This window comes from Euphorbia lathyris, chromosome 5 (assembly GCF_963576675.1).
Source record: "Euphorbia lathyris chromosome 5, ddEupLath1.1, whole genome shotgun sequence".
In the NCBI taxonomy this organism is placed as follows: domain Eukaryota; kingdom Viridiplantae; phylum Streptophyta; class Magnoliopsida; order Malpighiales; family Euphorbiaceae; genus Euphorbia; species Euphorbia lathyris.
Window position 1 is genome coordinate 77,361,470 of NC_088914.1, and position 72,089 is coordinate 77,433,558.

At 38.1% G+C, this 72,089-nt stretch overlaps 2 protein-coding genes and 2 long non-coding RNA genes across 6 annotated transcripts; 2 read left to right on the top strand and 2 right to left on the bottom strand.

Moving 5' to 3' along the window:
* Positions 1–30,039: 30,039 nt before the first annotated feature.
* Positions 30,040–32,292, top strand: LOC136228722 (glutamate receptor 3.2-like). Of its 2 annotated transcripts, XM_066017182.1 has the most exons (5): positions 30,040–30,211; positions 30,327–30,715; positions 30,921–31,230; positions 31,313–31,713; positions 31,795–32,292. In XM_066017182.1, exons 1-5 carry the CDS (start codon positions 30,076–30,078, stop codon positions 32,122–32,124), a joined length of 1,566 nt encoding a protein of 521 aa, XP_065873254.1. In that variant the 5' UTR covers positions 30,040–30,075; the 3' UTR covers positions 32,125–32,292. The 2 variants fall into 2 exon arrangements, with proteins under 2 accessions (XP_065873254.1, XP_065873251.1); XM_066017179.1 differs by having other exon boundaries at positions 30,069–30,715.
* Positions 32,293–32,936: 644 nt separating this feature from the next.
* Positions 32,937–37,870, top strand: LOC136230120 (glutamate receptor 2.8-like). Its single transcript, XM_066019058.1, has 5 exons — positions 32,937–33,258; positions 33,361–34,634; positions 34,867–35,182; positions 36,632–37,029; positions 37,282–37,870. The coding sequence occupies exons 1-5, from the start codon at positions 32,994–32,996 to the stop codon at positions 37,693–37,695; spliced, it is 2,667 nt and encodes an 888-aa protein (XP_065875130.1). The 5' UTR covers positions 32,937–32,993; the 3' UTR covers positions 37,696–37,870.
* A 613-nt stretch (positions 37,871–38,483) lies between these two features.
* On the bottom strand, positions 38,484–40,708 carry LOC136228843 (uncharacterized). Of its 2 annotated transcripts, none has more exons than XR_010688864.1 (4): positions 40,344–40,706; positions 39,655–39,884; positions 39,473–39,573; positions 38,484–38,683 (listed from the first exon to the last, which is right to left on the bottom strand). It is a non-coding gene; the product is annotated as an uncharacterized lncRNA (long non-coding RNA). The 2 variants fall into 2 exon arrangements; XR_010688865.1 differs by lacking the exon at positions 38,484–38,683 and adding an exon at positions 38,699–39,205 and having other exon boundaries at positions 40,344–40,708.
* A 4,323-nt stretch (positions 40,709–45,031) lies between these two features.
* Positions 45,032–46,449, bottom strand: LOC136230901 (uncharacterized). Its single transcript, XR_010689585.1, has 3 exons — positions 46,205–46,449; positions 45,953–45,986; positions 45,032–45,866 (listed from the first exon to the last, which is right to left on the bottom strand). It is a non-coding gene; the product is annotated as an uncharacterized lncRNA (long non-coding RNA).
* Between the last annotated feature and the right edge of the window lie 25,640 nt (positions 46,450–72,089).

Below are 72,089 nucleotides of genomic sequence, written 5' to 3' on the forward strand. Positions count from 1 at the left end.
ATTGAATTACATTTTATTCTTCTGAAATTACTCCCCTGTAAGGGTTGCATATATTATCTTAGCTTAACTCTAAACCTTCTCAAGATTTAATTGAGTAATTAGGGAAGACATGTTTATACTGACTTAGTTCAATTCTAGACTTTCTAAGATCTAATTCAGATGAACCTAGGTCAACTTTCAGAAGAGTTCAATGTTTTACTCAGTTTTGATACATGAATAGTTTTGGTATCGGAGTTTATGTGTGGATGTACCAGAGTTGATGTCTACTGAGTATATTTTTAATTTTGAATTTATTTGTTTGTTCAATTTTAGACAGATCAGCATATAGTATATAAATAAGCATTACTTATCAACAAAACAGTATGAATGAAAAATGTTTAAGTTGATATAAATGGTCAGCACAAAATACACAAGTCAATCTTTAAAGCTAAAGGCTAATCTATTTCTTATTGACTTGAGCTATCCCTTTGCCTTTGTCTTTGGCTTTCTTTTGCTGACTACCTGAAGTTTCTCCTGCCATTGGCTGAGTTCCATCAGCTTGTGCTTTCTCCCCCGTTTTGCCACCATCAGGCGGAGGAGGGATGAAGGTATCATTGAGAGCAGCACAGTCAGTTTGACCGAATATGCCTTGAGACGTTTCGTGGTTTCAAATAACCCATCAAGCACTGGAACTCCATCATCCAGTACGGTACCTGGGACGTGAATAGATGAGCTGATCATGCTAAGCATGTATTCCTGTGACTTAGCTAGCCATAACATTGCTTCTGCTAGCTGGGCATAAGATTGATGGTACATTCTAAGCACAGCCTTGTCGTAAATGTCACGCTGGGCGTTTGTGTGACGCACATGGCGAAATAGGCTTTGAGTGGTTTGGAGGATAGTATTGGTTTTGACCACATCAGTTTCCATCTCCTCTTTACTCAGATTCAGAAGACAGACAACTTCACTAATTTCATCCATCGTACATTGGGAAGATGAAGAGAGAAGGTCACAAGTACCAGTCAGCTCAGAAGACAACTTGGTAAAACAATGATCTAACTCAGTAGAGGTAGCGTAGCCCGTGTTGACTGTAGGTAAAGCATTGACCTGTCCTTGAAGTGAATTTATGTGATTCACCATCATCAATATCAGCTCAGTCAGCTTGACAAAGGATTCTTGCTTGGGTTGCTGGGTTTGGACTGAGGTCATGACACTTACTAAATCTTTGAGATTCTTGATCTTATTGAGAAGCTGAGTGATAGACGAAAACTCTTGTGATTCAGCATTAGCGGACCCAGCAGCATCGGCATGAGAATTGTTTAAGTCCTGGAGAAGATGTTGAGCCGAGTCAATGATGCGACATCCGGACTCAGTTGCATGAAGATAGGCAAATTGTGCCTCAGGATTTCACTCAGTGGCCGGAATTCTAGTAGCACCTGATTGAGGAGGTGTTTGGTGCTGTCCTTGAGTAGAAGTGCCAGTATGGTCAGCAGCTGGACTTTGATGTTGATGAGCAGCAGGAGCTGACTGCTCAATGTTCTACGAAATAGGATGGGAAGGAGGTGGATCTGCAGAGATAGTTACCTGCTCCACATGGACTTGAGTTGGTGCAGGGAGAGGCACCTCAGGTTGAGCAGGATTTTCCTTAGCTTGCTTGTCTCCTTGAGCATCTAGGACTTCGAGCTCTTGCTCGGCTTGGTTTGGATTTTCTAGAGTCTTGGCATGTTGCTCGGTATGAGTAACAAAGGCTTGTTTTTCCTATGTAGAGGGCTCATGAGGCGATGAGAAGAACTTAAATTGAGTATCTGTAAGGTTTATGATTTCATCCCTCAGAGGCGAATCTTCTAGGAGGTCAATAACTGGAGATCTGTAGGCCTTCTTTTTAAGCCTTTTCAACTTTTTGGTCTTTAGGGGAGACGAGTCAGCAGGAATGGAATCAAGAGATGATTCTACGTCGAGATCAGTGTTGAGTCCTTCATTGACCATTTCTTGTTCTGAGAGCTCATCATCAACTGTCTCATTCTGTACAGCTGGACTTTCAACTTCCTCAACATTCTCTGTTTGTTCTTGCTCAGCATAAGCTTCTTGATGTTGCTCAACATCCTCATCATGATCATGCTGACCTTCATTGTCGCTTTGTTCTTCTGCTTCTTGATCAGCAGGAGTTTGCTCAAGGTCAATCTTTTGGCTTCTGATGAAGTGAGAATTATCAGGAACAGCAAAGCCAAGAGGGACAGCTTCAACTGGACTCAGCTCAGAAGTTCTCTTCTTCTTCTTCAGAGGGGTTTCCTCACTTTCTAGTTCACCAGGCTCATCTTGCCTCTTTCTTTTCTCTGCTGACTTACCCTGATCAACATCAACTTTCTTCCCCTTTGACACAACCCAAATTTTCTTGGGGACAACATCAACATCCTTTGAGCTGGTTTGGATTGCTTTGCGTTTCTTTTCTCGCTTGGTTTGAACAGCAGCTTCGGCTATAGCGATATTCTCTTCCTGAGGTTGCTCATCATCAGCTTCCTCCTGAGCTTCCCCCTGAGCTTCCTCGATGACCCCTTTTCCCTTCTTGGGCTTGATAGGTTGGTCATATACTAACCCAAACAACAACGCAGCCGTAATTTCAGTTCCCACGGTTTCTATTTCATTTATCAAGTCGATTTGGTGATCTTCAAGGATTCTGGTAATAAGAGAACCCAACCTGAGCTTGATAGTACTCCGTTGGAGTGCTCCTACCAGAAATACGGGCATATTGAGAGGGCTGTAGGTCAGCATGTGCCAAATGAAGCACTGCTCGAAATTTGAAGCGGATGATGCTGAGTTGATTTTTGGAAAGATGAAGTTAGTGAGGAGATAGTGAGCCATCTTTTGGTTTTGACCCATACATGTACTAGGTATTTCCCCTTTGTGACTTTCTGGTTTACAGAATGATACAGTGTGGTCAAGCTTTTCCTTAGTGGTCCTGAATTCCGTTCCGGTGTTTGGAAGGTTTAGTAAGGTTTCGAGATAGGAAGGGGTAATAGTGAGCTTCTTACCTTTAACGTGAGTTACAAGATGGTCAACATCACTTCCATCAACACAGAGGTTGGAGTAAAATTCACGTACTAACCTAGGATAGGTTCTTCCAGCAAGCGAAAAAAGGCCAGCCCATTTGTTTTTCGCAATCCATTCACAGAATGGTTGCTCATGTGTTATGAAGCTTGGAGAGAACCATCGACATCTGAGGACCTCATGATTCTTGACACTTGGGTACACCTTAACGAAGAATTTCTCATTCGGCTGCTTGTCCTTCTTCTTCTTCTTTGAAGAGGTTGCGAGGTCAGTTTTAGGGTTCTTGTTTGGAGTTTGGTCATGCTGACCTTGTTGAGGAGGAGACTTAGGGTTTGCGTCGGTGTGGTCTGTTGAAATACCTTTCCACATAATTTTGATTTGACAAAATTGTTTAAATACAAATTATAACACATATCCTAAACACACTAAGTTTAAATGCTTTGATTTATTCTACTAATGTGTTTGTTCAATGTTGAGTATAAATGTTATAAGTCATAAGGATTGGAAGGCCCAAGCCCAATACGGAAACCAAGGCCCAAGTCAAATAACTCAGTACACTCGGCCCGCGTATGTCAAAACGCTGCCGTTTTTGTTCAAAACGCAACTCAGCAATCGGAAGGATCTAGAAGACCTTCGGGAACAACTTCAAGATGAAGCTGCTGAGTAGTCTCGACAAAGCGTACAAGACAACAGCTGGCAAAGGAAAACTTCCAGACAAAGTGTTTCCTCTTTTGGCAAAGTTCAGACGACACAGTATGCTGTCCAGTTGACTTTACCATAAAAGGAGAGACCATCTGCTGTGCTGACCGAGGACAGAAGATACACAATTATGATTGGCCGAGAGCTCTGTGCAAGTCAGGATGACAACGACATGTAGCCGTTTCCCTCCAACGGTTATTTTGAAATTCGAAATGACCGAATGACCAGACGTCTCTATAAATAGTGCCATCACAAGCTTCACAATACACAGAACTTGATCAAGCCATTACGCTGACCAAATCTCTACAAGTTCTGCAAGCAAGAAGAAAAGCAAATTTCTTACACTACATTTTCATATTTGTGTAAAAGTCTAGAGTGATTGTAAATCGTCTAAAGTGTCTTAGCACATCTTTGTATTAGGACAAAAACACTTATCATTTCTAGAAATAGAAAGGAGAGGCTGAGTACTCGGTTTTAAGTACTCAGCGGAGAGATTAGGATTGAGTAGAAGTATAGAGGAAGGTACTCTTGTCATACTCAATTGCTGATATTGTAAAAGGTTTGAGGCTCTACCTTTAAAGAGCTCAGTAGAGGATTCGAAATCTCGAAAGTGTTCCGGGGACAGGACGTAGGCTTAGAAGAAGCCGAACCTGGATAAATCTGCTGAGTGAAGTATTTCTAAACCTTAACTCCTAATTTATATTGCTTGCTTTAAATAATCAAAACTGACCAAGTAAAGAGGTCAAGCTGAGTTGTGCGCGTTGAACGTCTGAGTTCAGGAATAGACTCCAAGTGCTATCTCCTGACTCAAGCTGAGGAACTGACCTAGTCACCTGTTGACTAAGCCAGTATATTGTTGTTTACTCAGCGTCGCTGTTCAAACCTTTTTCTTTAGAAAAAAGAAGTCTGCCTAAATTGCGAAAAAAAGTTTAAATAGTTCCTAACCCCCCCTTGGAACTATACTTGCAACTAAACAAGGGACCAACAAGTGGTATCAGAGCCTAAAAGCTCACTTTAAAAGGTCTAACAACCTTGAGCTGATCCCTACCATGGGCAAAAACAGCACTCGGTTTCTCCCTAGAAACCAAACAACTCAAATACTGCCTGAGGGGCTGTCCATTACTAGGCCTCCCTTATTCTTCGGGTCAAACTATACCTTTTGGAAGAATAGGATGAAAAACTTCATTCAGGCTACAAACATGAGTTCCTAGCTATCTATAGTCCAAGGGCCGTTTGTACCTGTTGAGGTTGTGGCTGGCCAAACAGTTATAAAAGCTGAGGCCAAATGGACAGAGGATGATCTTAAGAAGCTTCAAAACCATGCTTCGGCTATCAATATGCTTCACTGTGCGCTCGATGCTGCAGAATATAACAAAATCTCAGGTTGTGAGTCGGCACAAGAGATCTGGAAGAAGCTGGAAGTCACCTACAAGGGAACAAACAAAGTAAAAGAATCCAAGGTGAATCAGCAGATGAGAGTGTACGAGCTGTTCGAGATGAACAATGATGAGGGCATTTCAGACATGAACGCAAGGTTCACCAACATCATTAATGAGCTCAAGAGACTTGGAAAAATCTTCACTGAGGAAGAACAAGTCAAAAAGATACTCAGGAGTCTTCCAAAAGACTGGCAAGCAAAGAAGACAGCAGTTGAGGAAGCTCAGGATTTAACCACCTACAAATATGACGAACTCATCGGTTCATTGCTGACCCATGAGATATCCATGAAAAACTTTGAGGTGAAGGAAAAATCTGATGACAAGAAGCAGAAGTCACTTGTCATGAAGGCTGACTCCACTGACGGGAGTTCAACTGATGATGAGGAGATGGCCATGTTCACAAGAAAGATGAAGAGGCTGTTCAGGAAGAACGACAAATATTCTAAAAAGCCTTACAAAAAGTTTGATAAGTATAAGGCTGACTCAAGCGACAGCAAATACAGAAAGGACAGCTCAAAGCCCATTACATGCTTTGAGTGCCATCAAGCTGGCCATATTAAGTCAAACTGCCCCACGCTGAGGAAAGACAAGAAGAGTGGGAAGAAGGCAATGGTGGCTACTTGGAGTGACAGTGATGAATCTTCATCAACAGAAACTGAGGCCACCGAGTCAGTGAAAATATGCTTTATGGCTGACGAACTTGCTGAGCCATGCGTCTCTGAGCATGCTGACCCATCCATCGCATCAGATGATGAAGAGCAATCAAATGAGGTAATTTCTCTTCCCCAGCTCAGAAACGATATGGTTAATGCCCTGAGTGATCTCTATACACTTGTTAAGAAGTGTAATAAAAAGGTTAGAGCACTCAGCAGGCGCTGTGACGAAGTGGAAGAGGTCAAACTGAGTGACCTCAGATACCTTCTTCAGGACAACTCGACTCTGCATGATAACATGAAGATCATGCATGAGTATGTGTCTGAATTCCAGACAGTTTCAAAGAAACTGAGGAAGGACGTCACAACCATCCAGAACCAACTAAAGGTTCCTAAGAAAAATAACATTCCTCTGAGAACTCAGTACCAAGGTACTCAGCAGAGATGGAATCCCCCGCGAAAAGTCCAGTGTGACTTTTATGGGAAGTTAGGACACACTACTAAAGTGTGCTGGCACGCTCAGCACTGGGGTGCTGACAAGTCAGTAAAAAACCCTAAACAGAAGGTCAGTTGTGACTTCTGTGGAAAGAATGGCCATACTGTCCATGTATGTCACCATAAAATAAAATATGATGCTATACCTGTTGCACCTAACAAGTCAGGACCCAAAAAGAATTGGGTACCTAAAAGTAACTAGTTACAATGCAGGTAAGCCTGAGATGTGCTGAGAAGTCAAAGATGTGGTATATTGACAGCGCATGCTCAAGGCATATGACGGGTGATGAAACTCAGTTCATCACGTTTGAACGTAAACGAGGAGGGAGTGTAAGTTTTGGAGACAACAAGAAGGGTAAGATAGTAGGCTCAGGAACCATCTGAGGTAATCCTACTATTGAATCTGTCACCCTAGTCAGCGGACTCAAATATAACTTACTCAGCGTAGCTCATCTATGTGACAATGGGAGAAAAGTTATATTTGATGCTACTGGATGTAAAATATACGAGGGTAAAACTAATGAGTTAATTTTAACTGCCCCTCGGATAGATAATGTCTTTATGCTAGACTTAGAGAAAAAGATTTCAAAAAATGTGTGCTTAGTAACAAAGGAAGAAAATTCCTGGCTATGGCACAAGAGACTTGGTCATGTAAGCATGGACCTCCTGGCCAAACTAGCAAGAAAGCAATTGGTTGAGGGACTGCCTGAACTTAAATTCCAAAAAGATCAATTATGCCACGCTTGCCAAGCTGGAAAACAAACCAAACAATCCTTTCACAGTAAAAACATTGTCTCAACTAAACGTCCGTTAGAATTACTACACTTGGATCTCTTTGGTCCAGTCCAGCCGCTGAGTCTGGGTGGAAGAAGATTTTCCTTGGTCATTGTAGATGATTTCTCTCGGTATACGTGGGTTATCTTGCTGACTAGCAAGGATGAGACCTTTGAGACATTTTCAAATTTGGTTAGAAAAATTGAAAATGAAAAAGACCTAAAATTAGCTCATATCCGTAGTGATAACGGTGGAGAATTCAAAAACCAAAAGTTTGTTGAATTCTGTGAAGCCAGCGGCATTGACCAAATTTTTCTGCTCCTAGAACACCTCAGCAAAATGGGGTTGTAGAAAGGAAGAACAGAACTCTGGTTGAAATAGCCAGGACAATGCTGGATGAGCATAGGCTTCCAAAGTATTTTTGGGGAGAGGCTGTTAACACAGCATGCTACATTCTTAATAGGGCTCTAGTTAGACCTATACTCAAGAAAACCCCCTATGAACTTTGGAAAGGACGAAAGCCCAATATTGGATACTTTCGTGCCTTTGGCTGTAGATGTTTTATTTTAAATACCAAAGATAGCTTAGCAAAGTTTGATTCAAAAGCTGATGAAGCTATCTTTCTGGGCTACTCAACAAACAGCAAAGCATACAGAGTTTTTAATAAGCGAACTCAAGTTTTAGAAGAGTCAATACATGTAGAGTTCGATGAAACTGACCCTGCAGGTAGATACCAGCCGCTGACCGAAGATGATCCAAACTCAGTAACCATCGCTGACTCAGAACCAGCTACTGAGTCATTCACGAAAAGGCTGACCAAGAGTAAGAGTGAACCTAAGATTACTTTTACTGACCCATCTACTTCTGCAGAGATTGTTGAAACAGGAACAGCACAAGACATGAATCTATCCAAAGAAATAAGGATTCCTAGAGGGCACTCCGAAAGTGCAATCCTTGATTCTGCTGGGAATACCCTGATGACGAGGAATCAACTCAGGAAGTACCTCAGCAATGTTGCTTTCGTCTCAGTACAAGAACCGAAGAATTTCGCTGAAGCTGAGTACGATGAATTCTGGATGAACGCAATGCAAGAGGATCTCGATCAATTTCGAAGAAATGATGTATGGGAGTTAGTGCCTCATCCAAAGAGTCAAAAGACCATCGGAACAAGATGGGTCTTCAGGAACAAGATGGACGAACAAGGAAACGTAGTCAGGAACAAAGCAAGGCTTGTAGCTCAGGGCTACAGTCAGCAAGAAGGTATAGACTACGGTGAGACCTTTGCCCCAGTGGCAAGGCTGGAGGCAATTAGAATATTATGTGCATATGCATCTTACATGAATTTTAAATTATTCCAAATGGATGTCAAAAGTGCATTTCTTAATGGAGTTATAAACGAGGAGGTTTATGTAAATCAACCTCCAGGTTTTGAGGACCCTAAGTTCCCAAACCATGTTTACAAACTCAAAAGGCTCTGTACGGCCTCAAGCAAGCACCACGTGCTTGGTACGAGAGGCTGACCAGTTTCTTGCTGACTAGAAATTACGTCAGGGGCAAAGCTGATACAACCTTATTCATTAAGAAAAAGGGTAAGGATACCCTGCTGGCCCAAATTTATGTTGATGATATAATATTTGGTGCAACTAACGAATCAATGTGCAAGGAGTTTAGCAAACAAATGCAGACTGAGTTTGAAATGTCTATGATGGGAGAACTCAACTTCTTCCTCGGTCTTCAAATTAAACAAGGAAACAATGACATCTTCATCAGTCAAGCAAAATATGCCAAGGAGATCTTAAAGAAATATGACTTGGAAAATTGCAAGCCAATATCCACTCCTATGGGCACTGACACTGTCCTCTGCGCTGATGAGAATGGTAAGTCAGTAGACAGCAAGTTATATCGAGGTATGATAGGCTCTCTACTTTACTTAACAGCCAGTAGACCGGACATTCAGTTTTCAGTATGCTACTGTGCTAGATATCAATCTAACCCTAAGGAATCTCATTACATTGTTGTAAAAAGAATCCTTAGATACTTGCAAAGCTCAGTGAACGCAGGTTTGTGGTATCCAAATACTCATGATTTTACACTTATCGGATACACTGACGCTGACTATGGACAAGATAAGCTGGAACGTAAAAGCACCTCTGGAGGATGCCACTTTTTAGAAAGCTGTCTTTATCCTGGTTCAGCAAAAAGCAGGCGTCAGTAGCCTTGTCCACCACTGAAGCTGAGTACATTGCTGCTGGTCACTGTGTTGCTCAAGTCCTGTGGATCAAGCAACAACTTGAAGATTATGGTGTTCAAACGAAGATAATTGAGGTCAAATGTGACAACAAAAGTGCAATTGATCTGTCCAAGAACCCAATACAACACAGCAGAATGAAGCATGTCAGCATCCGACATCACTTCATTAGAGACCATGTACTCAAGGGTGAGATTAAGCTGACCTTTGTCCCAACGGACGAACAGCTTGCGGATATCTTCACGAAGCCACTGGCACATGAGCAGTTCAGCATACTGAGAGAAGCAATTGGTATGTTTAATCCTCTTCAGTAAATTCCTGTGCTAAATGAATATTGAATGCTGAGTGAATTACATGCTGAATGATTTATTGTTTGCTGAGTATCTCATTGAAACTGACTGAATATACAATACTGAGTAAACTTGCACACTGAGTAAATTAGTTTAGAACTTGAACTTAAAATCATCCTTAAATAATGCACTAACCACTCAGAATATCAAACGCTTGACATTCTAAATACTGAGTGATTAATCCGTTAGCATAAATGCCAAGCACGCGTATAACCTAGGATGACGTATTCGCCGTAATGTGTCATAAATGCCAGGATCCTTGTCGGTACATGATCCCAAGGCAAAACTGACACATGGATTTGGTTAAGATCCACACCGTTCAACTTGTCTATAAATTATGGGCATTTCCCCATTTTTTACTCTTTACGCTTAACAAATTCTTAAGGCTAAGAAATTACTCAAATTTCTCTCTCTCAAATACCTCTATCCTCTCCATCTTAAAAGAATGACTAAGCTATCCTTCAACGTCTCCGGTGCCGGCCACCAAAAGTCCAGCTCCGATGAACCTTCACGAAACCCCTCTACACCGAGCAAGGGTAAAACTGGCCAAACCTCTGGCCAAGGGAAAGCTGTTAAGATCAGGACCTACTCAAAGGTCTTCGACAATGTACGTGAATGGAAGGTAGAACCCTCCAGATGGGTTTCGGAGCACTTTGTACAGAACGAACAGCCATTTGCTGAGTGGATTTCCAAGAATGAATGGACTGGGCTGTTCTCGATCAGGGATGAGACATATCCTGACCTAGTGAGGGAATTTTACCACAACCTCAAGGTTGCCAGTGACTCCGCCGACTACCTGAGCACTGAAGTAAAAGGGAAAACCATCTTCATCAACCCTCTGTACATAGGAAATCTCCTCCAGCTTAAAACTGAGGGAGTAAGGCTGAGAAAGTCAGGAGATCAGGACAAGACCGACTACGTCCATACCTTCTGCAAACCTGAGGGTCACTCAAGAGAGATCTCAGCATCTTCGATGGGACAGCATCAGAAGATGGCTCACTACCTGCTGAGCTATTTCATTTAACCAAAGATCAACTGCACTACATCAGCAACCAACTTTGAACAGTGCTTCATATGGCACATGCTGACGTACACCCCCATCAACATGCCAGTTTTCTTAGTTGTTGGGTTCCTACGCAGCACGGGTACAATGAGGTTGGGATCAATCATCACCAGGATCCTCATCGACCACAAGATTGACCTCGAAGGTGAGGAATCTTTCAGAGGAACCGAAATCACAGCTGCCTCGCTGAGGGCACTTAAATTTGGACAGCCCTTGAAGAAAGGAAAAGCTGATGCTGCTGGCCAAGCTGATCAGACTGAGGAGACTATTGCTGAGCCTAAGAAAGGGCGAAGAACTAAGGACCCAGTTTCTCGCAAGAGAAAATCTGCTGAGGCACCTAAGAGAAAGGGTAAAGATACCCTGCTGGCCCAAATTTATGTTGATGATATAATATTTGGTGCAACTAACGAATCAATGTGCAAGGAGTTTAGCAAACAAATGCAGACTGAGTTCGAAATGTCCATGATGGGAGAACTCAACTTCTTCCGCAGTCTTCAAATTAAACAAGGAAAGAATGGCATCTTCATCAGTCAAGCCAAATATGCCAAGGAGATATTAAAGAAATATGACTTGGAGAATTGCAAGCCAATATCCACTCCTATGGGCACTGACACTGTCCTCTGCGCTGACGAGAATGGTAAGTCAGTAGACAGCAAATTATATCGAGGTATGATAGGCTCTCTACTTTACTTAACAGCCAGTAGATCGGACATTCAGTTTTCAGTATGCTACTGTGCTAGATATCAATCTAACCCTAAGGAATCTCATTACATTGCTGTAAAAAGAATCCTTAGATATTTGCAAAGCTTAGTGAACACAGGTTTATGGTATCCCAATACTCATGATTTCACACTCATCGGATACACTGACGCTGACTATGGACGGGATAAGCTGGAACGTAAAAGCACCTCTGGAGGATGTCACTTCTTAGGAAGCTGTCTTGTATCCTGGTTCAGCAAAAAGCAGGCGTCAGTAGCCTTGTCTACCACTGAAGCTGAGTACATTGCTGCTGGTCATTGTGTTGCTCAAGTCCTATGGATTAAGCAACAGCTTGAAGACTATGGTGTTCAAACGAAGACAATTGAAGTCAAATGTGACAATAAAAGTGCAATTGATCTTTCAAAGAACCCAATTCAACACAGCAGAATGAAGCATGTCAGCATCAGACATCACTTCATTAGAGACCATGTACTCAAATGTGAGATCAAGCTGACCTTTGTCCCAACGGACGAGCAGCTTGTGGATATCTTCACGAAGCCACTGGCCCGTGAGCAGTTCAGCATACTGAGAGAAGCTATTGCTATGTTTAATCCTCTTCAGTAAATTCCTGAACTAAATGAATATGCATGCTGAGTGAATTACTATGCTGAATGATTGTTTTTGCTGTGTACTCATTGAAATCAATTAAACAATAAATACTGAGTAAACTTGCACACTTAGTTAGTTAGTCTTAAAACTTAGAAATCATCCCTTTATGCAATACTGACCACTCAGAATATCAAACGCTTGGCATTCTAAACGCTGAGTGTTAGATCCGTTAGAATAATTGCAAAAGCACGCGTATAGCCACCTAGGATGACGTACGCGCCGAATGTGTCATAAATGCCAGGATTATTGTCGGTTCATAATCCCGAGGAAAAACTGACACATGGATTCGATAAGATCCATTCCTCACCTCTATAAATAATGGGTAATTCCCCATTTTTATTCTTTACGCTTATCGAACTCTCTGGCAAAGAAATTCTTTCTCTCTAAAAACCCTCTAAGCTTTCCCATCCTCAACTATGACTAAGGTTTCCTACAACATCTCCGGTGCCGGCCACCAAAAGTCCAGCTCCGGTGAACCTACAGGGAATCCTCCCACACCCAGCAAAGGAAAAGCTGGCCATTCCTCTTCTGGTAAGGGCAAGAATGTCAGGACCTACACAAAGGTCTTCGAAAACGTACGGGAATGGAAGGTTGAGCCCTCAAGATGGGTATCTGAAGCCTTCGTACAGAACGAAGAACCCTTCTGTGAGTGGATTTCACAGAATGGATGGACTGAGCTGTTTTCGATTAGGGATTACACCTATCCTGACCTGGTAAAGGAGTTTTACCACAACCTCCGTATTGCAAATGACAATCCTGACTATCTGTGTACAGTGGTGAAAGAGAAAACCATCTTCATCAACCCTCTCTACTTAGGAAATCTGCTCAAATTAAAAACTGAGGGAGCAAGGCTGAGGAGATTTGGAGATCAGGATGGAACTGGGTATGCAACTAACTTTTGTAAACCTGAGGGTCACTCAGGAGAAGTCTCAGCTTCATCTATGGGTCAGCACCAGAAGATGGCTCATTACTTGCTGACCTACTTCATCTACCCGAAGATCAACTGCACTACCTCAGCAACGAACTTCGAGCAATGCTTTATATGGCATATGCTGACGTACACACCAATCAATATGCTAGTCTTTCTTGTTGCTGGCTTTCTACGGAGTACTGGTACGCTGAGGCTAGGATCAATCATCACAAGAATCCTCATTGACCACAAAGTTGATCTTGTCGATGAGGAGATGACTCGAGGATCTGAGATGACATCGGCTTCGCTGAGAGCATTAAAATTCGGACAACCTTTGAAGAAAGGTAAAGCTGCTGCTGCTGCTGGACAAGCTGAGGAAACTGCTATCCCAAAGAAAGGGAGAAGGACTAAGGCCCCAGCTTCCCGAAAAAGAAAGGCTGCTGAGACTCCTTCCAACGATGTTGAGTCTCCAGCTAAAAGGCAGAAGTCAGCTGGTAAGTCAGCTGAGAACTGAAACAGGCAAGGTGAGCCTGGAACTGAGGAAACTACTGAGCAACCTCAAAAGAAGTAGAAGCCTTCTACACTGACTCCCCTCAATGCCATACCTACAGACTTTGTTGTACCTGGTGACTCCTACTTCACCCAGTGTCAAGGTACAGTAGCTGAGCATGACGAACATGAGGTACAACTGGATGATCATTTCATCTCCCAAGTAGAGGAAGAACTCGATGGTGACAGTACAGAAGAAGAAGAAGAAGAGGCCAGCGGTCAGGATGACGCTGAGGACACTGAGGAGACAGCCAGTGAACATGAGACTGAGCAGGCCAATACTGTGTTGGCTGCTGGAGAAGAGCAAGTACTTGACCAACACAATGTTGATCAAGTCCAAGTGCAAGTTGACCAGCCTCATGATGAGCAACAAGAATCTTCTCTTTCTCACTCAGGAGATCCTAGTCAAACTGTCACTCCACCTCGTAGAAGAAGAAAGTTGGTTAAGGCCAGTGAGAAGCCTGTCAGTGAACCTCCTGTGCCACCACCAACTCTTTCTGACTTTGTTATTTCAAAGCCAACTAAGGACCCCTCTACAGTCAAGCTGAAATTTTTCAAACGCCAACAAACCTCTATAGCATCGGCGTCCTTAGAAAAGCAAGCCTCTGTTGCTTCTCAACAGGAACATGCCGACCAAAATGCCTCTGCCACCTCAACAAGTCAGGTTGAGCCGATTACTATTAATGCTATTACTCCAAGCATGGTGCTGACTCCAAACATATCCGCCCTCGTCAGCACAGACAGTATTCGAGTTACTACTTCTTCAACTCATCTATCTGCCGATCAATCAACTATACCTGAAACTCAAGTGCAGATTGAAAACGCTATTCCAGTCACTGACTAGGTCACTCCTTTCACTCCTCTTCCTTCTGGTCACACTGATGTCCCTGAAGGCTCTCAAAGCTATTTGAATGCCACTGAGTCCGGCAAAAGGATAATTGACTCAGTGCAAGCGTTGATCAGAGACCTTCAACAATCTACTCCTCCTGCCGCTGGATTATCAACTCTTGAGACTACTCAGCTTTCCCAGGTCACTCAGCTTCTCAACAAAGTGAAGGGACTCAAGGACCTGCTGAACGTCATCATTTATTTTCAAGCACATCAAGCAAAGCAGGATTCAATCGCCAAGCTGGCTGAGATCCAGCTGACAACTGTGCAACACTTGAACTCTTTACAACAACAAATTTAGAACTTGTCAGCTGTGAACCCCGACTATGCCACTTCATCTGAAGTCAAGATGCTCTTTGCTCAGCTTCACACCGAGCAACTCAAGACTAATGAGCAAATGGTTTCTTACAATCAGTGCTCAGTAGAGCAAATTGGTGAGTCTATTCGCTTGCTGAATCTGAATAAGCAAGAGATGGATACTGACGCAATGAAACAGAATGAGATGCTGTCTATCACACGACAAACCTTCAACCACATTCGTCATACCAATATTCAACGTCAGTATTACGACACGACCCTTTTAAAGACCTTTCACTAAGTCGTTGCTGGTCTTACTGAAGCACTCATCTGGCAAGGCAAAGCTCAGGCGTTTAACGTCAACATGATCAGTGCTGCTGAACTCAACATACCCGAAGAGGTATCCACTGATGGAGTTGCAATTTTTGACGGCGTCAATGAAAGCGCTGAGAAACTTAAGGCGCTATCCCAAGAACTGACTCGAGCTGTCTTAACTGATGCCTTCAGACTTCCTCCTCCTGATGCTGACAAAATGGGGGAGAAAGAACAAGCAGCTAGAGCTCAGCATGAGCGTAGTCAGTCTCAGCAAAAGAAAAAGAAATAGAGATAGGCTAGAACTAGAACGTTTTTTATGTTATCCCTTGTACCTATTTCTGTTATTTCTAATGCACTGACTACTTATATAATTACTTGCATCGTTCATTATATGAGTTATGAGTTATTTTACCTTGATGCCAAGTATTAAGTCATTATCTATCTTCAATTAATCAGCCATGTTTAATACTTATAAAACTTATTGATTGAATCAAATGCTGATAACATGTTTGACATTGACCTATATGTTTATAAAACATTGTCTTATAAAACTCATTGAACCAACAAATTACTCAGCGCACCCTAAATGATTAAACCTTCCGCTTAATACTAAGTAAATAGAATATGTTGAATAAGCTGACCTATATCTGAAAGCATTTACACCCAAAGGCACGAAAGTATCCAATGTTGGGCTTTCGTCCTTTCCAAAGTTCATATGGGGTTTTCTTAAGAATAAGTCTAACTAAAGCCCTATTGAGAATGTAGCATGTTGTGTGGACAGCTTCACCCCAGAAATACTTTGGAAGCCTATTTTCACTCAGCATTGTCCTAGCTATTTCGACAATTGTTCTGTTCTTCCTTTCAACAACCCCATTTTGTTGAGGTGTTCTAGGAGCAGAGAAATTGTGGTCAATACCACTAGTTTCACAGAATTCATCAAACTGTTGGTTTTTGAATTCTCCACCATTGTCACTTCTAATATGAGCTACTCTTAGGCTTTTGTCATTTTCAAGTTTCTTAATCAATGTGGTGAACATCTCAAATGTTTCATCCTTGCTACTCAGCAAGATGATCCAAGTGTACCGAGAGAAATCATCTACAATGACTAAGGAAAATTTCTTACCTCCCAAGCTAAGTGGCTGGACAGGTCCGAAAAGATCCAAATGTAGTAATTCCAATGGTCTTTTGGTTGAGACAATATTTTTACTTTGAAATGACTTCTTAGTTTGTTTGCCTTGCTGACAAACATTACACAATTGATCTTTTTCAAATTTAAGTTTGGGAAATCCCTCAACTAGTTGCTTTCTAGCTAGTTTGGCAAGAAGGTCCATGCTTACATGACCAAGTCTTCTATGCCATAGCCAGAAGTTATCCTCTTTAGACACTAAGCATATATTTTTAGAAGACTGTTTTTCTAGACTCAGCATGTATACATTGTCTACACGAGGGGCAGTTAAAATCACTTCGTTTGTTTTTCCCTCGAGTATTTGACAATGAGTATCATTAAATACAACCTTTCTTCCACTCTTGCAAAGCTGAGCTACACTCAGCAGGTTGTATTTGAGACCTTTAACTAAGGAGACTGACTTAATAGTTGGGTTACCTCCGATAGTACCTGAGCCGACTATCTTACCCTTCTTATTGTCTCTAAAGCTTACACTTTCACCTCGTTTAAGCTCTAGTGTGATGAACTGAGTTTCATCACCAGTCATGTGCCTCGAGCATGCGCTGTCTATATACCACAGTTTTGATTTCTCCACGCATCTCAGGCTCACCTGCATTTTAGACTATTCATCTTTAGGTACCCAATTCTTTTTGGGTCCTCGTTTGTTAGCATAAACATGTGCAAAGTCATATTTCAATTTATGACGACATACTTTTATCGTGTGGCCACTTTTACCACAAAAGTCACAATGAATTGCCCTTTGAGGGTGATGTTGAGTGTGGTCAGCATTATTGTGCTGAGCGTGCCAACATACCTTAGTGGTATGTGTTGAAACACCCTTCCACATAATTTTGATTTGACAAAATTGTTTAAGTATAATTGAAATACATATTCTAAAACACACTAAGTTTAAATGCTTTGATTTATTCTACTAATGTGTTTGTTCAATGTTGAGTTAAAATTGTTTATAAGACACAAGAATTAAAAGGCCCAAGTCAAACAACTCAGTACAACTCGGCCCGCGTTTGTTAAAACGTTGTCGCTTTGGACAAAACGCAACTCAGCAAGAGAAGGATCTAGAAGACCTTCGGGAACAACTTCAAGATGAAGCTGCTGAGTAGACTCGACAAAGCGTACAAGACAGCAGCTGGCTAAGGAAAACTTCCAGACAAAGTATTTCTACTTTGGGTAAAGTTCAGACGACACAGTATGCTGTCTAGTTGACTTTACCATAAAAGGAGAGACAGTCTGCTGAGCTGACCGAGGACAGAAGATACACAAATCTGATTGGTCGAGAGCTCTGAGCAAGTCAGGATGACAACGACAGGAAGCCGTTTCCCTCCAACGGTTATTTCGAAATTCGAAATGACCGATGCCCAGACGTCTCTATAAATAGGGCCATCAGAAGCTTCATTCAACACAAAACTTGATCAAGCCATTACGCTGACCAAATTTCTACACAAGTTCTGCAAGCAAGAAGCAAAGCAAATCTTACACTACAATTCATATATTTGTGTAAAAGTCTAGAGTGATTATTTCAATCGTCTAAAGTGTCTTAGCAAATCATTGTATAGGACAAAACACTTATCATTTCTAGAGAATAGAAAGGAGAGACTGAGTACTCGATTATAGTACTCAGCAAGAGATTAGGATTGAGTAGAGGTATAGAGGAAGGTACTCTTGTCATACTCAGTTGCTAAGATTGTAAAAGGTTTGAGGCTCCACCTTTAAAGAGCTTAGTAGAGGATTCGAAATCTCGGAACGTGTTTCGGGGACAGGACGTAGGCTTAGAAGAAGCCGAACCTGGATAAATCTGCTGAGTAAAGTATTTCTTACCTTTAACTCCTTATATATATTGCTTGCTTAAAATAATAAAAAACTGACTGAGTAAAGAGGTCAAGTTGAGTTGTGCGTGTTGAACATCTGAGCTCAGGAATAGACTCTAAGTGCTATCTCCTGACTCAAGCTAAGAAACTGACCTAGTCATTAGTTGACTAAGCCAGTATCTTGTTGTTTACTCAGCGCCGCTGTTAAAACCTTTTTCCTTAGAAAAAGAAGTCTGCCCTAATTGCGAAAAAGTTTAAATAGTTCCTAACCCCCCCTTGGAACTATACTTGCAACCTTACAAGGGACCAACAGTATGTCCTTTCTTTCCGCAGAAGTCACATTAGACAGTCCGCTTATTGTACCAACACACTTCGCTTGTGTGCCCTTTTTTTCCTGCAACAGTCACACTGCGTGAACTGTTTATGCTGACTAGATAATACAGAATACAATAAGATTTCAGGTTGCGAGTCAGCACATGAAATATGGAAGAAGCTCGAAGTGACCTATGAAGGCACAAGCAAGGTCAAGGAGTCCAAAGTGAACCAACATATGAGATTATACGAACTGTTCGAGATGAATGAAAATGAAGACATCTCGGAGATGAACTCAAGGTTCACCAATATTATAAATGAGCTTAAGAGACTTGGAAAGAACTTCATAGAAGAGGAGCAGGTGAAGAAAATCCTAAGAAGTCTCCCTAAGAGGTGGCAAGCTAAGAAGACAGCTGTGGAGGAAGCTCAGGACTTGACCACGTACAAATACGACGAGCTGATCGGATCTCTGCTGACTCATGAGATCTCTATGAAAAATTTTGAAGCTAAAGAAAAGTCAGAGGACAAGAAGCAGAAATCACTTGTCATGAAAGCTGACTCAACCGAAGCTGACTCATTAGATGATGAGGAGATGGCCATGTTCATAAGAAAGATGAAGAAGCTGTTCAGAAAGAATGATAAGAACAGCAAGAGGTCATACAAAAGAGGCGATAGGTACAAAGATGAGTACAATGACAAATACAAAAAGGACAGCTCCAAGCCTGTCACGTGCTTTGAGTGCCATCATACTGGGCACATTAAGTCAAGCTGCCCTAACTTAAAGAAAGAAAAGAAAGGAAGCAAAAAGGCAATGGTGGCCACATGGAGTGACAGTGATGAGTCAACCTTATCAGAAGCTGATGCAAATGAGACAGCAAATATATGCTTCATGGCCGACGACGCTGCTGACCAAAGTCAATCTGAGCAAGCTGACCTCTCTGACGGTTCTGACCAAGAGGAACATTCCAATGAGGTAACATCTCTACACTTGCTTAGAAATGAAATGGTTAACGTCCTGAGTGATTTATATACACTGACTAAAAAGTGTAACAAGAAAATAAAGGCACTCAGCAGGCGGTGTGACGAGATTGAAGAGGTCAAACTCAGTGACCTTCGATATCTTCTCCAAGACAACTCAACTTTGCATAACAACATGGAAATCATGCACAAGTTTGTCTCGGAAGTCCAATCAGATTCAAAGAAACTGAGAAATGATGTCACAACCCTACAGAACCAAATAAAAGGTTCAACCAAAAATAAATCCCACTCTGAGTACTCAGGTACTGGTCAGCGTAGACAGTTCACTAAGTGTGACTGCTGTGGAAAAAGAGGACACATAATATATGTGTGTTGGTATAATAAACGGACTGTCCAATGTGACTTCTGCGGAAAGAAAGGTCATACCACTAAGGTATGTTGGCATGCTCAGCACAATGATGCTGACCAAAGACAAAGTCACCCTAAAAGGGTAACTCATTGTAACTTCTATGGTAAACAAGGCCACACCATAAATATATGCCGTCACAAATTAAAACATGATATTGCACCTGTTTATGCTAACCAACGAGGACCTAAAAAGAATTGGGTACCTAAAGATGAATGATTCAAAATGGAGGTGAGCCTGAGGTGCGTGGAGAAGTCAAAGCTTTGGTATATTGACAGTGCATGCTCGAGGCATATGACTGGTGATAAAACTCGGTTCATCACACTTGAGCTTAAACGAGGTGGTAACGTAAGCTTTGGAGATAATAAAAAGGGTAAGATAGTTGGATTAGGTACTATCGGAGGTAACCCTACTATTGAGTCAGTTTCCCTAGTTAAAGGTCTCAAATATAACCTATTGAGCGTAGCTCAGCTGTGTGACAGCGGTAGAAAGGTTGTATTTGATGCCACTAAGTGTCGAATACTCGAGGGTAAAACAAACAATTTGATTTTAACTACCCCTCGTGTTGACAATGTGTACATGTTGAGTTTAGAAAAACAGTTTTCTAAAAATATATGCTTAGTGTCAAAGGAGGATAACTCCTGGCTATGGCATAGGAGACTTGGTCATGTAAGCATGGACCTCCTTGCCAAATTAGCAAGAAAGCAATTAGTTGAGGGATTGCCCAAACTTAAATTTGAAAAAGATCAACTATGTAATGCTTGTCAGCAAGGTAAACAAACGAAAAAGTCTTTTCAAAGTAAAAACATTGTCTCAACCAAGCGACCATTGGAATTACTACATTTGGACCTTTTCGGACTTGTCCAGCCACTCAGCTTGGGAGGTAAGAAATTTTCCTTAGTCATTATAGACGATTTCTCTCGGTATACTTGGATCATCTTGCTGAGTAGCAAAGATGAAACGTTTGAGATGTTCACAACATTGATTAAAAAGCTTGAAAATGACAAAGACCTAAGAGTAGCTCATATAAGGAGTGACAATGGCGGAGAATTCAAAAACCAACAGTTTGATGAATTCTGTGAAGTCAGTGGCATTGACCATAATTTTTCTGCACCTAGAACGCCTCAACAAAATGGGGTTGTTGAAAGGAAGAACAGAACAATAGTTGAAATTGCTAGGACAATGCTGAGCGAAAATAGGCTTCCAAAGTATTTTTGGGGTGAAGCTGTCCACACAGCATGCTATATACTTATTAGGGCTTTAGTTAGACCTATTCTTAAGAAAACCCCCTATGAACTTTGGAAAGGACGAAAGCCCAATATTGGCTACTTTCGTGCCTTTGGGTGTAAATGCTTTATACTCAATACAAAAGAAAACCTTGCTAAATTCGATGCTAAAGCTGACGAAGCGATCTTTCTCGGGTACTCAACTAACAGTAAAGCATATAGGGTGTACAATAAGCGAACTCAGGTTGTAGAAGAGTCTGTACATATTGAGTTCGATGAAACTGGCCCTGCAGGAAAGACAACTCAGTCTGCCGAAGATGACCCAAGCTCAACTTCCGCTGACCAAAATAGAGCTGCTGAGTCGTCACCACAAGGGCTGACCAAAGGTAAACACGAACCCGAAATTACCTTTGCTGACCAATCTACTCCTGCAGATATTGTAGAAACACCTATTCCAGACAACTCAACATTGCCCAAAGAAATCAAAATTCCAAGAGGACATTCGGAGAAGTCCATTCTTGATGCTGCTAAAAACAAGCTGATGACGAGAGATCGGCTTAGAATATATCTCAGCAATGTTGCATTCGTTTTAGTACATGAACCGAAGAACTTCTCAGAAGCTGAGCACGACGAACATTGGATCAATGCTATGCAAGAGGAGCTTGATCAGTTCAAAAGAAACGAGGTATGGGATTTAGTACCAAAACCTAGGAATCAAAAGACCATAGGAACTAAGTGGGTCTTTAGAAATAAACTAGATGAGCAACGAAATGTAGTTAGGAACAAAGCCCGACTTGTAGCCCAAGGTTATAGTCAGCAAGAGGGCATTGACTATGGTGAGACCTTTGCACCCGTAGCTAGGTTAGAGGCTATACGTATATTATGTGCATATGCTAGTTTCATGAATTTCAAGCTATATCAAATGGATGTTAAAAGTGCTTTTCTTAATGGATTTATAAACGAAGAGGTATATGTTAGTCAGCCTCCTGGGTTTGAAGATCCAAAGTTTCCAAACCACGTTTATAAACTCAAGAAGGCCTTGTACGGCCTGAAACAAGCACCTCATGCTTGGTATGAGAGGTTGACCATTTTCCTACTGACAAGGAACTATGTCAGAGGTAAAACTGACACAACCTTGTTCATTAAGAAGAAGGGTAAAAATACCCTGCTGGCACAAGTTTACGTAGATGATATAATTTTTGGTGCTACTGACGAATCTATGTGCAAAGAATTTAGTAAACAGATGCAAACTGAGTTCGAGATGTCTATGCTGGGCGAACTCAACTTAGTCAGTCTAAGTACGCCAAAGAAATGTTAAAGAAATTCGATATGGAAGAATGCAAGTCCATATCTACCCCAAAGGGTACTGACACAGTCCTTTGTGCCGACGAGAAAGGTAAGTCAGTAGATAGTAAATTATATCGAGGTATGATTGGCTCTCTACTTTATCTTACTACTAGACCTGTTCATGGGTTGGGCCGGGCCGAGCCTAACCGGGCTTATTGTATAATTACTATGCCCAAGCCCAGCCCAGCCCATACTCTTTTTATATCGGGCTCGGGCCGGGCTGGGACAAGCTACGAAAACTAAATCCCAAGCCCGGCCCAGCCCGCCCAACTAGTATATGTATATATAAAAATTAAAGTAAAGTAAATTAACCTATGAAAAAAAGTTTTATATGGAATAATGTGTTTAATTGTGATAAATCAATAAAATATGTATAAGATTTATTCAACAGTTGTTTTTTTCCAAAGAGAAGCAGCTCCTGTGGCTTAAAGAAAAAAAAAAAAAACTCCATATAGTTACTCATTCAATTGTTATATGTTTAAAGTTTTAACTATAATATATCAAATGTTAAATTCATAGTATTTTTTCTTTAAGAAAATTAGTAATATTTTTAACAAAATAATAATAATAAATAATCTAAATAAACAAAAAATATTTATAAATATATATATAATATACGGTCGGACCGGGCTGGACTATATTCGGGCTTTTAAGCTAAATCCCAAGCCCGTCCCATTTCATGTTCGGGCTTAAGCGGGTTCGGGCCGGGCCGGGCTAAACATGAAATATGTATATCCAAGCCCAGCCCATAAAGAGCGGGCTTGGGCGGGCCAACGGGTCCATGAACAGGTCTACTTACTGCTAGTTAGACCTGTCCACGGGCCTGGGTACCCGCCCGGCCCGCCCAGGCCCGTGTCCCTTGGACCGGGCTTGGATAATAAAAATTGTTCATCGGTCCAGCCCGGCCCAGGCCCGTCAAAACCCGCCTATTTTTTGGGCGGGCTTGGGATTAATAAAAATAACACGGACCGGCCCAGCCCGGCCCGCTTATTAATATTAATTAATAAATATATATTTATATATTAAATATTTATTTTTAAGTATAATATTTATTTTTTTTATAATTAATAATTATATATATATATATATTTAGGTGGGCTTATATGGGTTGGGCTCGGGATTTGATTTTTAAGCCCGAGCCCAGCCCGGCCCGAGCCTGCCTAAATTAATTGTGGGCTGGGCTGGGCTTGGGCTGAGCATTTTTACTTAAAAACCCGACTGGTCCGGCCCGAGCCCGACCCAGCCCGGCCCATGGACAGGTCTACTGCTAGTAGACCTGACATTCAGTACTCAGCATGTTATTGCGCAAGACATCAAGCTGACCCTAGGGAATCTCACCTTATAGCTGTAAAAAGAATTTTCAGATATTTGCAGAGCTCAGTTAATGCAGGTTTATGGTATCCAAATACAAATGACGTTACACTCATTGGATACACTGATGCTGACTATGGACGAGATAAGCTAGAGCGTAAGAGTACTTCAGGAGGGTGTCACTTCCTTGGAAGCTGTCTAGTATCTTGGTTCAGCAAGAAGCAATCATCAGTGGCCTTGTCAACAACTGAAGCTGAGTACATTGCTGTTGGAAGCTGTGTGGCTCAAGTCCTATGGATAAAGCAACAGCTTGAGGATTATGGTGTAAAAACAGAAATAATAGAAGTCAAATGTGACAACAAGAGTGCCATTGACTTATCCAAAAATCCAATCTAACACAGCAGGATGAAGCATGTCAGCATAAGGCATCACTTCATAAGGGATCATGTACTCAAGGGTGAGATCAAGTTGACCTACGTTCCTACAGATGAACAGCTTGCGGATATCTTCACAAAGCCTCTGGCCCGTGAGCAATTTAACATACTAAGGGAAGCTATCGGTATGTCTAATCCTCTTCACTAAAATTATATGTTTAAATTGAATGTTGAGTGATTACCATGCTGAGTGATCTGTGCTATATGAGTAACTATTGCATGTTGGGCTAAATATGAACTATATCACCCTATGCTGAGTAGACATACATACTGAGTGATTAACATAAGCTAAGTTACTAAGCACACGAACATTCCTTCTACGTAAAACTAACTTCCTAAAATCTCAAAGTGGATAAGGAAAACGCCGACCATCTAGTCACCAAGGTCACAGGAAAGAACATCACAATAACTCCATCCTATCTAGCAACTTTGCTAAAGCTGCCGAACAAAGGTAAAGAATTCAGAACCACAAACGTCAAACTTGACTACCCTGTTGAGTTCTGTAAACCGACGACTCACAAAGGGGAAATAGCCAGTACATGTATGGGTCAGAATCAAAAAATGGCTCATTACATCCTGACCAACTTCATATTCCCTAAGGTCAACTCTGCCTCATCAGCCTCCAATTTCGAGCAAAATTTCATCTGGCACATGCTGACCTACAAACCACTCAACATGCCCGTATTTCTTATCGGTGCATTTCAACGGAGCACAGGGAAACTCAGGATGGGCTCCTTTATCACGAGAATTCTTGAAGACCAACAGGTAAACATGGTTGGTGAAGCCGAGTCTTGGGGTACTGAAATCACAGCGGCACTGCTGTTTGGGTTAGCATACAACCAACCTCTTAAGTCTAAGAAAGGAAAGGGGGTTGTTGAAGAGAATGAGGAAGCAGGTAATGCTGAGGGAGGAGCACAAGCTATGCCGACCAAGAAAGGAAAGATGGTGGTGGCAAGCAAGGAGCCTGTTGATCACACAAGGCAGGACAAAAAGAGGAAAGATGACCAGTCAGCAAAGCAAAGCCTTGGGTCTTCGACATCAAGCGTTATCTATATATGAGAAGATGCTTCTTGCGGTGGTCCACACAGTAAAAAAGTGGGATCACTATATAGCTCATAGGCCCTTCCTCATTCGAACGGACCACAAAAGTTTAAAGTTTCTCCTGGAAAAAAGGATTATAACTGCCCATCAACTGAAGTATATTGCCAAATTATTTGGCTATGACTTCGAAATTACATACAAGAAAGGCAAGGATAACAGTGCTGCTGATGCACTTTCCAGGGTCCCGGTTGCTGAGCTTGCTACACTCATTGTTTCTACTCCAGTTTGTAGTTTGCTACCTGAGATTGAAGCCAGTTGGGCTCAGGATCCGCACTTACAGAATGTCATTCAGAAATTACAGCAGTTGAACACTCCTAACTTGGGACCATATTCAATGCAAGGGACACTTTTGAGGAGAAAGGGAAGATTGGTGGCGGGCAACGATGGTAAGTTGAAGGATAAACTCCTACAATTGATGCATGATTCAGCTCTTGGGGGCCATTCAGGATGCAAGCTACTTATAAAAGGCTACAACTGCTTTTCTATTGGAAGGGGATGGAGAAGGATGTAAGGAATTATGTCAGGAACTGTATGGTTTGCCAAACTTGTAAACCAGAGAATAATTCTACTCCAGGACTCTTGCAGCCCTTACCAATTCCTGAAAATGTATGGAGTGACATCAGTATGGATTTCATTGAAGGGTTACCTAAGTCGGGGGAAAGGAGGTAATTCTGGTTGTTGTTGATAGATTGAGCAAGTATGCCCATTTCATTGGTTTAAAGCACCCTTACACAACTGCTAGTGTGGCTCAAGAATTCCTTGATTCTGTTTTTAAACTCCATGGACTTCCATCCTCGATAGTAAGTGATAGGGATACTATCTTTGTTAGTCATTTTTGGGAGGAGCTTTTCAAGTTACAGGGAGTGAAATTGTTGAAATCAATTGCTTACCATCCCTATACTGATGGGCAGACTGAAGTGGTAAACAGATGTTTGGAAACTTATCTAAGGTGCATGGCTAATGGGAATCCAACCATGTGGATCAAACGGCTTCCTCTAGCAGAGTGGTGGTATAACACCAACTACCATACTTCAACACAGTTGACACCTTTTGAAGTGGTTTATGGTGTACCCCCTCCAATTCATCTGCCTTATTTTCCAAGAGATTCAGCAATTGAGTCGGTGGATCAATTCATGCAAGATAGGGAAATATTGCTTAAGGTGATGAAGGAACAGCTTTTGAGAGCACAACATCGCATGAAGCAACAAGCAGATTTGCATAGAACTGACAGGGAATTTTCAATTGGAGATGAAGTTTTTGTTAAATTACAGCCTTATAGGCAACAGAGCACAGTATCAATGGTGAATAAAAAACTATCCCCCATGTATTATGGACCATATGTGATTGAAGATAAAATTGGGCAGGTGGCCTATAAGCTCACGTTACCCCCAGGGTCCGCCATACATCCGGTCTTTCATGTCTCACAGCTCAAGAGGAAGGTGTCGACTCAATCTTGCATTTCTAATCAGCTTCCCCATATTCAAGGAGTTGAGGTTGTTCCTGTAGCTGTGCTGGATCGAAAGATGGTGAAGAGAGGGCATCAAGCTGCAACCAAGATTCTGGTTCAATGGTCAGACAAAGCCCCCGAAGATGCAACTTGGGAGTTTGCCTTCGATATCCTAAAGAGGTTTCCAGCTTTTCAGATTGCTGAACCTTGAGGTCAAGGTTCTTAAGGGGGGAAAATTGATATGTGGTATTTTTATTTCTGTCATTTAGCAGCTTTCTTTTATGTTTTGTTATATTTACCTTTTGCAAGCTATAATTCTGTTAGCCACGTGTTTGGCTGAGGTTAGCTCTATTTTGTCATGCCTCACCAGGCAAAACGGCTATTTGTACCAGAGCTGTTATGAGCTCATTTTTATGAAAAGTAATAGCAGCTTTCTCTCTTCTCTCCTTAAGATTCTTCTTCTTTTATCAAATATCTTTTACCAGTATCACACGATTATTACAGTGATCTTTAGCTGGGATAATTCTCTTCGGATGACGGATTTGAGACCAATCTCTTTATGTAACGTTTTATACAAGATCATTGCAAAAATATTGGTCAATAGGTTAAAAATTATCCTTTTTCTTGTGATTTCAAAGAGTAAATCTATTTTTTTCCCTGACAAATCATTAATTGATAGTATGCGATTGGCTTTTGAATATTTGAACCATATGAAAAAAAAATAGACAGGAGAATTAGGGGAGGGTACATTGAAAATTGATATAAGCAAGACCTATTATAGGATGGATTGAGTGCGTTTAAAAAATATAATGGTTAGAATGGGCTTTTGTGATCAATGAATTGATTGGATTATGTTGTGTACCAGTACTGTGTCCTACTCTATTGCTGTGAATTATGATTTTGTCAGCCTGAGGTTACTTGGCCGGGCCCTGCGACAGGATGATCCATTGTCACCTTATCTGTTCATATTGTGTGGTAGGTGTTATCACAACTGATTTCTCAGGCGGAGCGTCAAGGGCTTATCACTGGTTGCCATGTGTGTTCGGGGGCGCCTATTGTTACCCACCTATTTTTTTGCTGATGATAGTTTTCTGTTTTTCAGGGCCACGATTGAGAAAAGCATAAAGGTGGCGAAAGTTTTACACACTTATGCTTTGGCCTCGGGTCAAGCGGTTAATCTTGCCAATCTTGGATTTTTTTAGTTCGAATGTGACGGGCGCGGAGGGGACGAAAATACCAAGAGTTCTGGGAGTCCAAGCAACGATTAACACGGGACGGTACCTGGTTTTTCGATCATTGATTGGACGATTAAAAAAATAATTTTTTGCATTCCTGAAAGAGAGATTGGCAAATAGGTTCAGTAATTGAACTTTCAGGTTCCTTTCAGCTGCAGGGAAATATGTGTTCTTATAGCTACTTTTGTATGATGAGGATCCTCTCCATTATGGAACATTTTTCTCGTCACTTAAGTTCGGATGGTGCGTGCTTCGACTACTCTAGGCTGAAATGGTCATTCATAACTCCTCGCTGGTGGTCTTCTATTGGTCGATGATGGAAGATTGCGCTTCGTGGCCTAGAGTCAATTGAGTTGTTTTCTTCTCTATAGTGATATGGTGGTTGTGGAAGTGGTGATGTTTGCAAGTTTTCGAACCTCAAACAGCCCTTCATGTCGATGCTATGCATTTTCTTCAAGTGCAAATAACTAGTTTTGAACATGATTTTCTTGTTAATTCTGTAATTACTTTATCTAGTAAGTATGAGGTGCATATTAGTTGGTAGCCTCCTGATTTGGGGTGGATTAAAGTCTATAGCGATGACGCGAGTAAATGCAATCCGAGTCTCGCCTCTACTGGGGTCTTCTTCGAGATATGCATGAGATGTGGCTAGAGGGCTTTGCGGTTAATTTTGGAGTGTGTACTACTATGTGTAAGGAGGGACAATCTTTGTAATCATATTATGTAATAGGGAGAGAGTGCTTATAGTGTAGTATGAAACATTGTAACGCCCATTGGCTCTAGGCTTCGACTTGGTATAAGACATACTATAAAGGGGAGTGACATGACACCTTTGGACTTGTCATTAGGTTTTCTTATGTTCTACCATCTCTAGTAGTTGCTCTTGCTACTATAGGATGAGACCTCTTAGATGTATCCTTGATTCTTATATATGAATGAGATCATCCGCGTATTATTCACTCTTGTGTGCCATATGTGTTGCTATAATTGTATGTGAATCTGATGGTTTTACTATATGATTGTATTGTATGTGTGTCCACTATACCTTTGATATGTGGCTTGTATCTAACCTATATGTGTGATTATTGCAGATAGAGTGAATTCTTTCTCTTGGATGGCTTACTTCCAAAGGATCGAGTAAGCATTACACAAGTTCCTTGGGTTGGTCCTATGACATTTGGTATCAGAGTCTAGTTTACGATACTTGGAAAACATTATGGCAAATAATAACTTTGGCATGGGCACCCTTTGAGAGGTGTTTTGAGGATATTGATCTCAAAAAATTTACAGCGGCAATCTTAGAAGATCACAGATAGATTGAAGATCTAGAAAAGGCAATGCTAAAACTCCAGAGGGAAATTGGAGAAGTGAATTTGGTTGGTACCGAAAAAAATAACCTGTGCATTAATAGCCTTGAATATGCAATGTTGAAACTTCTATTTTAAGAATGGAGAGAGATAATAAAATAAAAGTATAGAGAAAAATTCAATGTAGAGATACTAACTTTTGATCTTCTCACATAACCGTTTCTGTTTAAGTTATAAATTAGTAATTACCCTGTAAACATAGAAATAATGTGAATTAACTATCCATGTGATCCATTATATTTTATATAACAAGAAAATATATGGATAATAAATTATTTAACCGCAACCAAAAAATAAATTATTTAACCTGAAAATTAAAACAGCATGAGCTTTGACCTTTCATACAACGAAAAATTCTACAATTGCTATGGAAAAAAAAGCAATGGTTAATTCTACAATTGCTTTAACGAGAAAAAGGAATGTGTACTAACCTTTTTTCTGTTCTAAAGAGATTATCAAAGTATTTGAGACTTTGAGACGTTTTTTCTGGAAAAGAGAAAGAGAAAAGGAAGAGGAGTTTAACATCACAAAGTACAAATGGAGAGCCGCAAGCGTGCCTCTCTTTATCTGACCGAAGATGTCTTTTGAGTTACCAAGGATATTTCGATCTTCTCAGCCAAGTCAGGGGCATTTGTGCCTAAACACAACAATAGCATATTTTAGAACCTTGAGAGCACATGATGTGGTGCACCGCAAATCACACTATCAAACCACCACAAATCTACACCATCCAATCAAAGCACCTTATTATTCTATATGTCACTGTCTTTCTTGTCCTTTAATTCCTTAGTGTAATTGCATTACTTGTACAGCAAATCTAAGAACAAGTTCTAAAGTTATTGAAATCAATGAGAATCAAATCAGTAAAAAGTGTTTACCCTTTTTACCTCATCCATTCTCTTAAGTTCTGTACTCGAAAACTAGTTGATGCTGGTTCATTGCTTAATGGAGAAAAAGGAATGGGTTGTGTTTCTGCAATTGGTTGTGAGTTTTTTAAATTTGTTATTATTACTCTTATCAATCTCAACCATTTTAAAGGTCAAAGATGAAGTCAATGCCTTGAAACTGAAAGATTTTGCTTGTTCTGCTGGCGTACCAGACACTCCTCTCCATGGCTCGCATGCACCGCCTTTAAATCTCCACACAGTATCCAAGGATTCAAATACTTTGTTGAATCATACACATGGTTTTGAAGTAAATATGGTGAATTCTAGTTCATTAGATTCATCGATGAAATTTGCAAATTATATGAATAAGGACTCTGGATTCAGGAAAACAAAGCGGAGAAACAACAGGTTGAAGATTGCTGTGCCGATGAAATCAAGCTTCAAGCAATTTGTGGAAGTAAGCGATGATGAGAAACGCATTAATGGGTTTTCAATTGATGTCTTTCGAGCAGCTCTTCGCCTCCTGCCAAACAAATTTATCTACCAGATGGTTCCCTTTAATGGTTCTTCTGATGATTTGCTTAAGAAAGTTGCCCTCAAGGTCAGTTTTTCTTACTATCGTTTTCTTTCTCATTTCACAACACGAAACCCTTGTTTGGAAACCTCAATTTTGATGGATTTTGAAGGAACTTTCAATTCTGTTTGTCCTGATATCCATTGTTTGGAAGAAATTAAAGATATATGCAGTTAGTAGCACTTTTTTGGGAGATTATAATGCTGATTAGGGTGTTTTTTATTTGTGGAAGACTTTTGATGCAGCTGTTGGTGATATAATGATAAAAGCTGAAGGATTTCAATTCTTGGAATTCTCACATCCATATGTAGAAGCAGGACTAGCCAGGGTGGTGAAAACTAGAGTAGATAAATCACAGCCATGGTTGCTTTTTACCCTTTTTACTCCAGGGATGTGGTTTTCCATGGCAGGCATGAGCCTTTTCACCGGTTTTGTTGTCTGGTTTATTGAACACCAAAACAATGAAGAGCTTAATGAATCACCTGCAAGATCAATATCAACTGTTCTATGGATTTCCCTTGCAACACTTTATTTGGGGCATAGTAAGTAAGATAGCTTATATATTTGGAGCATAGGAACTTGTGATTCTTTCACTACATAAGTTATATTGTTTCCAATTTTCAGGAGAAACTCGGAATAATAGTTTGTCTCATTTTGTGCTCGGGCCATGGTTGTTGCTGATGCTAGTTGTTTCTGCTACATTCACGTCAAGCCTCACGTCCCTATTAACCAACTCCGGTGCTGCTCCATCTCTAGCAATGGATGTTAATGAGCTGAAGAGGTCGAATGCCATTGTCGGTAGCAATGGAAATTTGTTTGTTGATCAGTATCTAGTGGAAGTCTTAGGGTTCAAGCCAAGGAATATAAGAAGCATGTCTTCTAGTAATGAATATGCAAAGGCTTTATCAGCTGGAGATATTAAGGCTGCTTTCATTTTAACGCCTTATGCTAAAGTTTTTCTTGCAGAATACTGCAGAGGCTTTGCTGTTGCAGGTCCTACCTACAAGCTAGGCGGATTCGGCTTTGTAAATTGACTCTCTAGACTTCACTCTTCTTTTTAAACCTGTGGTTTTGTTGTTTATTTATTATGTTGTATGCAATTGCAGGTGTTTCAGAAGGGATCTGCATTGGCACTAGGCATGTCACAGGCAATTCTAAGGCTGAGTGAAAGTGGGGAACTCCAAATGATGGAAGAAAGAATGCTTTCCTCATTCACTTGCTCAGTTTCAGCATCTCATGCTAAAAAGACTCAAAGTTTAGGAGCAGAACCATTTTTAGGATTGTTCATTATCTCAGGTTGTGCTTCTGCAATTGCACTATTAATCGCATTGTTTCGTCAGTTGAAAAGCGAATCAGGACCAATAGGGGGAAGATTTTGGAGTAGTCTATTTATTCTTTTCTCTCTTTTCCAAAGAAAAATCAGTACCAGCAGATGACTTATTGCAGACTCTGCATCATTCTAGTAATAGTGACGAAAATTAGTACCGTGTTGTATTCTCTCGTGTATACACGGATATGTATATAGAAAAGTGGCTTCTTATGTTATGCTTAATACTTGTATTGAACCAGGTTTGAAGTATTCTATTTGATAAATTTTGGTAACATATTATATTTTAAATTATAAAATAATCAATATATGAAATATATTATAGTATTTTGTAGCTCACCAAGAAGTTCTAGGTGAAACTTTGAATTCTTCCTTGATGGTTTTACTGGTTTTCCAAACTTTTTGCTTTGGGAGTAGTTAAATTAAATAGACAAGGAGAATAAGAGATTAATTACATTCATGGTCTTCGAAATGATCAGAAATAGAATAACATTGTCATAACACTTAAATTTTTAACGAGAAACTCCTTGCCGTTTTATTTTTGTTTCTTCTGTTGTGTTTTTGATCGGAAATTAATTAACTCAGTTGCCGGAGATGTCACATAGGTCTTTTAAGTCAATACTCTTTTCAATTTTCAACACGGTTAAAATTGGTTGATCCACGTGGTACCTCCGACAAATATAGACCGATAAAAAGGACAACAGAAGAAACAAGGATTCCTTAATTGTGTAACATTGCAATACTGATGAAGAAAAAGTCTTGTATGATTCCGTTCACATTAAAAGAAAAATATCAATTTGGTTGACATTGTAAATGACCTTGATAAAGCAATAACATTTCCTTACCATCTTCGTTTGACTTTTGGTACAGGTTTTCTAGGAAAGTAGGAAGAAGTTGTCTTGTCTCAAGTTTCAACGAACCCCCATTGAAAATTTTATATGTATATCAGAAGAAAATTCAGTTTGATATGCCAAAATAATGGCTTGTTTGGTTGCATTCCTTATCTCCATACTTGTATTCTCTGCAAACTTCACATTCTCAGATGGCGTTCATATGAAAAATCATGAAGGAAACAATTCCATTACCAATATTGGGGGAGTCGTTGACTCGAGCTCCCGAGTCGGTAGAGAAGAGAAGATCGCCATGGATATTGCTGCTCAAGATTTTTACAACTCAACAGGCAATAATCTGTCTCTGCATACTCTAGACTTGTCAATGAACTCTGCTCCACCTGCTTTTGCAGGTATACATTCAATCTTCAATTCTTACAATGTTTCTTTCCTACTGATTCAAGATCATAAATTCATGATCATAGATTCCTGAAATTTTGTGATGTTAAATGCAGCAAGTAATTTCATCCAGGACCAAAAGTTGCAAGCCATAGTTGGAGCATTGACATGGCAGGAAGCTGTATTAGTTGCTGAAACAAAGAAAGTACCTATACTTTCTTTAGCACCAGCACCGTCTTTAATCATGCCGAAAAATGAACTGCCTGTGATCAACATGTTCGACGATCTATCTGTTCGTATCCATCTGATATCTGCTGTTGTTGCTTCCTTCAAATGGCGAAAGGTGATTGCTTTATACGAAGAGACGAATCCATACACGAGCAATTTAGGCATCATCACTCTCCTATCTACTTCGCTGCGTGATCATGGTATAGAGCTTGAAGACTACTCTGCCTTTCCAGCAGTGTCTTCGCTTTCGCAACCGAACATGTTCATCCATAAAGAATTGGATAAGCTGAAGGGTAAACAAAGCAAGGTGTTTATACTTGTTCAATCTTCATTAACTTTAACTACACTATTGTTTGAACAGGCTAAGGAAATGGGAATGTTGGAGAAAGGTTATGTTTGGATTATGGCAGATGGGACTGCTCCTCTTATTGATTCATTTAGCTCGTCGATGCTTGCATCGATGCAAGGAGTAGTCGGATGTAAGACTCACTACTCGGACACCTCTCCTTCATTCAAAGAATTTGAACTCAAATTTCTGAGGAAATTCCAAGCTGAATATCCTAAAGAAATGAATCCTTATCCTAGTTCATACGCGATTCGAGCATATGATTCGATTTTGACTATTGCTAAGATGTTACAAAGCAGGAACAACTCAGAAACGTTATTACAACATATCCTGTCAAGTGACTTTGAGGGTTTGAGTGGCAGAATACACTTCAAGAACAACAAATTGGCAAACGTGCCTGCTTTTCGGATTTTCAATATAGTTAGTAATAGCTATAGAGAGTTCGGATTCTGGTCTCAGGAATATGGTTTCACAACGAAACCTGTCGAGAATAGTAAAGGAGAACGCAAGAATTTGACAGTTGAAGAAGCGCTAGGCACGGTATATTGGCCAGGTGGAACAACTTCTGTACCAAATGGCTTGGTGGAAACTGAAACCGAAGCCAATAAACAGGTGAGGATTGCAGTGCCAGCAAGCTCCATGTTCACACAATTTACGAAAGTGATCCACGATGTTAACCAAAACGTAACATACATTGGCGGATTTTCAGTTCGTGTTTTCGAGGCTGCTGTAAGATATCTGCAGTACCCTTTAATTTACAACTTGGTTCCATTCTATGGATCTCATGATGACATGATAAAGCAAGTTTCTTTAAATGTAAGTATACTATTCACTTCTCTTATACTCCCTCATATGCTGTCTTTAGCACATCTATATGATTAGCAGGGGCGGAGCCAGCACAGGGCTGGGGGCCAGAGCCCCCCGGCCACCGGCTCCGCCCTTGAGTACCGGTAAATTTGTCCCTGTAGCCCCTAAAATTAAAATTTAAAGGTAGATGAGCTAAATTTCTGGCTCTGCCACTGATGATTAGGCCTTTTTTTCTTCGCAGATTTTCGATGCAGCTATTGGAGATATTCTGATAACAGCAAACAGGAAACAGCCTGTAGAGTTCTCACAGCCTTATATTGAAGCAAACCTTGTGATGATCGTAACGAAGACGAAATCGGATACATGGAAACAGTCTTGGATGTTCTTGAAACCCTTTAGCAAAGGAATGTGGCTTTTAATGGCAGCTATGACTGTGTCCACAGGTTTTGTTGTTTGGGCACTTGAGCATAGAATGAACGCTGATTTTCGCGGTCCACCAAATAGACAGGTCGGAACATCCCTATGGTTCGCTTTCTCAACAGTTTTGTTTGCACATAGTAAGTTAACTAATTACTCCGTCTAATGTTGATTAGCTTAATTTAGTGGTGTGAAATCGGGTAAATGGGTTGACCTAACTCATTTAATAAATGGGTCAACTCAACCCATTTAGTAGATGAGTTGAGACAATCTATTTATATATAGATCAATACGATTCAATCCATTTATTAAATGGGTTACATGGGTTGACATATTTAACCCAATTAACAAAATCTTATTAAAAATTAGAAAAAAAAAAAAAAATACATAAAAGTATAAAAACGGAAAAAACTTTATAATTAGAATGGAATTTTAAAAGTTTGGAATTCTAGAAATCTATAGTTCTAGATTCTAAAATTCTAGAAAATACTAGAATTCCAAAAAATATTGGAATTCCATAAAATATCGGAATTCTACAAATCTAGAATTCTAGATTTTGGAATTCCAGAATTCTAAAATTTAAGAAAATACTGGAAGACCAGATTTTGGAATTTCAGAATTCTGAAATTCCAGAATTCTGAAATTCTAGAATCTGGAATTTCAAAAAATATTGAAATTCATTTTAGTATTTCTGGAATTCTAGGAAATTCTGGAATTCCAGAATTCGAAAATTCAAAAAGTTCAGAAAATACTGGAATTCTGAAATTTTAGAATTCTAAAATTTCAAAAAATACTGAGGTTCTAGGTTCTGCAATTCTAGAATTCTAGAATTCTAGACTTTGGAATTCCAGAATTTTGGATTTCTCTAAAATTCTAGAATTTTAGATTTTGCCGTTCCAGGATTCTGGAATTTCAGAAAATACTAGAATTCTAGTATATTCTAGAATTTCAGAAAATACCGAAATTCTAGTATTTTCATGAATTCTAGAAATACTGGAATTTTATAATTTCGGAATTCCAGTTTATGGAACAAAAAAATAATCGGAGTGGGAGGAAAATACTCTTGTATTTTAACGGTGTTAAGAGATTTGTCGTGAATTTGCTAACTACAGAAACCACAACGCTATTTTTGGGACAAGAAAAAACCACAACGCTATTTTTGGGACTAGAAAAAACCACAGATACAATCTGTGAAAACGTAAAACCATAGAATTTTTTTTTAACTTAACCATTGATTTTATCAGCTTAAAGTTTTAGATAAATTCACGTTTCTATTTTTCACCTTTTTACGTTTCCCATTTTTCATGTTTTTCACGCTTTTCCAATTTTTATGTTTTTTTTTGTTAATGTCTTACAAATTATTAAATGGGTTAATAGATCAACTCAACTAATTCACAACCCAATCCATTTATTATATGGGTTAGATGGGTTGACCCATTCATGACCCAACTTATAAATAGATCAACGTAACCCATTTCTTCTATGGGTTAAGTGGTCATTAAATGTATTATGATCCATTTTGACACCTCCAACTTAATTCACATTTGTTAATCTAATCTAATCTAATCACATCATCTTTTGCTTTGCAGGAGAATCAATCAGGAGTCAATGGACCCGTTTAGTGCTTGCACCATGGTTATTCCTCATCTTAATTATCACCTCTACTTATACAGCAAATCTTTCCTCAATCCTGACAAATCCAAAACTTGAACCATCCGAAACGGACATAGGTTCGCTCAAGGCAACAAATGCTACTGTTGGTTGTGATGGAAATTCCTTCATTATATGGTACTTAAAAGAAGTTCTGGATTTCAAGGAAAATAACATCAAGATCATATCTTCACCCGAAGACCTCGCGAAATCTCTATCAAATGGAGATATCAGAGCAGCCTTTATGTTATCTCCTCATGCTAGAGCTTTCCTGTCAGAATATTGCCAAGGATTCACCATTTCAGGACCAACATTTAAGCTCAGCGGTTTTGGCTATGTAATATCATCAATACCAGTAGTGCTGACCTGGACCTTGAATGATCAAATTACGGTTACATCCAAGCTTATTAAAATCCTGTGGTGGAGATTCAAACCATCCTAAGGCTTACAATTTAATAAGCTTGGATCTAACAGTTTGGTCATTCAGGGTCAGGTGAGCACTACTGTCATCAATACTCTTCTATGTGTTCGGTTTCACCTGCTATACTTGTGATCATATGATTCATATATATCCTTTTACTTTCATCAGGTTTTTCCAAGACATTCTGCATTGGCTTTGGACATATCAGAGGCTATTATATACTTAAAACAAAGTGGAGAACTTCATCAATTAGAGGAAGAAAAGCTTTCATACTCCAAATGCTTAACTTCAGCTTCTAATACTGAAGATCAAAGCTTAGGAATAGCTCCTTTTGCAGGCTTGTTCATCATCTCAGGATGTGTTTCGGTGGTCGGATTGATCGTTGCTGTGATTCGCCAATTGCGAACGCATTGGGAAAAATTCACATTCTTCCAGACAATGTGGTTGTGTAGAGGTCTCTGGCTGTGGATTGCAGCTTTTTTAACACCAAATAAAGCAAAAGCTGAGATTGAATTATCCATAGAGAGCTGTGAGCCTCCGAGAAAAATCAATGACTATCCGGAAGAGCTAGTGATAGGATAAGGCCTGTTGGAAACAATGTATGTACGTATGATAATTTTAAATTTCTTGATTTGTTTATCGAGTTAGATAGGAAATAAGATTGAATTTAATGACTTTATTGAAACTGTTTGAAGCATGTTAAGTACTAAAAAGAATGGAAATGGTTAATTTTCCAGAAAACCATATCTTTGATATGTTTGGAAAGTAGGAAGTAACTTATTTGTTTTGTATTCCTTCCTCCTTCAATCTTTTTTTTTTCTTTGATCTTCTTTAATGATTTTAGAGATTTTAAATCATAATTTTATAAGTAAAACTAAATAAAATATAAATTTTAGTCTAATTATTTGTTTGGTTGACCTGTTAGTTGATAGTAGTTGTTACTGTTAATTGTTTACTATTGTTTTCACTACAAGAAAATACTTGTTTACAGACGGAAAATTCCGTCAGAAACATCAAAATTCCGCCAGTAAAACAAAATTTTGACGGAATCCTGACGGAATAGAAAACGTTAAGTAAACACACATCAGTAAATAATTTTGACGGAATGCTGACGGAAATTATTTTACCAAACACCTGACGGAATTATCCGTCAATACATTTCAACGTTTTTCCTGACCCATCATATCCGTCAAAATTTGTTGACGCTTTTACTGACGTTTAAACCGTCAATAACTCTGAATATCAACAAACTGTTTTCCATCCGTTAATAATACAAACAACATTCCATAAATAAATGTTAAATGAGATTTTTTAATAAATAATATTTTATTATAATTAATATTCGTAAAATTAAATGTACACAAACATAATACAAACTAAAATTAGAATATATAAATCATTATAAATCCAAAAATAGTTGTACAATTACAAAAATAATGAAACTAACTAGATTATAATAACCTAAAAAGTCCTACATTCTACACAAAATGTCCAAAAGATGCACCATTCATCAACTACTAAAATATATGTTGATATAATTTGATGATGCTCCTTAACTGTAAATAACTACCTGTTAAGAAAGATAAACAAATAAATTATTAATTAATGGAAAAGCATAGAACACATAATTTGGAAAAGAACTTAAATACGTACGAACAAACCTCCTAACACTACTCCAATCCTATTAGTCCAGCTTGGTTATCATTATCAGACAACTAATAGAAGGCTGAATTTCTATTATAATTCCTAAACCTTTCAAGTTATGTTTGTCACCTCATCAAATAATATGATATGTCTAAAGGTGGAACAACATTAACAGGAAAGTTCTCCAATAGTGATAAAAGCATGCTACACAATAGAAAAAGAATACTTATGCATGAAAAACCCAAACCAAATTGCATATTGTGCCAATACAATCCAAGACAGGCTATAGTATGATGTTTGATTAGGAGAAACTAGTTCCAACTTGAACATAAAATGGAAGGTAATATGCTAAAATTCGTTATGCTCCTCTTCGCCCCCTGCCCCGAAACTGACACACAACACAGGGCCCATTCGCTTCACATGTGGGAAGCAAATTCCAAATGTTGACCTGTTTCATCAAAAATGATTTTGCTTCAAGGTTCGTCCATGGAGGGTGAGTCAGGGCCTAAGATCAGGCCGAAAGGCGTAGTCGGGGAGGGATTTCCAAGTCGGTTCAAATGTTACTATTTTCAAATTGATTGTTAGAAGTTTGCTGATCTGTTCTGATAGATCAAAAGAGCAGGCATAGATAGAGAGAGAATCTAGAAAAAGAACATTCTAATACATAGACTCAATGAACACATGAACAAGATAGTATAATAAGGCATAGAAGTACCTCCTCCCTCATCTTGAATCCATAGGCTCAATGAACACATGAACAAGCTAGTATACTAAGGCTTAGAAGGTACCTCCTCCGTCATCTCGAATCCAAGTGCCCTGATAGATGAAAATTTAGTTACAATGTTTTTCAACACTAAGAAAGTTAATTCAAGCAAATGTGATAAGATATATTCCTACCTCATGGCAACATTCAGCTCATTGGCATCAATAGTGCCTGAACAACAACACAACAACTGAAAAAAAAATCAAGTGGATAATCAAAACAAATAAGGAACAAATATTTTGAGTACCGGAGCCATCTGTATCTAATAGTTCAAACGCTTCCTTAATTTCTTGTCTCTTCTGTTGAGTTAAAACATTTTGACGGCCTCTGTATTTTTGTTCCCTTCAGTTTAACTAAAGGCGTTCTGCCAGGAAAAATTAAAAATCAAGACATTGACACTGTAGAAAATTTCATGAAATAAATAATATCATACAGAAAATGCTTAACTTCAGCAGCAATTTTAAACAATGATTTGTGAACTAGAATTAACTTCCAATATCCAAGGATGGTTAACAATAAAGTAATCGTTGCTTAGTTAAAAATAAACTAATTCTTCTAAATTTTCAACACCAAGCAATAAGTTTAATCACGCTAAATTCAAACCTAGAATGAGCAGATATAATCTGACAAGTAACCATTCAACGGTGATATGATAGTTAGACGAAAAAATCAAACTGATTCTTTCCACAACAACTGGATCTAAAATTCTAGCTGCATAATAAGATAGTCATATTACTCCAAGCTAAGCACCACCGATTAATTAGTAACTATACATTATTATAGCAAAACAACGACTAATTGGCAACTACGAACTATGAATTACCTCATTGAAATACCGAGCAGGGTTAGTTGGACAAACCGACTCCACAAGGCCATGGGTTTCTAGATGAACCCACTTGAGACGGAGAGGAAACAACGGTGTGGAGGCGGACCAGCAACCCATCGAAATACTGAGCAGGGTCAGTTGGAGCCATCTCTCCTCTTTGTGGAGGCGATGTGGAAATGGCTGTGTGGAGACGATTCTAAAACTTAGAAAACACTGATGCCGACGTTTCGTCTGGAAGAAGAATAAGAAGAAAAGGTTACGGTTGAGAGAGGATATGCGTTTTCTGTTCTACGAAGAAAAAAGAGAGGAGGCTGTGAGCTAAAAAGGTTGTATATACGACGTACCCCCTCATCTACCCGAGGCTGCGTCTCGGGAAGCACCACTGGAGTCATCGGTATTTAGGGTTAGATATGGGCTTTGATCAGTTAATGGGCTGCCTATTGAATCAGGCTCATTCTCTACGTATATATTCCTTTTATTTATTTATTTCTCTTTAATTTTCTTTATATGACCCACTAATAATAATATGATAAAATAAGCATTTAAATAATTTTTATTTTCAAAATTAAAATATAGAACATTATATGGGAACAAAGAGACCATTATTTACATATGCAAGAAATTAAAAATTAATTCAACGATAATATTTTTTAAGTTTAATATTCATCAGTCCCACCATAAAGGTGTACTGGGGGCAAGCCTTCCCCTGTCAATTTATTTGGCAAGAGGCCGCTTCTAAGACTCGAACCCGTGACCTCTTGGTCACACGACAACAACGTTTACCGTTGCGCCAAGGCTCGCCCTCTAAATAAGAAAAATGGGTTAATATACATATTTACCCTTGTGTTTTCACGTTTAAACAGATATACCCTTATATCAAATAAACACATAAATTTATCTTTAAATTTTTCAAAAAACAGCAAATATACCCTGATTTAAACGGAGTGCTTATTTGGCATAAAACCGTTTGCCATCTCATTGAATGACTATTATACCCTCATTTAGTTTAGTCAGACAAGCCAAATAAATATGGTCTTTTTTGTCAATTCCTCATTAAATCCCCCCACCCATTCCATTCACTGACATATGGTCTTTGTCTCTCCATTGACTCCATTTTACAAAATCACCTTCTTCAACCTCTCATTTTGTCATGTCTTCGTATTTTTTACCAGATGTTGATTTCCTTTTGGTAGTTTTCACCTTCTTTATGCTTTCATCCCAATCATTATGAGATTCAGACTCATCACCGCTTCCTTCATCCCAATCATCATCGCTTCGGTAGGGTTCCTCTTGGTCGAGGAAAGAAAACATTGCTGATACCTGTATAATTAGCTGAGATTCATTTAAATTTTCTCTAACTTCATATTGTCTCATCTTGTTCCTTGCATAAATGATAGGAATGAGTCCAAACCTCTTAAAGGCATAAAATCCAAATGCCAAAAACCATATTTATCAAATACGCCTTTTTCCTTTCTTCTTTGTTTTTTTTTTTTTCTTTAATTCCTTTGGTATCCTTTTCTTGAAATTATTGGACAAGCATAGAAGGAAAAAGAAAATTGAGAAACAAAACGATTTAGCTATTACAGTTTGGGTTAGGCCCATATGAACTAACTGATGCTTCGTGAAATAAGTCAGAAATGTAATTGTTAATGCATAAAAATAATCAACTTCAACTCACATGATAGTAAAGATCTCATCCCGTCAATGTCTGCAGAAATTGCTTTTCACAGAATTCATGCTATTAACTGAAATACATTAAAAAAAATATGATTAAGGAAGAAGGATAGAGGGTGTATAAATGAATCAAAACCTTAGAGAGAGAAGTTGAGAAGAAAGCAACAAAAAAGGTGAAGAATTGGATGGATAGATCGGGTCCAATAGGGATTAGTTGATAGAAAGAGAAAGCAAAAGATGGAAGTAGAGAGAGAAAGATATGGAAGAGAGCTTGAAAGGGGAAACAGTGAGAGAATAGTAGATTAAGGAGGAAGACAAAGCTTGTTAACGGTGTTTGCCAACTAAGCATTCTGTTTAGGTGAGGGCATATTTCTTGTTTTTTTGAAAAGTTTAAGGATAAATTTACGTGTTTATTTGATATAAGGGTATATCTGTTTAAACGTCAAAACATAAGGGCAGATATGTGTATTAACCCTAAGAAAAATAAATATAATTAAAAAATTATAATTATAATTACTATAGTTGAAGTGATTGGAAAATATATTACATGCATAAACATAATATAATCCATATGATATAAAGTTGTTATCCATTTGATATAAATATATTCGTTTATCATACATTTTTATGTTTTTTTATATGCTTTACTATATATTTACATAGAAAATTAGATTATTAGATGAAATAAAATATTAATATACACATCAATTTAAAATCCATGTGAAGAAAAATTAAACTTAACTAGATCTTTTTAATATATTTAAGATAATGTTGATAAATAAAAAGTTATTAAACACTTTAAAAATAAAAAAAAATTCAAATATATATATTATTTTTTCTAAAAAAAACATATATTGTTTTCATAATTTATCAATAACCATTATAAAACTAAACAATCAAGTTAGAATAATAGGGGTTTTAGTTTAAAAATGTTAAGTATATTAATTTTGACGGAATTCCGTCAGCTATTGCGTCAATAAGTGTTGACGGAATAGTTTTCCGTCAAAATATAACGTCAGAATCAATGGCGGGAATGTTCCCGCCAAAATATTTTGATGGAAATTGTATTCCATCAAAAAATTCATCAGGCCTGTTGACGGAAGAACTACTGACGAAATTTCGTCAAAATTTACGACGGAATTAATTCCGTCAGCAATCAGACATTTTCTAGTAGTGTTTAGTTATTTATTGTTGCAGTTATCGGTTTGTTATTGATTGATAATTAGTGTTTGATAAAATTGTGATGAACGGTGGTTGTTGTTAGTATCTAAAACTAGATTTAAGCCCGTGCAATGCACGGATTACATAATTTTACTATATTAGATAAATATAATATAAACATTAAATATTAACCGAAATTAAATTTACATATGTCACTTATTATGTCATTTTTTGACTTGTGAGGAATTTTCCATAATCAAATAATTTTTACACTAATTTTTTAGTTACGTTTTATAGCACTAATTTCTTCAATGTAGTCATATGTTGATACATGTTTTACTTATTTTTTGAATGGTAAATATAAGGGTAAATTTCAAATAAAACCCCTGTGGTTTCACTAATTTTCAGATAAAAGAATGTGATTTACTTTTTTTTTCAAAGTAAGGACTGAGGTTTTCAACTTTAACAAAATAAGAACTTTTTCGATTCATACTATTAAAATCACCCTTGACGACTTCAAAAATGATATATTTTAAGAACTACTAATATTCTAAGCAACTTTAATTCTTCAACTTTTTTATTTTGATATTATTTAGATGATGTTTGGTAAAGAGATACAAAGTTAATGTTTAGAGAGAGAAAGTTCTAAAAAATATGATTTTCGAAAATCGAAAATATAGTTCCATAGAAAATATGATATTGAACAACTTTAATTCTTGAAAATTTTCATTTTCATGTCGTTAAAAATGGTTTTAATAGTATTAATTCAAAAGGTCATTGTTTTATTAAAAGTGTGAAACCTCAATCCTCGTTTTGACAAAAAGTAAACCATAATCCTTTATCTCAAAATTAGTGAAACTATATGAGTTTTATTTGAAATTTACCCTAAAACATAATAAGAATCTAAACTTGTGGTGGAAAATTAGGTAAGATTATACTTATTCTCTTTTTAGCATGTGATATTTGAGTTTAACTAAAACTAAAAAGCTAGAGTGGAATTGTCATTATGCTTATCTATTGCAATTATAATTAAATTAAAGGTTAATTTGGCCATAAAGTAGGCATGTTCAGTTTAACCAAAATCAAAATTTAAATATCAACATAGCCGTAAAGTTAGTAATATTTAACAAATTAATCAAGATTTAATCAATTTTAAGGTATTAATTATATTTAGGCAAATTTGTGAAATATTACCAATATCAAAACTAAATTGATACTTAAACTTCAGTTTAGACTAAATTAAACTTGCCTGTCTAATTTTAAAGGCCAAATTTACTTTTAATGTAATTATAGTTTGAAAAATAAATAAACTCATTCGCGACATACTAAATTATTGTCACAGTTTAGTAATTTGATAGTATTTGAAATAAATAAAAAAACTTACTTCAATTGTAATTTAAAAATTAATTAAATTAACTCCTTATGATATTGATAATCCAATGTTTAAAAATAAGAATAATAATAATGGCTCTATGTTTAAAAACAAATAAACCCATTTTTATCTTCATGTATATTTAATAAAGGATATTTATATTTAACAAAATGGATATAAGAAATTATCCTTACATGGTCTAATAATTTGGAATTTGAAACAATAAAAAAAAAACTCTCTTCTCATCCTCATCTACAACAATTATAATTTGAAAAATTAACTTAAAACTCAAGATAATCCAACATAATCCAAACGGCTTTATGAAATTAAAAAGTGAAGATAGTAGTATTAACAACTAAAGATAATGTAATTATAATTTGAAAAATTAAATTATTAGCCAAAATTCAGAATTGTATTTAAATACCATAGATTGCATTTCAAACTTACAGAAATGGTATCATGAAAAGCATGCCTGTAAAAATTAAACTAATAATCTTTTGCTCTTTGAAAAGCAATACAACATTAGAACAAAATAAGGAAAGATACAACTTGAAGAAATAAGGAAATAACCCATGAGTTAGAAAAGACAATTACATCTATTATACAACTATAAAGCAAATGTAGTTTATCTGCATCCAAGCTTGTATAAGTGACCAAATGCTAAATCTCGAAACAAAATCAAACAATAAAGCTGTAAAAGCCAATGAACATCAAGTTATGCCCTTTTCTCTTCTTTTGATTCCTTTTCAGGAAAACTTTTCAAACATCAAAACAATGATAAAGATTATGCCAATTTCAATAAATACTATATATTAATGCTTTTGTTTTTTCATAATCAAATTTAAACAATCAGATCCATTTCTATTTTAAGTTCATGTGAGGGGTAAGATTGCAAAAATAAGAAAGATAGGTCAACATGAGTATGGTACACTAAGTTCATGTTAAATATAGTATCATTCAATGAGTAGCCAAATATCAATTCTACAATATTGTAATATCGAAAATGCCAAATTGACCAGCCTTAGAGTTCTGGTTCAGTTGTTCACTAAGATAACTGATAATGTGGTATTATGGAACTTGTATTTGCATTTAACATCACTATATGAGATGATCTATTTGTAAAAAACCATCCAAATTCAAAGTCAAATTTCCAATTCCTTAAATATATCTTAAAATTAGAATAATGCTTTAAAGCAATCTCAGTATAAATAGAAATATGTCAAGGTCTCACTATAAAATACCTTCTGATCCCTAATCTCACCCGAAGGAAAAGGATTAAGGCACTTCACCTCCTTTCTATCTGAGCTTAACACCTGTAAACAATAGAAAGCATATCAGCAGCATCACCTTAGTTCACTTTTGAATGAAAACAATAAGGATGAATCCTTGATTGCAGTACCTATAAATGAATGGTCCCAAGTAAGCCATGGGAACTGCACAAAAAAAAAAAAAACATATAATGAGGGATCGTAAAGATTGAGCACCTCCTTAATATCCATGTTCGTAGTAAGGATCGTAACACAAACACAAAGATCAACAAAAAGATTTAACTCTACAAAATTGAGACCATGAGGAAAATTAAGGTTACAGAAATGTTAACCATATATGCGGAGGCTATCGATGAATGATTGGAAAAGGGACGCCATTGTACCTTGATTTGGTCTCTTCCTCCCTGAGCTTAGAAAATTGTAGTTGGCTGGTGCTTCTGTCTGTGATCAAACAGATTCGAGGAAGGGGGTTTTAATTACGATTAACGCGTGGAAGTGAATTTGAAATGGTTAAAAAAAATCCAGGAATATTCGAAAACAAAGAAGGAGTTTTTCAGTAGAAGAGTGGAGCAGTTGAGGAGTTGGCGGCGATTTTTATGGAAGGGATAAAGGGCAATGAATTATTTAATTAACATGTATTATTATTTTAAATTGAGAAGCTCCCACGAGTTAAAATTGGTATATATATATTTAAAATTGGTTTTATTGAGAAAATAACACATCGTCTTTTTGTTCAATATTGAGCCACATCAGTCTATAAGTCTTTAAAATGATAACAAGTGTTACTTTTATTTTCACACTTTATATATATATAATAGATATATGTTTTGAATTAATCAACAAATCAATAATAAAAATAAAAATATAATACAACAATTAATAAAATAACCTAAATAATTATAAAAATAAATTATTGAACAGAATAATTTATTTGTAAATGATATTAAAAAGATTGGAATAATGTTCACAAAAAAACGCATTTCATAAAAATTATAAGGATAATTTTATTAAAAAATAAATAAATACAACAAATTTTTTTGCTAGATAAAAAAAAATATAGCTTCCATAAGAAAAGAAAAGAAAAAGCTAAAATTTTATAAATCTAATAAATACTATTCTCTTCGTTCTATAATATTAAAAAATGTAATTAATTTTAACTAATTAGACTTTGTTACATTTTGTTTTTGTATGGAGAGGAGAGACTTAGATTTCTGTTCAGAATCGAACTGTGCTTGAGCATTTGAAGTCCTTTCGGCCATTTCTATAGAAACAAAAGAAATTCTGGAGGAACAGAAAATAGATGTTGATAAAATGAGTGAACTGCTGTTCGAGCAGGATAAAATGACTGAACTACCAGAAGGAATTATATCCCTAGCACCGCTAGGTCTCGTATTAAATTCATAAAACATTCATATTTGGCACTTGAGGAAGTCAATCTTAAGTGTTGGAAGCTACTGCTAAGGTACTCCCCCTCATCTAGAAAGGATAAGCAATTGAGCCTCGGTTTTGAATTAATGCAAAACCAATTTTTTGTACAACCTAGGAATAGTAAATTTTAAGGTAAAGTTTAAATAAAACCCCTATAGTTTCACTAATTTTCAGATAAAGGACTGTGGTTTACTTTTTGTCAAAACGAGGATTGAGCTTATTAACTTTAACAAAATAACGACTTTTTCGATTGATACTATTAAAATCACCTTTGATGACTTCAAAAATGACATATTTTAAGAACTACTAATATTCTAAGCAACTTTAATTCTTCAACTTTTTTATTATGAGATTGTTTAGATGATGTTTGGTAAAGAGAGAGAAAGTTAATGTTTAGAGAGAACAAATTCCAAAAAGATGATTTTCGAAAATCGAAAATGTAGTTCCATAAAAAATATGACATTGAACAACTTTAATTCTTGAAAATTTTCATTTTTGATAATATTAAAATTTTCAAACTGAAAAGCTAAAAATAATTATATATATATAATACGGTTAAAAAACCTCTCTAGGAGTTTTGCAAGAAACTAAGAAAACAATCTGCAAATTCTCTTCTTCTTCCGTTCTCTTCCATTTTTCTATCAATCTTTCTATTTCGTTGATCTATTTTGAGAAGGAAGAAGGGTCTTCCTTCTTCCTTCTCACATCGGGGTAGATTTCTATATTCTTTATTTTATTGCTTTTTTAGTCTGCATTCATATATTTCATCGGAACTCTTTATCCGTCTGATTGTATCTGCTCTCTGTTATTCTGTCGTTTATGCTTTTTTCGGATTTAGCAAGAGCGGAAATGATTTATCTTGTTCGTAGATCAATAAATATACGTGGTTGCAACAAAAAAAATGACTCAAATCCGAATGTTTGAAATGGTCTAAAGGATGAAGTTTGGATTGCAGATGTCTTTCTACAGATTTGGATTTACGAGAAATATATTGTTGTTTTGTGTTTTTTATGCCTTTTATGGTGTCTTCTTGCTCTTTGTAGTCATTTTCATCCCTTTATGGATATTGTATTTGTTGTAATCATGTAAGGTTTTATTTCTTACATTTTGCTTGTTGTACTTCTTTTCTTATCTAATGAAATTACAAGCATTTTCTCAAAAAAAAAAAAAAATTATATATATATTAAGTTAAAAGTAGCTTAAAAAATGGAAATATACACTACTAATATAAATATTTAGGGCTGCATAAACCAAAATTGTGGGTTTCACTCTACTTTTTTTTTTTTTTTTGATAAACTTCACTCTACTTTTTTTTTTTGGTAGAAAAGGAAAAGAAAAACGAATAACAACAAACTACCCAGGAATTAGCCTAGGGAAGCTAACCCCAATCCTATCTTCTAAGAGAAGATGAGAGATGAAACTAGGGGAAACAGGAAGGGTAGTAACGCCTAACGTCCCTTCATGGCCCACCGCCGCCAAGCGATCAGCAACACGATTCTGCTCTCTAAAAATGTGTCTGAACTCTACGAACTCAAAGGAGGAGCAAAGCCTTATAATAGCTTTGATGAGGTTGCGACTGTTAAGACCCATAGAATGATTCTCAGAAATCATTTTGATTGCTTCCAAATTATCAGACTCCACAGAGAGCCTCTTAACACCCAGCCTTTTAGCAAGATTGATTCCAGTAAGAATAGCCCAGAGCTCCGCAGAAAAGGAAGAACCCAACCCTAAATTCTGGGAGAACCCAGAAAGCCAGACGCCCCCTACATCTCTAAGCACACCTCCAGCCGCAATCTTACCGTTACTGAGGCAGGAACCATCAGTATTCAGCTTCACAACCCCCTCTCTTGGCCTGCTCCATCCCACGAGATGGACATCACAACACTGAGAGGCTCTGGCAAGGGACTCTCCTTTGAAACTATCGATAATAGAGAAAAGTTTTTTCGAGAAGAAATCAGCTAAGTTTGTCATAAAAACAGTTTTATCTCCAAAAATCTCCTCGTTTCTCCATTTCCAAACTTGGTGACAGATAATAGCAAAGAAAATGTCACCATGCTCCATGTATGGAAGCAACTTTCCTCTAACACCATCAGAGAACCAGTCGACCTCAGAATGTGCCATGAAGGAAGAGAAAATATGGTGTGGGAGAATTTTCCTCCAAACCTCTTTACTATTAGAGCAATCTCTAAGAGCATGGCACAAAGTCTCAACATGGCCTCTGCATCTACTGCAAGCTCCAGAATCAGCCAAGTGCCTTCTGTGCCTATCCAAATTAGTAAGAAGCCTGTCCTTAACGCCCAGCCACAGGAAACTCCTAATACGGAAAGGAACTTTAAGGGTCCAAATCGACTTCCACACATCCGAGGGAGGATCAGATCTAAAGAGAGAGAAAGCTTCAAAGGCCGATTTGCAAGAATAAACTCCATTGTTAGTCAGTGCCCAACAGTGCCTATCCAAGTCTTCCTCTTGATTACTCACCTTCACTCCCCGCATTCTAAGGAGAGTCTCAAGGCTAAAGAAAGTATCAAACTTTGACCAGATCCAGTCCCCTTCCGAGTCAACCACATCGGCAATCCTCCAGTTGCGTATATCACTAGGCGGGGGGGAAGAACACACCTCAATTAACGGTTTATCCCCAATCCAGTTATCAAACCAGAAACTAATGGACTTACCATTCCCCACCTCCAGGCCAACTCCCAAGCAGAACTCATCAAACACAGCACTAAGTCCTTTCCAGAGGAAGGAACAATTATCAACTCTCTCTTTCGGGCCCCCGAAGATTTTGTCTTTCCGATACTTACCACAAAGGAGGCAAACCCAAAGAGAGGAGGGGTTTTGCCACATACGCCAAAGGAGTTTCATTAATAAAACTTTATTATTGTCCTTTGCTTTCCTAATACCCAGACCCCTAGAATCTTTAGGCTGGCAAACCTCACTCCAAGGCACAAGATGGATCTTCCTGCCCTCCGCAGCTTCCCCCCATAGGAACCTACGGTTAATCTTGTCAAGATCATTAAGCACAGGATCCGGAAGCTTACAAGCCTGCATGATGTGATTGGGAGCAGCACAATTAACAGATTGAATTAACGTGAGGCGGCCAGCGAGAGACAGAGTCTTGGCTTTCCAAGTGGCACACTTCGAATTAGCTTTATCCAAAGTCTCTTTGAAGGAGCCTTTAGACACACGCTCACTATGGAGGGGAACGCCCAGATACTTCCCAAGAGAATCAGTAAGAGGAATACCTGAGAGATCACTTAATCTCTTACAGACTCTCTGATTCATATTCTTAGAGCACATCATCCTAGATTTCTGGATATTAAGCTTCTGCCCAGAGGCCGAACAAAAACAATCCAGAATATCCATAATGACTCTCAACTGCTCCTCATTACCCTCAAGAAAGATAAGGACATCATCTGCAAAGAATAAGTGAGTCACCTGGGGGCAGAAGCTGTTGATCGCCACAGGGTGGAAACTCCCATTATCAATCGCATCCTGAATCAGGTGAGAGAGCCTCTCCATAGCAATAACAAAAAGGAAAGGGCTCATAGGATCCCCCTGACAGATTCCTCTGCCCGGGAAAAATTCCTCCGACATATCCCCATTGACCATAACTTGAAACACAGGAGAAGAAATATATACCTTAATTAAACTTCTCCAGCTGTCCGGGATTCTAGCTCTCTCAAGGCTCTCCATCAAGAAATCCCAATTAATTCGATCATAGGCCTTCTCTAAATCCAGCTTCAGAGCCACAATGCCTTTCCTCCCCTTCCTAATCTTCATCGTGTGGACCATCTCTTGGGTGATCACCACATTATCCATCATTTGTCTACCAGGCACAAAGCTACCCTGATTCTGAAAAATGATCGCAGGAAGAATGCCACGGATTCTATTAGCCACAATCTTTGTAACAGTTTTGTAAAGAACATTACAAAGACTGATAGGTCTCATATGCAAAAAGGAAGAAGGCTTATCAATCTTAGGAATCAGAACCAGGAGGGTTCTATTAACCAGCTCAATATCCTTCGAACCACTGAACACCCCCAAGACAAAATTATAGATGCCTTCCTTCACTACATCCCAATGCTTATGGTAAAAGCCCGCCGGAAGACCATCAATCCCAGGAGCTTTAGAAGCCCCAATGCTGAAGATAGCTTGGTCAATCTCTTTTCGGGAAATAGGTTGAAAGGCCTCCTGACTACAATCCTCACTGATTAAAGGAAATGTAGCAATAGAGTGAGCCCTCTCCAAAAGAACAGGTTCCTCTTTGAACAGCTCTCTGTAGAAATCTAGGGCTAAGTTCCGAATAACCTCTTCTTCATAAACCCAATCACCATTAGAATCCTTAATGGCCTCAATTCTATTTCTCTGCCTTCTGATCAGGGTAGAGAGATGGAAGTATTTGGTATTACGATCCCCATCTCTAATCCAGGACTTCCGAGACTTCTGGAACTAAAGGAACTCCTCCTGCCTAAGCACAGCCTCCAGCTCCTTCTGAAGGGTTCTGAGGAGGCCCTCAAGGCTATGATCAAACCTCCCCTCCAACCTGCGTTGAATGCCCTCCATCCTCTTTAATAACTTGTTCTTCCTTCTAATAATATGCCTAAACACATTCCTATTCCACCCCTGCACCTTATTCCTGAACCCTTCAGCAGCTTGCAGTACATACGAATGAGGTCTCCAACTCTCATGAACGAACTCTTTAAACTTAGGATGGGACTCCCAAGCCAACTGATACCGGAACGGTCTCTTACCCCTAGGATGCTTACCTCTCAAAAGTCTAAACAAAATAGGACAATGATCCGAATGACGGAACGGGAGGTTCAACACAGAGCACTCGGGGAAGGAAGTTAGAGCTAAAACATTAGCGTAGACTTTGTCCAATCGAACAAAAGTATTATTACGCTTCCAAGTGAATTTATGACCAGAAGCCCCCAGATCGGAAAGCCCACATAAATCCATACTATTCTTGTGATGCAGACAGCGATTAACATAATGATTGGATCCCCCTCTCTGATCACTCATAAAGGCGATATCATTGAAGTCACCCGCCACAAACCAGGGCTCCGAAATGCTGACACTCATAGAATAGAGAACCTCCCAGAGCCGTTTTCGATTAGACAAGATAGGGTCAGCATACACAAGGGTAATAAAAAAGGGAGTATTGCCGGAAATACTCACTTTACAATGAATGAACTGCTTATCCATGCTAAGAATATCAAAATGAATCCGATCTGGCCTCCAAAAAAGCCAAATCCCCCCAGCCCGGCCAGTTGCCTCCGATCTAACACAGTGCCAGTTTTTAAACTTCTTAACCACCTCATCTGCTTTCTCACCACTAATCTTAGTTTCCAAAAGAGCAAAACAAGATGGATTAAATTGCTTAATAAGATCATTAATATGGATACGGGTAGCCTTGCTAGCCGCACCCCTAACATTCCAAAATAACAAATCCATAGAAAGGAGGACAACTGACCACACCCCTACCCTAAGCTAGGTATTTACTAGGGGCTCCTGAGAGCCTTACCGAGGTACCCCCGGGCCCCCTCTTATCTGGAAACGCCAAAGTGTTAAGGCCACTTTTTTGTTTTCCTTTAAGCTTTTTCATATTAGTTTTGTTAACTCCCATAGATTTCCCAATCCCAGGATCAATACCAGGAACAGGAATACTAACCTCATTTGAATTCTTCATCCTTCTAGCTGCAAGGGTCAGGGTCCCCCCCTGGGCTTCATCCTTAGAGACAAAAAGTGGGTTCACAGATTCAACCACCTTCTCGACTGGATCTACAGACTCTAATCCTAGAATACTCTCATCCATATGATTCTCATCTTGGTCTGACTCTTGAACTTCCTCAATCATCAGGGCCCCAAATCTGGACCCAGGCAAGGCTACTGAAGAAACCCCAGCCTCCTTTCTAGCTTTGAGGACAGGCTTCTCCTTGACATTTGGAATAACAGTAGCTTTAGGAGAAAGGGACTTAGAATTTGTGTTGATATCAGGAGGACGATTGTGAACCACTGCAGGTTGATTCCTACGTCTAGCGGGCCTCTTTGCCACCATCCAGGGACCAAAGTTCCCTTCATACCCCTGGTTCCCTCCAGTAATCCGCACACTACTCTCAACCCTCTCTATAACAACCCTCTCCCTTTTAGGGCAACCCTCCTGAGAATGACCATACATGCCACAATCATAACAGATGTTATGTAAACCTTCATACTCAATAAAGAACACTTTATCCTGAACACAGAACTTAGAAAGTAAAGGTTTAGCCAGATCAACATATATACATACCCTAGCAAACTTACCCCTAATGGCCCCAATTGTAGTCTTGTCCACATGGTGGACCTTACCAACCAAACCTCCTATTTTACTCAGAAAGTTTTCACTGTAGTACTCAATGGGAAGGCCCGGGAATCTTACCCAAGTCAAGATCCTGTTAACCGAACAGTCGTGAGGATTAAAATTAGGAACCCAAGGCCTTAAGGCCAAAACATGATTGGAAATGATATATGGGCCTCCCTTGATAACCGAATTATAATCCTCAACCCTAGTAAATTTAATGACATAGTAGTCATTTTCCAGGTCAGTAATACTGACTTTACCTTTCCTTGCCCACTGCGCTTGTATTCTTTGGGAAAAATAGTTAAAACTAATTCGCTTACCCAGGACAGTAACAATCAAAGACACCTTCCACTTCTCTCTAAGCTCACGCTTCTCTGCAGCGGAAAGTCTAATGACCGGACAGAGAGGATCCTCCTGGCCATTATCTTCCTCATCAGAATCTGAGAACATATCATCAGAATCTCCCACCATTAAAACTTCCTCTAAAACCGGCTCTTCCTCAGCCACCCCCATGACCGTGTCCTTCCAAGAGTTTTTACCAATCTCGCTCATCTGAACCCTAGGTCTGGGGGAGACCGTCTTCCCATGAGCTACTCCTACAACACCCACCCTTCCCGAATTATTAGAAACATCCAGACCCGAGGCAGCCTGCCTCCCCGTCGTAGCCCCTGCCTGCCCCTCACAGCCCGGAGGAGAGGATCCCGTGCAAGGCACTGCGCCGACAGCCCCAGCCCACTGCCCGACCGAGGAGCCGGCAGCGCCTGGGCAGTGCCCGGCACTATCGGCGCATAGCCCTGCGCCAGGCACCCCCGGCCCCACTTCTCCCCTCGAGATTGGGGGAGCCTTACCCCCGGCATCAGAAAACCCAGCCGCCCGTATCTCCCATTGATCCGCACCCAGCCGCGACAACCTTGTCGAATCTGCCGCCTGTGGATCGCAAAGATCCGTCCCCAGTCGCACGGGCGGCGCCCGCGAGAACCCTGCCGACGCACCATCCATGCCCACGAGATCCCTACCGATGCCCCTGGATTCTCCTGCCTCCACCCCGCCAAGCGCCCCGCCCCGATCTACACCAGGTGCACGCTCGCCGCCAACAAAACTTGCCTCACCCTTCTCGCCCCAAACCACCAGGCCACCGCCCCCTTCCTTGCCGCAAATCCCCTCCAGATCCGACCCCCCCTCGCCGGCCACAGCCCCCCTCTCCCTAGATCTATCCCTAACACGCTTTACCATGAACCCTAGCCGAGAGAGAGAGAGAGAGAGGAGATAGATCTAAAAGAGAGAAAAAGATCTAAAAGAGAGAAAAAAATATAAAAGAGAGAAATAGATCTGAGAGAGAGAGGATAGATCTAAAAGAGAGAAAAAAGATCTAAAAGAGAGAAATAGATCTGAGAGAGAGAAGATAGATCTCAAAATTCTCCATCTTCATAAAAATTCTTCACCATGACAACAGATCTGAGAGAGAGAAGCCAGATCTGAAAAAGAGAAGATAGATCTAAAAGAGAGAGAAAGATCTAAAAGAGAAGAGATAGATCTCAAAACTCTCAATCTTCATTTAATTATAAACTTCACTCTACTAATTAAACCTTAAAAGTTTCCCATATTTTAATAATATTTCCTAATTCGAAATAAAATAAAATAAATAGTACCATTTCCTAGCATAACTATTGCATGAAATATTTAAATTTATTATTTTGGTTAATGGTCGGTGCGAATACAATACATCTCTAATCGGATTAAATTAGTATATTGCTATATACCGCAATTTTTTTTTCACCCACCGCACTCTTTTGACATTTATGCCCTTGTCATAATTTTTTATCAAAAACCAAAACTTTTTTTTCCTCTCTTTCTCTCCCAAGCCTAAAAACCCTAATTGGACGAAAATGGACCCAAGCATTCCCGATGACCATGATTTCGTACACGAGGTAATCCTACGATATAAATTTAAATTAAAATTTCGTTTATTAAATTTTGATTTTTTTTTTTAAATGGATTTGGCCTAAACGGGCGGCGCATGCCGCCCGTCCGCACGGCCGAACGGACGAGCTGCCCGTTCAGCCGTGCGGACGAGCGGCATGCGCCGCTCGTTCCACCAGCCGAACGAGCAGCGCGCGCTGCCCGTTCGGCCTGCGGAACGGGCGGCACGCAGCGCTCGTTCCGCCGTCGAACGAGCAGCGTGACCTGCCCGTTCCCACCTACGGTGGAACGGGCAGGCTGCCCCTTTAGGCATAATTTGCCCAATTTTTTGCATTTTAACGGGGCAGCCTGTCCTTTAGCCTATACGAGGCCCGAACAAGCTCGGAATTGTAATTTTTAACGTGCAGACTGCCCGACTAAGCCATAAATTTATATTTTTAAATTTTTACATGTATTGTTACTACCTATTATGCACCCGAATGCCATTTTTTAAAATTTTTGTGCATATTGTTAATACATATTATGCATTTTTTATATATTCAAGAACCGTTATAAGATTGGCAACCCGACGGCATTGATTACAGTTCTCGTTTTATAACGGACACTGTTTTCCCTTCGTGTGAAGATGCTGTTACTTGGACAAAATAGGTAGCTATTCGAATTGGGTTTGAGATTATAATATCTTCGCATAAAAATGGTGGAAAGCAAAAGCAATTGAGATGTTCACGGGGTGAACGCTACAGAGGGAAAACAGATGACGCAGGGTTAATACGAAAAACTAAAACTAAAGCGTGTAGGTGTAAATTTGAGATTAAAGCCTATCAACGGTCAGACATTACTGGTTGAGGGATAAAGGCTAAGGCTGGATTAACTGGTCAGCACAATCATTCGTTACGTGTGTATCCAGAGGGAAGTCGGCAGATGAGCGGACTCAGTATCGCATCTAAATTAATCGTTCGTGATATGAGTTCGGCTCAAGCAAAGCCTTGTGCTATTTTAGCAGACGTTAAAGAAAAGCATCCTGAAGACAACCCAACAATTAAACACGTCTACAACTATAGAGATAAGATGAGGAAGGATGGGTTCGAAGGTAGAGACTTGGCTAGTCAGTTCTATCATATTGCTCTCGAGAACAAGTATGCTCATTATACGTAAACTGAGGGTGATTCCAGCGTGATTACACATGTGTTTATGGCACATCGAGAATCAGTAGATTTATTCAGGAGTTATCACTGGTACATCGGCATTGATTCAACGTACAAAACCAACAAGTACAAAATGCCATTTGTTGAAATTGTTGGGATGACGCATTGCAATAACAATTTCAAGATCGCATATGCCATCATTAAAGATGATACTGAAGGAAGTTACCGTTGGGTCCTGCAGTGACTGAGGGTTTTGATTGGGTTTGATCTCAACCTGACTGTTATCGTCAGTGATAGGGAGTTGGGGTTGTTGAAACCGATTCTGGAGGTTTTCCCACATACAGCACATTTGCTATGCACCTGGCATATAAACAAGGATGTAGAAGATCGGGCGTACAGAATTATGGGAGACAAATCAATTGCCGGTAAGAATGGAAAATGGAGAACATTAATTGAATCTTTATCCATTGCGGAGTACGAGGAAAATCTAGGCAAGATGCAGGTACCAAACTCTTATCTCGTACGTTGAGGAGACGTGGTTGGTGCATAAGGAGAAGTTTGTTGTTGCATGGACGAAAAATTTCTTACATTTTGGCAACACAACCACTTGTCGTGTGGAGAGTGAACATGCGAGTCTAAAGCAATGGCTCAATACAGCCACATGATCGCTGGATACGGTATGGCAGAAGGTTCATAAGCAGATAGAAGCCCAAGCAACTAATATCAGGTATTTTCAATAGGTTCTATTGGAAGATGTTTGTATTCTTATCATGTATTTGTAAATCTCAGTCAACTGATAGTATGTTTATGTTCTTATTAGGTACATGCTTAAGTAGTCCAGGCTTTGTAAAGGAGTCTTTTACTCCGGATTCCCCTTTAACTACCTGGTATGCAAAGTCTCACACTACTGCATGCAACTGATCAATGTTGAGTTAGCTCGCATGAGAAGTTTGAGCCATGAAGTGAATGCGCGTTGTGGATGTGTATTGAGAACCTCTATTCAGATACCATGTGCATGCGAGATCAAACAAGCTTATGAGTCTGGCGATATGATCAGTTTTGAGAGGGTTCATGTGTTCTGGAGAACACTTTTGATTAATTATGGTCAGACTCATGAAACTGAAAGGTGTCATGATCAGACAGAGGATCAGATATATTTTAAATCCTTAGTCGACCAGGTCTCTAAAGGTGACCCAGCCTTGCTGTGAAACATTTCAATGCTTATACATGATCAACTACACCCTGATCAAGCACATTACACCGAACCTGATATGAAAATTAACGTTCGAGGATGACCGAAGGCGGGTAAATCTACAAAACGTATGCCTAGTGCCTGGGAGTACAACGAAACTCGGCGTGGACGTGCTCGTTCTAGTAGTTCGTCTATGAGCCGTGGTAGAAGTGGTAGGAAAAGCTCTTAATCATTTGTCCATAATTTTGCATCCTCATGTAATACAGTTTTGCAATATCTAATTCATTTACACTTAACATAAGTTATGTGCGGTTTACAATATCTTATTTCACTCAATGAAGATGGAAATACGTATGAAGTTAATGATTTCGTTCATTCTGACAAAATAATTGGGGTCATTAAGCCCTACGTTGAAACATATTGCGACGTAGTCGGTGATGGAAATTGTCGCTTCCGTGTTGTTTCTTCCTACATTTTTGGCACCGAAGAGAAGTGGCAATCAGTTAGGCATCACCTTAGGAATGAAGTAATTGCTAACCGTTTTCGGTATGAATCTGTGTTAATTGACGGTGTTGATGCAGCAATTAATAGAATCAGTTGGGACGGTGGAGCTTGTTCGCAGGAGCATTGGATGCTCGCTTATGATGACTTGTTTCTGATTGCTACATTATAAAATGCTGCTGTAATGTTTTTCGGTTACCTGGGTGGAAATAACTCTAGTTTTTTTTGTGGTACTATTTTACCAGTGTATGCCCCTTCCACTGCTACAAGACCAGAATGAGAGATCTGCATAGCTCATTTGGGTACGCACTGTCGCCACTATATTCGTTTAAATTTATCTCCTAATTTTCCAGTCCCCCATGTACTAGAATGGTGGAAACAACACCATGAACATAGCGTTGAAGGGTGGGATCGCATTTATGCAGCTAGGTCAGCACAATGGACAAGACTGGTTCAACTTAGATCCAGTTAGGTTTATATGCGTTACAGGTTGATTCTGATTGATTCTGGATAACAGTTGCTATTTTGATTCAGTTTTGTTCAGTCGAGTTACAGGTTATGTCTATATTAGGTCTGTATTGATTCAGTTAGCTTTATATTCGTTACAGGTTGATTCTGATTGATTCTGTATAACAAACAGTTGCTGTTTGATTTAGTTTTGTTCAGTCGAGTTACAGGTTCTGTCTGTATTGATTCTGTATTGATCCAGTTAGCTTTATATGAGTTACAGGTTGATTCTGATTGATTCTGGATAACAAATGGTAATAAACAACGTACTTATAACATTAAAGTACTAAAATACAAAGTACATATTAAAGATATTATCTGAATGCCAACGACAATATACTTATAATAAAAAGTACTAAAAATACAACCACAAATCACTTGGCCGAATTCCAAGCATCCAAAATCTGGTCGTACGACTGTTGCCACTCAGCCGCAACATCCTCATCAAGAAGGTTCATCGCGGCCAATGCACCTTCTCCCCAGTTAACCCAACGGCTAACCCACTAGCAAAAAAAAACCCAAAATGAATAAATATCATTTATTTTAATATAATTTGATAATTGTAAATAAATTGATTAAAAATTCAATTACTTACCACTTCGCTATTCGAGCGAGTATGAATAACCGGTCCGGGTGCAGGCATATCCGGTAGTAGCTGAGGGTGTGAATGCAGGTAGTACCACGGCATGTACTGCTCCTCACAGTCCGAAGGAGTCTGTGCAAGAGTGAACCGAGACAATATAAGCATGCCCGTCTCGGGAAACGAGGTTCAAAGATCCTCCGCCATATCGGCGGGCACTTCTACCCGATACTTCAAGCTAGACCAAGGACGTACGGACTTCAACGGCCTCAAGATCGGTTGGGGTATGGTCTGCACGTAACCTAGCTGGCGAAGGCATCTCCCCAGCATGTACGGCTCGATCACATCCCTGTAACGTATCCATCCGGCGTATATCGTCCTAGGGGTATGCGTAATGACATCAGGACCATACGGCATCCACATCACCTACAGACGTATACAACAACATTAACATACAAATAATACAAGTAAATGAATTTGGTTTATTTAATTAAATTGAAATTGTACCTCATCAGCAGTTAATCTATCAAGCCGGACGCGATATGATCACAGTCGATCCCCACTCTTCTCCAACGGTATAAATGGCCACATGCAAGCCCTCGGCATCGCTGGATCCAATGTGACTCCCTCTCGCTGAGGCCTGAAGCACGGGAAGTACTCATAGATCTATGCCTGAAACAGTGTCAAACAACCCGTGATCTGCCCGCAGTCTCTTCTGCTAGCAATACCTAGATGACGGTATAGATATGCTAGTGCAGCTGAGCCCCACGAGAGTCCAATGGCTCCAGATACATAGTTCTGTACCTCCAACAAACAAGAAGTTCGAATGTGGTCCCCACTCTTGTCCACGAACAATGTGCAACCGAGCATCAGAAACGTCCAAGCAGTAGCATGTGCATCAGGAATCCGATCTCCTTGATAATAATCCAGGACGAAAGCCGCTCGTATACCACCATTACTGTAGTGACCCTTCTGCAACTCCTCCCGGGTCATACCAAACAACTCCATCACATAAGACTGAAGCTCCTCAACACTCGCATCAGCAGTCACCATAGCCCCATCGATGGGGATGCGCAAAATCTGCATACATCATGCAACATAATGCTCATCTCACCAAACGGCATGTGAAATGATGACGTGTCTGGCTGCCACCGCTCCACAAAAGCCGCAATCAGGGGAGCATCAATGTGGCCATACATGATATTGGGTAAATGGGACAATCCAGTAGACTCTATACGCTTCTGGATCTGCTTAGAAGTACCACCGTACCATACACACAGCTTCCCATAATATACTGATCGTGTCTGACACCTGAGGAGGCCCCTATCCTGCCCGCTCCAGATAGCATTGGCAATATGTCCTAGGAAGCTCGGGATCATAAAACCATCAGATGGACCTCCAGAAACCGGGGTCTTCACGATCCAGTCATCCTCTCCATCACTCCTCGAGCGCTTGCTGCTACCTGAAATTACAGTAAACTCATTTATTATATTCGTATATTTTATAATAATCACGAATAAATCACATAATAATAAGACGACACTGTTGTAGAAGCAAAACGTCTGTCACGACCCCTCGGTATGGTCTTAGTAGGTACTCGCACAAAGGATGAACTCTAGGGAGGCATAGAGTCATCTCCGTCCATCTCCACAACATCCTCCATCTCCTCAAGCTGTGCCCTCTGGGCATCCCCCATCAATATCTGCTCTGTCCGTTGCTCTGCCCGTTCCCTCCGGACAGAGGCAGTCACAACACATGACCTTGTATGTCTCTGTCCAGAACGGACCTCATCAATATCAGCCTGTAAAACCAAAAACATTTTACATATATAAGCAAATAACGCATTTTTATTTAAATATACTCAATTTTTCGTTTTTCAGTTTTTTTAATAATTTGGCACTGCCATAGGCCGGGTTGAACGAAGTTATTTAAAAAAAATAAAATTCCGGGCCCATTTTTGCCTAAACAGAGCGCCGCAACCGTCTGGCCGCTGGGCCGAACGGTTGCGGCGCTCGTGTCGGCCCTAGGGCCGACCTGGGTGTCGTGCCCGTTCCACCTTACGGTGGAACGGGCAGCGCGCACCATTCCACCGTAAAGTGGAACGGATGCGCCGCTCGTTCCACCGTAAGGTGGAACGAGCATGCCGTTTGTTCCACCGTACGGTGGAATGAACGGCATGCTCGTTGTACGGTGGAACGAACGGCGCGTGCCATTTCCACCACGGGTGGAACGGGCAATTCGTCCGTTCCACCCGTGGTGGAAACGGCACGGCCCGTCCGTTCAGGCTAAATTCATACGGGTTCCGCCTCCAATTCGGAGGCGGAACCTGTGATTTCGGAGTAATTTTTTTAAAAAAAACCTTACCGGAGCATTCATGAAGCCTTTACCCGCTCCTGCCTTTGGCGGCATGTCGTTTTAGGTCGGGTTTTTTGAAAATCTAAAAAGCTAGAGAGGATTTGAGAGTTTTGAGTTTTTGAGTTTAAATTATGAGGAGGGCAAAATTGTCAAAAAATTGCGGTGGAAAGTATAACCTTTGTGGTATATAGCAGCCCACTTAAATTAAAACCGACCCAATTTTTCAGATTATATAGCAGTCCAAAAGCCTAGCATGAAATTGTAATTAGGGTGGCAACAAATAGATTATTCACCTAAAAAATATATATAATAGTAATAATAAAAATAAATATTTAACATAAAATATATATAAATATAATATTAATATTAATATTAAAAGGGTTCATCTTTTTTATAAATTCCAAATCAGTTCTAAAAATAGATGGGTTTTAACGGATATGAGCCAAACCGAGTTTAATGTGAATATCTTTTAGAAAAATTACAAAACTAGGTCAAATGGGAGGCTCATTTACATATTTAACCCATTTACTCAACCTACTACATATCTAGATTGATTTTCTGTGACTTTTCCATGATACCCCTAACCTTCACACTTCCCACAATGCGAACGGCCGCTCCCCCCTTCTCATTGGTTACGCAAAAAGTTGGCTCCTCCATTAATGATTTCAAGACTTTTGATCTTCCTATATTCCTTTAAATTGTACGAAATCTGCACCATTTCACCAAATCACAATGAATTTCTCTTTTTCCTCTCTTCATCTCTTGATTCTTCAACTTCCTAATCCTAGAAAACGAAGCCATGGTTCTTCATTTTCCTGTTCCTGCTCGTTACTTGGTTTCTTTCTTCTTGTTACCATCAAAGAAATGGTTATTCTACGTTATTTCCATCGTTTTTCCCAGTTTATCATATTGTTATTGTCGCTTTTAAGGGTGAAAGGCGCGAAAAATGTAAGTATCTCCTGTTTTTTCTGCATTTTTTTATGAATACAATTCGCGTAGTCGATGATTTCGCGAAGATCTGCGAAGAGAAAGAGCCTGAAACGTGACGATCTACTTCGTGAATCGATTAGTTCGCGAAGTCTGCGAGTAGAAAAGTTCATGATTTCCCTCGCAGACTTCACGAAAAGCATCGATATGCGACGTAGATCGTCACGTTTCAGACCTCGCATACCTCACAAAAACATCGATTAGCGAAGTAAAATCACCTCTTTTCCTGCACATTTACATTCACATGCTTCGCTAATCCTCATTTCGCGAAGCCAAAATCGTATTTTTCCTACCTAACATGATTAATTTTTTCTGAAGGTGGTTGATTACATAACATCCCTTTCTAGAAGGCGGCGTCCTCAGATGCAGGGGAGATAACTTTCCTTCATGTATAGGGAGAAATTTCCCTCAAGATTGGCACATTCACTTTAAAATGGTTGGTTAGGAGAGATTGTGCCAATCTTGGTGTGCACCATGGGACACGTCCATCCCAAAAGGTCTGGACTTTCATTTCTCATCCCAAAAGGTCTGGATTTCCTGTAGAGAGAGAAATTACTCATCTGCTTCAAAATTGGTACCGGATTAGTCAGGTTCACTTTGAAGTGATTTGTTAGGAGTTTATTGTGGCAATCTTGTTGTAAATTTTGATAATGTTATGATTTAATGTTAGAATCTGTTGTTGTTTGGCATTTTTTGTTATATACCACTTCGCGAATTAGCTTCAAAACACATCCAGGTTTCGCATATGCTAATGAAATTCATCAAGTAAACCAAACATTAGTTTCGCAGGCTTCGCATATGAAGGAAAATAGGCTAACGTATGGCAGCGGAAATATAAAATTTTTAACCTATTTCCATTAACCCAAGATCTGTTAATCGTTATTTCATATAAAGAGGGATAGAAAGAAATACCTTTTAGAAGTTCTATCTACCGTTGCAAACGAAGTGCTCACAACTCTTACTTCGAGTTCCCAAGCACAAAACAAAACAATTGAAGATCAAGTTAGAATCAACTGTATATAACAACCAAAATAGATTGTCTCTAATTAATCAACACAAGATCAAGGATAAAGAGAAAAGAGATGTAATCAATTGAACGGAAGGAAACGGTGGATAATCTCGTCCTTATGGTGTGGGTCGAAATTTCTCTCTCCCGGTTTGCTCTGTCAATTTCGAAAATTTACATATAGGGGGTATTTATATTCTCTTGTATCTAAACCCTAGTTAGATAGAATTAGGTTACTGAATAAGAATTTAATTCGGAATATAATTCTTATTTATTATCTATAATTATATCTTAAATATAAAGATAATAATAGTAACCTTATAGGATAATAATAGGAGCAATTTAATCTAATTAAAACTCCTAACTTATTTATCCTTTAATTAATTTAATTCACAATTATAATCTAATTAGAATTGTTTAAAATCAAATTAATGTTTATGTATTTTATATACATAAAATCGCCCCCACCCTATATACTGGGCCTTAGTGGACTCAGTTGGGCTTTCATCAATTAATTAACATCCGTTTCTCTTTTGGGTTCCAAGTCTTATGTGTGACCCATTAGGTTCTTATTGCTTCTAGCCGTATGCAACTATTAAATTAATTTTCACATAATTATATTTAATCTTTGCATAACGGAATGAGTACGCAAAATGTGATTGGCAAATCCGAAACATTCCCCCAGAGCTATAAGAAGACAGGTTGATTCTGTCGTTGACCTTTCTGTATTAGTTACAGTATAATTCGATCCTTTATCAACTACATCCTTGAACTGAATCTTATGACTATGGATAATGTCAAGTCACATATAGCGAGACGTTCATTTTACTTGTACAGGCCGAGTCAACTCCAATTAGATAGGTTAAGTGAAATCTGTATTTCAAGTCTTAAGCTAGCACCTTGCAAGGATTTAGAGTCAAGTCTTCCACAAGCGATCCATGGACGTATCTCCCATTTATCGGGAGTGATAAATGCTCAATCCAATGTATAACTATCCTGCAATTACTTCATGTGATACCCAACGTCTTCCGTTCACACCCCAGAGTCATCTCTGTTATGGATCGTGTTACAACAGGATCAAAGCGTCACATTCCGTAATCCAGAATTACTAATTAACATTCCTTTGAGTCTGAGGATTACTTATACCTATTAATACCAATGAGATGAGCAGGTGACAAGGATGAATCTACCCATCCTGTTATCTCAAGTCGGGTCCCCAATCCTAATGAACTTCTTTTCATTGGATCCATGTAACTGTCTAGATATCTGTATATATGAAGCTTGTGAGATCAGCTTTCTGTCTCGACAGAAGACATTGTTACATGCAAGTCTCAGCAGTGATATGTCAATCATAAACATATTACTTGACTTGGGTGGTTTTAAGTTTATTAGTTTATTATAAAGTTTCGTCTCACTTCATGCTTGAATGAACACTTTATAATCACTTTAAACAAACTTACGGATTTCCTTTTATTAGACTTTATTTAGTTCTTAAAAGGGATTGCCTTTATATAGTTATGAAACCATATCTCATTAAAACAAACGATATAAAGAACACTTCATCTACATTAAGTTTGTATCCTAGAACAATTGTCTATAGGACACTAAACCCCAACAGCATATGCTAATGAAATTCATCAAGTAAACCAAATATTAGCTTGCAGACTTCGCATATGGTAATTAAATTCATCAAGTAAACCCAAACATTAGCTTCGTAGGCTCGCATAATGTCGAATCTGTGAAGTCGGACGGGAGGGAGGGAGACGCGCGTAAATATTAAGGGTATTATGGGAAAGTCACACAAAATCAGTCTAGATATGTAGTAGGTTGAGTAAATGAGTTAAATATGTAAATGGGCCTCCCATTTGACCCATTTTTATAATTTACACATATCTTTTATCTGAATTCAACTCGTTAGACATAGCGTGAAGGGACCGAAAAGATACCCGATCCCTGTGGATAATATTATATCTTTATTTTTATTTCACTATTCGTTTTGTCCTATTACTCTAATGAGGATAATTTTAAATTTTATTTTTATCCCACATATTTACGAGTATAGGCAAATACCCTTACCCATTTAATTTAAATTAAATTAAATTAAATTAAATAAAAAATATAATTTGCTGTATATAATAATTTAATAATAAAATATTTAATATATATTATTTTAATATTTTAATATTAATAAAAGCGAGTTAACTCAATGGTGAAAGTTAATTCACTTCATTTGTTTGGTGGTGCAATAAAATCCTATCGCCTGTTGGAGATAATTCTTGTTAATTATCTCTTTAGCTATCATCAGATGCTAACGGATAACTATTAGGCTTGTTTAGAGCTATCTAATAACTAGTGTTTATGTTTATCTATATTACGTATTGGCAATACTAGTTAAACTCTAACTCATGTAATCTACTATATATACAATGCTCTATGATCAACCCTGTTTGAGGGAAATTCATTAAATACAATATATCTCCTTTTGGCTTTAAGAATATGTTTTTCAGATGGTAAAATTACAGTTTTGGTATCTATTTGTAATTAATACTTTCTTTTTTATCCCACAAAATTTTAAACAGCAACTCTCTTCTAGTGAGTTCTTATATTAAGCATCTGGTCTTCCATGTCACTTGAATGACGTCTTTTTCACATTTGGACACGTGTATTGTGACCATATTAAATAAATAAAATAATAAGACCTCTTGTAATATGTGTGGGTGTATTACTAAGAGCATCCCTAGTGCAAAGTAACAAAATTTGTTACTTTGTACCTCCACATCATTAAAAAGTAACACACTAAAATTCCATACCATTAGACAATATTATTACTTTAATTTTTAGTAGACCCCACTTGTCATAAAACACTTTACATTTACTTAATTAACATACAATTAATAATTTTTACTCAACAATATAATTAATTCAATACTAATTATTAATAAAAAAAATTATCTAATATAATAATTAATTCAATATGCATTATTATTTTAATAAAATTAATTAATTAATTAATTAATTAATTAATTATTATGAAATAAATTAAAATTATTATATGACTAATTATTTATTAAACTATTAAATAGGCTTATAGTTTTTGGGGAAGTATTAATTTAGGCTCCACGTACAAAATAGTACAAATATAGACTTAACGTTTAAAAAATGGTACCAATTTAAGTTTTGATAACGAAATGTGACACATCATTCATATTACTCCGTTAAGTTCCGATTTCTCTCTATGTACATTTGACAAAACTTAACGGAAATATGAATGATGTGTCATGTTTCATTATCGAAGTTTAAATTTGTACCATTTTTTAAACGTTAAATCTATATTGGTGTTATTTTGTACATAGAACATAAATTGATACTTCCGCAAAACCATAATAAATTAATATCAAATTCACAAAAAAAAAAAAATATTAATATCAAATACCCTCAATCATACTAAATTGGAGAGTTTTTATTTTGCCAAATAAAAAAATAAAACTAAAGGTGGAAAGAGAAAGTAATATTTTATTGAAGAAAGAGAAAATTGGTTGTTATCAAAATAAGTAACAAACCAAAATTGGTTACATCCTCCATAGTGGAGGGTTACAATCTTTTTGTTGAAAGTAACAACAAAATCACATCCACTAGGATGCTCTAAAGCCTCTAAAGTTATAAAGATTGTTATCAGCCATTGTGAATGCTCTAAGTTAGAGAAAAAAAAAAGTTAGAGAGGTTATAAATGTAATTTAACCTAATTATTTTTATTACAACATGTCCATAATAAGCAATTTGTTGCAACAACAAGGTCAAAAGCTTATTCTGCGCTTTGAAAGAAAGAACCAAATTCCAAATTATCAATCATGGGATAGAACTGTACATTTCTTCCTGAATTTTGTAGTTTTATAATTTATTTATGCCGGCAATGGCGCACCAACTAAAGTATACAATTAATCTTAATTAACTTAAACAAATTCTTCTTAATCCAATCTTTTTATTAGGTAACCCAATTTCAAAAAGAAACCAACTTGCGATTAAACTATACACGCCGTCATACTATAATTAATATAATTAATTGTTCTAATTTCATAATCAGAATTATTATTTTATAGTATTAGATAATCTTAATGTAATTAGATGTTGAAAGTGATCATGATAAGCAGAGTCCATGGTACAGTCACTAATTTTTATTTGAAGTAATTGATAACCACATCCATATATAATACTATAGTATAATATATATATATATATATATATATATATATATATATATGTGTGAACTAGATTAAAAGGAAAATAGGAGCTTTATAACATAACCCCAATTCGACAATTCAGATTTATTTATTTGCATTGTGGATTCATTCGTAAAATTATTTTAGTGCATCATATTGATTTTGACATTATACCATATTATTTGAAAATACGTGGATATAAAATTGTAATTGCATGGTGGGGTGGTGACTAGGGCTGGGCACAGTTCGGTCCAAGTCGGGGATTCATGAATCTCCAGTATTGGATTGAAATTCGGAGATTAATAAAAGGAAATCTCCAGGATTGGATTGAAAGAATAAATCTCCAGAATTGAATTGCCCCAAATTTTCAGTCCGGTCCAGTTCGGGGATTCGGAGATTCAGTTCCGGTCCAATCCAATATAATTTTTCGGTGATTCGGATAAATATCTAATAGTTTATGTCCTAAAAATAAATTAAAAATTTAATTTACAATATAATATAATATAAAATTTTATTATCTTACATAACTTGAAATAAATGATATTTTTTTAGGAAGTAAACAACATTCATTAAAAGTTACAGTAGACAACAAGGATAAAAAAAAACCCCACAAAATCAAAGTATTAAAAGTTACGGTAGACAACAAGGCTAAAAAAGCCCACAAAATCAAAGTTACAAAATAACAAATCTATAAAAACAAACAAACAAACCTTTAATTCAAAAAAGACAACAGTTCATTAGCAAAATCTCTTTAATCATCATCCCAATTTGTAATTGAATTTTCTTAACACAACAAGTTCCTTGTTTTCCAAAGCAAAGGCAGTAAAAGCCAAACATCAACCTAAACATATAAAATATACCACATTAGTGAATCAACAAATGTTAAATTAATTAGCTTTCACTTCAATAAAATTAATCAACACACTAGCAAAAAGTAAAAGGAAAAAAATATGCTTACCAAAGTGCATTTGATTCGGTTAAAAAAACCTTAGATATCCAATTGAAATATGGATAAAAGAGATGATGCAATTTCAGGATCAGAACTAATTTCTACAAATTAAATAACATTTATATAGTTAGTATTCATAAACATTTAATTAAAATAAAACTATGAAATATAATTGCTAAGTAAATATTACCTTCCTCAATAGCTTCAAGATCTTCAACTTCTTCTTCATGCTTGAAAGCTTGAGTTGAAGTTTTCAACTAATCTTGACAATAAATCAAAACCGCAGCTGTAGCAGGAGTTAAAGAACTCCTAAATTGATCCAAAGTTCTACCACTTGTGTTAAACGTAGATTCAGAAGCCACGGTTGAGCATTGAATTGCAAAAACATCTTTTACAACTTTGGATAAAGCAGGATATCGCACAACATTAATCTTCCACCACAATAGAAGTTCAAACTCAATTACATATTTTTCAGGTGTCTCATTGACATATCCCATTCTCCCTCAATTGACATATCTTTATCAATATTCAAAAAATAATCATCAATCCCATTATCAATGTCATCATCCGCTTCATCCAAACTAGAAGAATGTGCTTCAAGATTCACATTTTCTTGCACATTTTGCACTATATACTCATCTAACAATGCAATACTAATCTTTGTGACTTGTGCCACCAACTCATTAGCATCGTTCTCACCTGTTAACTTATGTGATGTGCTGATGTCTAAAATTAAACCATGGTCCCTCCTGTTAATCATATTTTATGGATGATGGGCTGCTCTTTTTATTTAATTGTTTTGGGCCTAATATTACTATTTTTACTAAATTTAAATTATCATTTTTATTGTGTGTAAATCATATTTTATGTAAATATAATTTGTATTCTTTACGAGCTTTTACACGAGCTTGTTTATGAATTTGTTCATGAACCTCTAATCGAGTTTGCTCACGAGCTTTCGAGCCGAGCTTTGGTCTGCTCAAGCTCTGCTCGTTTACAAACCGAGCTTGAAAATCGTGCTCACGAATGGCTCGTTTACAAATCGAGTCGAGCTTTTATCGAGCCGAACGTCGAGCTGCTCATGAGCGGCTATGCTCGCTTACAGCCCTAAGACTAGATTGTATTCGGTCCTCCTTGTCGTGATTCATTAACAACAAAAACATAGCTTTCATATGAAGAGACTGATTGACACATAAAAAGTCCCACATTCTTACTAATCTGTTTGCTAATTGAGCTTTGAACACTTCAATTATATATATTAAGCAGAGTAAGAGAAGCACGAGATTCTATTTTGTAAAATGTTTAAAAATTTTAATATTTAAAACTTCTAATATTTATTACTTAATTAAATGGTTAACAAGAAGTAGAATTGGTTCAGATGGTTAATGCGATTAACAATGTTCCATTTTGTTAGGTGTTCAATTCTCTATGTCTACATTTTAGGTAAATATTTTTTATTTCATTTTATAAACGGGAATTAATCGGGATAATTTTTATGACTATATAATAATGTTATACCTTATTAATAAATTATAAATTTATGTTATTGTAATTAGTTTACCGAACCTTACAAAATATATAACTATATATTATATAATATTTCTCTTTATATAAAGCTAATGTATGAAATATAAATTTATTATTGCTAAACTTTCGGTTATTTCAGTTCGGTCCAATCCAATCCAATCCAATCCGGTTATCGATCCGGTTCTGGATAAATTTCGGTCCAGTTCGGTCCAATTCTTTGACGGAAAGTCAACGGTCCAATCCAGTTCGGTTCTCCAAAAAAAGTCAACGGTCCGGTCCAATTCCGGAGTTTTTCCCTCGGATATTCGGTCCGGTCCAGTATCTCCAGGATCCGCGCCCAGCCCTAGTGGTGACATCTTTTCAATTTACCAACTAAATTTAAAATTCATGTTAACTCATTAAAATTGGAAATATATTAGAAGCATGTATTGAAGAGGGATTAAATTTTTTATAAAAATGTCATATTTCATTCCATAGAATTACAAAGTACAAATACAGCACGATAAAACTTTCCACCATACAAGCTATAGCCAGTATAAGAACCACAAATGGGAAAAAATAGACTACAAATAGCAAGAAAAATACTACAAAAAGCAGTAAGAAGAGGGATTAAATTGAACTCATTATGTTTTGGGGTTAATTCAGTGGGCGGAACCAGGACCCCAGATGAAAAATTTCAAAACGTAAAAAAAAAAATTCGAAATTAACCGTGCGGTTGACGGTAAATTTTTAAAGTCCAACCTATAGGGTTGGGCAAAATGTTTTTAGCCTCCAACGCGTTAAAACTGTAAAAATGTTGTTTTTTTTTTAGAAATTAACATTGAACTAATAGAAAATTAAACATGTTTACTTTTTTAATGGTAAAGACATAATAAAAATGAATATTAAATATGTTTACTTTTTTTAATGGTAAAGATATATTAAAAATGAATTCAAAAGTGTTATCAAAATAAAAATAAAGAGTTCATTTAAATTAATTAATAATGGTAACATAATAAAATTAAAATAAATAAAAACTTTTTAAAAGAAAATGAGGTTGGAGGGAGTTGAACATGAGATCTCTAAAAAATGAAAGCAAGCATCCTTAACCATCTCATCTACTTTTAAATATTGAAATAATACTATATAGAGTCAATATAATTCTCTCCAAAATATTATGAGACACTATTACTAAAAAGAAATTTCTCAATTCTCCGAAAGCCTGTCGGGGCTCGAGCCCACCCCAACCCCCCTTGTCCCGCCGCTGGGTTGACTGACCTTCATTAAATCAATATGTGTATACAACTCTACTTAGCTACACAATTGTGGAATTGTACAGTACGTAATAATTACGTGAACCAAATATGTTGTTTGCTTAAAATTGAAAAGATATTTAACCATTTCTTTAAATTAACTCATAATTTATATTCAAAAAATCAATTTAACATTTTTAAGTCTAAAATATCAATTATTTGAGTCCTTTAAAATCTAATAGTTTTTTTAGGCCTCCTCCAGCATTGGACCCTAGACCAGCGCACTCTTGACCTATGTTCAGCACCGACTCTGTCTTAATGTATGAAATGATGTAAATTTAACCCTAACATTTTCAACCAACATCAATTTTAGTCATACGTT

Excerpts from the sequence above, each read along its gene's own strand:
- LOC136228722 (XM_066017179.1), top strand. The coding sequence starts at position 30,155 with ATGCTGGTTCATTGCTTAATGGAGAAAAAGGAATGGGTTGTGTTTCTG. Across the intron at positions 30,716-30,920 it reads TTAAGAAAGTTGCCCTCAAG|ACTTTTGATGCAGCTGTTGG; the intron begins GTCAGTTTTTCT and ends TATTTGTGGAAG. Across the intron at positions 31,714-31,794 it reads AGCTAGGCGGATTCGGCTTT|GTGTTTCAGAAGGGATCTGC; the intron begins GTAAATTGACTC and ends ATGCAATTGCAG.
- LOC136230120 (XM_066019058.1), top strand. The coding sequence starts at position 32,994 with ATGGCTTGTTTGGTTGCATTCCTTATCTCCATACTTGTATTCTCTGCA. Across the intron at positions 35,183-36,631 it reads AACAGTTTTGTTTGCACATA|GAGAATCAATCAGGAGTCAA; the intron begins GTAAGTTAACTA and ends TTTGCTTTGCAG. Across the intron at positions 37,030-37,281 it reads AGCTCAGCGGTTTTGGCTAT|GTTTTTCCAAGACATTCTGC; the intron begins GTAATATCATCA and ends TACTTTCATCAG.